We start from the raw sequence: 68,050 nt of genomic DNA on the forward strand, positions 1-68,050 counted from the left end.
TATACGGAAATTCCCGAGTAATCTTGTTACGAATTTAATGATATTAACAGCATGTTTCCATTTTACATGACAACATAATTTTTAAAAAGTAAGTTGTATTTTGTCTCAAATTAATTTCGATTACAATATAATAAAATGGTGGCATGCCACTCAACGTTAGCATGCATGTTCTATCAAATAGCTAGCAAATTCCTTTTTTGATCAACAAACTTTAAAATCAGCACGAGATTTTTTTACAGGGTGTCGGCTCTAGTGTAAGCTTATTCATCCAGTTTTAGTTGAATTTTTAGATGAAAACTTTTACATTAATTAACATAGAAACAGTCCATTCATCAAAGAGAAAGTATTGACCATTTACTTTTAGGAACGTGGGGGGCTGGAATTTTCTTCTGAGCTGAGAAAATTTATTTTGTATTATTTCAAGATAATTTATTGTATTACAAACAACATAATGGACATAATATGGTGTTATGTTGCTATAATTAATTGTATTACAAACAACATAATGGACATAATATGGTGTTATGTTGCTATAATTAATTGTATTACAAACAACATAATGGACATAATATGGTGTTATGTTGCTATAATTCAGAAGAAGGTACTTTTCTAGCTGCTGACCGATGTTTTTTTTTTTTTTTTAAATGTCACACGCTCCTACCCTAGAACATTAAATTGCTGGTCCCTAAAATAATTGCGGCATACTGTGGTATGCATCATGGTATGCATATTTATCAGCGTGATCAGTCTATCTGAGCGACCACTCTATCTGAGTGACCAGTCTATCTGATGCGACTCTGTCTTTAACCCTAAAAAGAATATTTTCTAAATCAAGGAAAAAATTCTTTGACTTTCAACAAGATTCATTTTTCTCTTCCAAAATGTAACCTTTATAAACACTTCGGCATTCACACAAAAATTTTAAAAGATGCAAAAAGTTCTTTTCATAGATTTGATCTGACAACAACTCAGTTTTCCCATTGATAATACACGTCGGTAAAATTCCAAGTCAGCATATTACCTGCTCCGACCCTATTGAGTTACACAACAAATTCAATTTCATAATTTATTCAAATAGTCAAACATTGATTTTTAAATAAATTTACATATACACTTCATGATAACAAAAATAATTGAAATTGTTCATTTTTTTGTAGATTTGCATAGATATCATTTGGAATGTGCACAGATATAATCTCAGAATAAAGTTAAACATTCACTTGAAAGCATGCATATGTATTGCTTTGTAAAGAGAAGAAACCCCACAATGTGATGGATTTCCAATCTCTTAATTACACACACACACACACACACACACACATACATACATACAGACAGACAGACACAATGTGGGAGGTTGTGGGTAAGACCCCCGGCCGAGTCATACCAAAGACTGGTACTAACAGCTGCCTCGCTTGGCTCTCAGCATTAAGAGGTTAGTGTTAGGACTGGTCGGCCTGGTGTCAGGATAATGTGACTGGGTGGGACATCATGCTACATGTTTGCGACATGACGCCCGAGTGCTAGGCCTCACTATAAACTGTCACACTGCAGACATCGTAGCGATATGACTGAAAAATTGTTAAAGCTACCTTCAAAATCCAAATCACACACACATGCAGGAAGACAGACAGGCATAAATGCGGCGCACACGCACGAATACACAAACATATATGCAGGAACGCTCTCGTATGCTCACACTCACACACACACACACACACACACACACACACACACACACACACATACATACATACATACATACATACATACATACATACATACATGCACGCATACAAATGACGTTATAGTTATTAATATGGAATACATAGGAAAAGACATTAAAAACACATTAAAAACACATATGTTAAACTGTATTCATTACTTGAAATATTTCCCAGTGATACGTATTTTAAAGTGGACAGTCTATTCAAAAGGTTGCGAAGACATTCATGCAAAGAAAATAAGGGCTTTTCAGTGAAAATCTAATGTCATTTCTCAATTGTGTGCTGATACTTTCAAGTAAACACGGCCTACTCACCGTTTTAGAGTTTTTAAATTCTTCATCCATCTAAGTTTTTTAAATTTGGAGAAATAAAAAGATATTTCTTGATAATCAAATTGTACCACGATGATACGATTTTTATAAAACAGTATTCTTCCATATTTATTTCATCTTCTTTTGTTTTGTACTGACAGCACGTGCACGTTCTTTTGCGAACTCCCTATACAGCTTTTCGTCCTCTTCTTTTGTAGCCACGGGGAAAATTAATTTGTCCGCTATTGAGTATAAGCCAGAGACGGTCTGGAAGAGAAATTGAACACTAGTTACGGCAGGTGTATCGCGTCCAAAATTAATATCGATTATCGATGTAGTTATATCGATAGTTAATCGATTTGCATTAGTTTATAACAAGTACAAAGCTAGACACCAAGGAAAATGAACGTAAAAATTATGCAGCTGTGTTGCACTACAAAATCATTATAGCTGACACACTATAGTCATGGTGTCATATAATTATAACAATATTTTTATATATTCTTACAGGAATTGCTTATTCATATGCAGCAGTTTTAAAACCTATAAACGACACAGATGGTAATTCACCATTCTTATTCTCCAATGATCGATCAAGCAGACAACTCTCAACGACACGAAATGTTCACTTATATCCTTAAAATGGGCAAACTATTATAATTCATTTTAATAATTGATTTAATATACTTCAGGCAATTTGTCAAATTATGACGTAAGTACCCACACGATGATGACATGGAATATGTGAAAAAAATAATCTACAGCGTGTCAGCACCGGGTCAAACTGAATCAAATATCCATGCATCTACAGCGTGTCAGCACCGGGTCCAACTGAATCAAATATCCATGTTCTGATTGGTCAAACACAGCAATATGTTACTCTTGTCATTTCAATCTGCCGTGGGTGAAATAAAACAAAATTAATTTTCCGAATTCAACATAAATAAATGATTGTTAGCGTGTTAAAGTGTCTTCCTGAAACATCGATTACATGACTTCAGCATCGATAACCGTTTAATACCAATAACACATTAAAAACACATCTGTTTAAAAACACATGTATGCAAGCGATAACTTTCACTTTTTAATTAACAAATATTTAACCATTTAAAAAGATATTGTCTTTAACTTTTGTAGCAAACTAGTTTGTCGATTTTGAAGCTGTCAGGGGGTTTAGGATCAAGTAAGATCTCACGCAAGTAATCTCAAAAAAAACTCAGACATATCGTCCAATTCCTACTCGATTCTGATGATATCCATCATCTGTTTACAAACTAATATACATAAATACACTATAAGCAATTTGCAACCTTATATGAATGTCGGGCAATGAATACCACTTGATATGTCCCATAATCTTATGTAATTATTTACTTCCTTATTTGTAGCACAAATGCACGAGGTCCTAAGTAGTCTCGTATAATAAAAAAATCCTACCTTAATGTATTTTCTGGGTAAAATAAACCAAGAATATGACAGGGTTTAAAATAGACCGTGATATCATTCTCATTTCACACCTCTGCTGTCTCAGGTTCGATTACCGCTTTAAGCACGAACAAGGGTAAATGGACACCTGTTCGAACATTTGGATCATCATTGTCTCTAATTTGGGCTTTAAAGTCAATCTAACCATTGTTATAGATTCAACTGACTTAAATTATTCTATCTCAGTATACGTATAGTATAATTTTACAGGATCTTTTAATGGATGCAAGTACTCGACATCAAGCTTTAGTTCTTTTTACATATGCTTATAGTACAATAGTACATTATCTATCAGTGGATGTACGTACTCGTCGTCATGCTTTAGTTCTATTTCGATATACTTATAGTACAGTGTTACATGATCTGTCAATGGATGTACGTACTCGACGTCGTGCTTTAGTTTTAACTCGATATACTTATAGTACAGTGTTACGTGATCTGTCAATAGATGTAGTACGCTACGTCGCTTTAGTTCTAACTCGATATACTTATAGTACAGTGTCACGTGATCTGTCAATAGATGTAGGTACGATACGTCATGCTTTAGTTTTATTTCGATATACTTACATTTCATCATGAAAAGTAATGTGAAACTCTAAAATATTCAATATATAAAGTGACCCAGACTTCAGATATTGGCAGTGATTAAACAGTAATCATAATAAGTGACAGTCACTAGAGTAACCATAGTAACTGTGTGAAGTTAAAGTCGTTTATCGTCCAGGTAGTCTCCAAAATGGCACATGATCGACGTCTGAGGCCATATGCCGATTTAATTTATGGGGCGAAATAATTCTGAGTAACATTCAAAGTTGGTGATGTTTTCCAGTTCTCCTACCTTCATCTTAAGGGACAGTCTGCAGCCTGCGCTAACATCTCAGTCAGCAGAAATGTTCCACCTACATAACAGCAACGTGTTCCGCTATCAACGTCAGATTAATAAAGTCTGTATTCGAAAACCCATAGTTTTACTTTAACGTTGTCCATGTTATTCAACCAATCAGTAATCGCTATTTTGTAATTATAGGTTACTGCATTTGTAAGAAAAAATATTAACGAGTTTTTCGGATGCACACTGCACGACCTGTGGGAGTGAAGTATCCATATGAGGAAAGAGTTAATATTTTCACATACAATTGCTGTAATCTTTTTATTGTAAAATCATTTTTTTAATTCTTTTTTTAAAAAATGCACTATAAGAAACAAAGTAATTGAATTGATGCTGTATTAATAAATACACAACCGTAGGTTCATCATACAATAACAATATTAATGCGCTCATAGCACAGCCCAGCGAGCTTTCTACTATGTCGCGCGCTCGAAAGTAGTTTCAAAAATAATTGTCGCTTTGGTTTACTTAAAATTCAAATGTAGAGCCATATTGTGAATGAATGCGCATTGCAACAACTTTTCCATTTGGTCTGGAATGGATGGATTTTGTTTTCATGTTGATGGACTGGATTATAGGGTCAGTTCGTGCATTAAGGAGAAGGAATTTCAGCTGGAAATGTACAAGAAATTCCAGCAAAAAGTTCAGTGTGTATCAGGTTTGCAGGATATGCCTTTTAGATATGCAGAACATAAAAATTACATTTTGAGGAAATTCAAGATGTATAAATGTAAGACTATTTATTATCATTCTTATTACCAAATAAAGAGGACATACATTTATGCCCTGTCATTTGCATCTCGCTGTTGGAGAGACCCCAGCTATGAACTGTATCATACAGTTTGTTTTCTATCGCTAGCCTAATATTGTATTAAAATAGTTAAACAGGGAAAATTGCAAAGCAGGTTTTGTGCGACACCCCATACAGCCAGCGGAAATAATACGCTTTCATCGTCTTGGCCTTTTGTCTCAATATGCTTTTCTATGCTGTAATGTATAGACCCTAGAGAGCACTGGTTATAGCGTGAACCATTTTATTAGCGAAAAGGTAAGAATATATCTCCTAAATAACTGTTTCAATGATCAAAACGGTATTTTCAATTACTGCGTTTCTCAAATTATTGTTGATATTGCGAATACCACGTTCATTTGTGTGCTTGTTAGAAAGTTTCGTGTCTGAACTCGTCCACATCGTTAACTTTATAATCTATACTTCAAATGGACGAAACAGCTTGATTAGCTCATTTACAAACAAACCTCATCAAGCAAAACTTAAAGCGTCTACTATACGTAAGCGTATATGGTTTGTTAAAAAAGTAGTTCCTGATAAACTAAACTATTTCAGGTACACGTGTCGTGAACGTGAGTGCAATATCATGGTGTTCAGTATCGTAAAATACTGCACAATTCTGACAATGTAAAGATAACGGAGACAAAAATGAGCATATAATAATCGCTTGTTCATTTCAACAGTCAACGGACTATATTCCTTCTTTTAGGTCCTTCGACTCAGAAGAAGGAAACAAACTGCTTTAAACTCTATTTCTTTTATAACAGAACAACAACAAAAAATCGCATAATCAATATATTATTGACAATTAATTTTGCCAGTGTTTTTCATATACTGCATACAAAGTTTTATCCTAAATGTTAAAACTACGAATAAATTACATCTTTACCTCCTCTTTCTTGAGCTCCTTGATAAGTGGAGGATCAACGATAGAGAATCTTCTCAGTCGTCTCTGCCTCTCGGTCAGGGCGAGATCCCCAGGAAGACTTTTGGTCTCCTCCCTGATTTCTTCATCCGAATCCGTTTCCTGGAATATTGCAACTACTTATACAAAAATGTATAATCGTGTTTCTCAAATTCTATTTGGAAAGTTCTTAAAAGGTATACAGCAGAGCTACAGCATTTACAAGTTGCTCTCGCTTATTCGTATATGTGATGGAGCAACTCCCGTCCCCGTAGAACCCCGACTCCAGTAAATCAAATTGTCAAACCTGTTTCACGTGATTAATAAGAAAAATTCGTCCGCATAAAATGATGAATAACGATTGTTACAAAACTGTTAAATGATGTGGGATGATAAAGCCGACACGAGAGTACGCGCACACCCGAATAGCTATTCCGCAACTAGATCAAATTTCTAAAGATCAAAATAAGTTATCGTCTTTTTCGAAGTGTAGACCTGCGTATTTAATGTTTTAGAATGAACAATCTTCATTTCTAACAGAAGCACCATTCCGCGAACAAACGAGCCATACTTGCAGGTATTCCAGACGTAGCTCAAAGAAGAATCATTTTAGTATACCATTTCGGACCACAACAATCCTTCCACCACTCCTCATCCATCCCTTAACCCCTGTTTAACTCTTATGGCTTATACTGTCATAAATGTAAAACATCCTCACACAGATAATGTCCCTGACACTAAAGTTAACAATACTGTATCGAAATGTGTTCAGTTTCGGCCTCTCCACACGCTCGGCCTTCTCTGTCGCATGCTAGAAAGAACTGAGATATCAACACTGCTCAGTTTGCACTGCCTTCATGCCCCGCCTTTGCACTTCCGGTGTTCGTGATACCGATGTTAAGTATCACCTTCCATCTTGACAATACCGAATCTTTGTACATTTTCCCCGTGATGTATCGCGTCAGTACGAAGTTACTACAGTAAAAGTCATAAATGTCATGCAGAAGTTCGGTACCAACCATTTCCTTAACGAGTGCCATTTTTAGAATTTGATTACACATACATAACAATGGCAATTTTTCACTTTATTTGGATTCTCATTTATCCATATTCCTTAAAAAGGTAAGTATTTACACGACCAGAGAAGTACATAAGGCAAAACCAATGTTAAATTACATAAACATTTTTTGGACGAGGGCATTCTAAAGGTGCGATCCAGTACAAACCCAATTCAATGTCGCGCTATGATGTCACAATGAAAGAAGCGCATGTTGAAAGCAAAATTTTACTACCCTTATTTGTTATGATAGGTCGACGTCATCTGTTCTTGACCCAGCTTAGTACGTGACTATCATTTGGAACTTACAAGTTTTTCTAAAGACATTTAAGGTACAGAATATTCAAGAATGAGGATTGAATAAACTTTGGTAAAAAATAATTAGTGTTAAGATTTCGATAGACATTTAATATTTAATTTAAGTTGTATAAATTTGTAAATAAGACCACAATGATATACAGTATCAGTAATCGCTGCTGTCCATGGCAGTTTCATTACTAGCAACTATGGAAATGACGTCACTGTTGTTTAATTGACATCACTGAATAACTAGATACAAATTTTACTTGTCCCAGCCAGTGATATTTGCTTGCCAGTTTCAGCTGGATAATAATAATAATAATAATAATAATAATAATGAGGACTTTGTATAGCACCTAATCTTTAGAAGCTCTAAGCGCTTTACAACATTAGACAACACCTATAAGATAAAATAATTAAAAAAACATGTAATGACATGATTACAAAAACAAACACCATAAAATTAGAAAACATTAAAAAAAAGATGCTGAGAATATTTAAGGTAGGAAACATTATTAGGTCTTTAATTTTGTTCTTGCAGTCGAAATAAGTGAGTTTTGAGAGCCCTCTTGAATGTGATCATTGTGTCTTTGTGTCTAAGTTCAGTGGGCAATACATTCCACGTTGCTGGACCCTGGTATGCAAAAAACGCTGTCCATATGACTTTGTTTTCATAGTGGTAATAATGAGTATACGACTGTCAGAAGAGAAGAGTAAGTATCTTGCTGGTGTGTACACATGGGTGAGGTCGGATAGGTATGTTGGACTAGAGTCCGACAGTGAAACGTAGCACAGAGAACAAATTTTGTGTTTGTTTCTGGATCGAATGGATAGCTAGTGTAGGGTACAGAGCAGCGGGGAGGTGTGCTCTGATCGTGGTACTCTAAGTATGATCCGAGCTGCTGTGTTTTGAACTTTTTGAAGTTTCTGGAGCAGATATTGAGATGAATCAGACAGAACTGAGTTACAACAGTCCAGTCTTGAAAGTACTAATGAACACACAAGTGTTTTAGTGGCATCAACTAAAAGACATTTGCGTATTTAGCTGATACGTCTCAGCCCAAGATATGCAACCTTGCATATGTTCATGACATGTTGGTGCAATGTGAGAGTACTGTCCAGAGTAACACCTAGGTTTCGTACTGATTGTGTGAATTTAATGTTGGTGTTGCTGATATTTATTATTTGAGGTAAAGGATATGAATGATAAAGTCTTTGTGTTGTGATCAGAATGGCCTCAGTTTTATCAACATCCATCTGCAGCTTGTTACATGTCATCCATGATTTCACATCAGAAATACACCTCTCTACACCTTGGATGGTAGCGTCAACTTCCGTTGGGTGGCTAGATTTGTATATTTGGGTGTCATCAGCATACAATTGGTGAGACACTGGATGATGATCTATGACACTTGGGAGCGACTGGGTGTACATAATGAAGAGAACAGGTCCATTTGCAGATACAATTTGTGTCCTGTTGACCAAGTAGGACTTGAATCACAGTAAGGCTGTATCAGGAATGCCAAATACATGCTGGAAACGGTGAAGTAATATATCATGGTATATTGTGTCAAATGCTGCAGATAAATCAAGGAGGGTGAGGACTGTAATCTTTGCGCTATCCAACGCAGAGAGAATGTCATTAACTACTTTTAGAAGAGTAGTTTCAGTACTGTGGCAAAGGCGATATGCAGATTGTACACTGCTAAAAAGACTGTTTGAATTTAGATGAGATACAAGCTGGGATAGAACAACCTTTTTTAAGATTTTTTATATGAATGGGAGATTATAAACTGGGCGGTAGTTCTTTAAATCGTTATGGTCTAGTGTTGGTTTCTTCAGCAGAGGCTTTACAATGGCAGTTTTGAAAAATGATGGGAATTCCCCTCATGAGAGAGAAGGGTATAAATAACATCAGTTAGTGAAGGCAATACTGGATCTAAGCACTCAAGTAGCAGTGATGTTGGAATTGGATCAAGTTCACATGACTTTGGTGCGATCTTCATCAAGATTGTACGTACGAAATCCAGAGACAGGTTCAAATGCTGCTAATGGTTGCCGCTCAAATTCTGTATCCCAACTGTATGGTGATGACGAGTCAACTGAAATTGTGGTGTCAAGCTTATATCTAATGCTTTTTACTTTGTCACGGAAGAAATCTGCAAACATGTCCGGAAGGTCGACTGGAGAGAAGGTAGATGGAAGTGGTGTTGATTTGTTCCTTGACATTAGCTTGTTAGTAATCTCGAAGAACTCTTTGCAGCTGGAACTTTCCATGATCTTAGTAGTGTAGTGGGCTGATTTCGCTGCATGGACTATATCTGTGACATTCTTCTTAGCGGCTTCATAGATTTGCTTATGAATAGTGAGTCGGATGGAAAGCCAGAGCCTCTCAGCTTTACGGCGGTCTCTTTTAGCAGTGCGAAGCTGGTCCCTCACACTGCTATACCATGGAGAACACTTTTGAATTGATACTCTGCACTTGGTAGCTGGGGCATGTTTGTCAAGCAATGAACGCAGGCAGTTATCGAGTTGTTCTGCGGTAGGAGGTAAGCAAGTTGTTAGGTTAGCTTGGATGTCGTGCATTAGTTTGGTTCTATTTATCGTACGGAGGTTTCTCTTAGTAGCAGATAAGGGTGGAGGGTTAGGGACTGATATGTCAAGATGGCATATAATGCAGAGGTGATCTGATGCAAGGTCATGGGATGCCAGGAAGAACCGTAGAATGTTATCATCAGGTCTATGAAGAATCCAATCTAAAATGTGACCATGTTTATGAGTGGGTTGGTTAACTGACTGTTTGAAGTTGAAAACATTAATGGAATCTATGAGTTTTGATATATTTGAGTTTCCGGGACAGTCAAAGTGAAAGTTGAAATCTCCAAGAATAATCAGGTTGCCACCTATCGAATTTCCATACTCCAGGAGATTCGGAAACTGCTCCAAAAAGAGAGAGTCAGCCAGCTTGTTTTTTCTACTAGGAGGAGGGCGGTATAGGCAGAAAAAATGGACTGACCTTTGCTCCAGTGTGAGTGTGGTTTGGACTAGTTCAAACGATGTGTGGTAGAAATTTAATGTTGGGGTGTGGTTAAGACTTTTTATCATGGAGTTCTGTGTGATGACAGCAATTCCACCTCCGCGATAATTACCGGGGAACGACTTGATGGAGTAACCAGTGGGTGTTAGATCCGCACACTTAGGCTCATCGCCTGATATTTTTATCCATGTTTCTGTCAGGAAAAATACGTCGATATTCTGGTCGTTGATAAAATTAACTATTTATGTGCGCTTTTCCGGTGGTCCTACTGACTGGGCATTGAATAATGTAATGCGCAGAGGTATTTCTTGGATAGTTGACACAAAGGTTGACGAATTAATAGGGATTTGAATTAGGTTATCTAAATTAACGGTTGAATTTTTTTTAAATTGATGAGCCGAAATAAGGGAGATAACTGGAATTCTTCTTCCTGTTCTACGCCGGCCAGCTTTGAAACAACATTTCTTTTTTCGCTTCTGTTTACATTTAGGCAATGATAAATGTAGTCCCAGTTCGTTTAGTCTAGAGCACAATGTAGTGTGGAGAGCCAAGGAGTGATCATTTAAAGCAATTAATGAGGGTCCATCGTAGCATAAACGGGTTGACTGGCGAGTATCTCGTGATGGCGGTTTGTTCACAAATAGTGGAGCAAGACAGCTGAGGAAAAGTCTAATTGTTCTCATTTCCAAAACAAGGAGATGAAGAAACACATACGAATTTAACAGCCAATACATAATGAACACAATAACGAAGATGAAAACAGGCAACAAGCACAAATATCATGAAAACGGCACTAAAAAAACGGAACAGCTACTTCAAGCCGGTTAAGCCATAGCAGCCATCTTGTTTCATCAAGCTAATTGCCCGCTATATTTTATATAAAGGATCTCATATGGGTAATGATTTAATATTGAACTTAAGAAACGAGTTGAATAATATCCAACTTTTTGCGAGCCTTGAATTATTAGAAAATGCTTCTTTATCGTCTCTTTTTTCAAAGCAGAAACAGGAAATATTTCCACAACTATCTCTGCAAGCAAAATAACAAATACATGAGCAAAATTTTATTACGTAATTAAAACAATTGAACATTTTACTAAAATAATAATAATAATAATAATAATAATAATAATAATAATACCTCACGGCACTGGATAATTTTAAGCAAGTGAGAACATGTCATCTCATAATGAAACACGCCAAAAATGAAACTAAAATCCCAAAGTATATGATTTCATGGTTAAGAATAGTGTTATCAAACGACCCTATGCTAATAATGGTAAGAACAACCAAACGAGAAAAGCTAAAACCCGGTTTAGCTACCACATGTACAAAACGGCCAATTGCTCATAACAGCTACCAATTGTTGTTCGCCTCAAATTTTTCGAAATAATTTGCCAGCGTGTAGCGACCAACAGGAAACCAATATACTATGTTATTTATAGCAGAGTTGTAAATGTGTGCTTCTCAAGTTTGTTGATAAAACTGAAATATCACTTTCAGTTTATGTGTATATCTTTTTTCTTCATAATGTCTTGCAATATATTTGTATGAAACTTACCTGTGTATATAAAGACCATTTTAATAGGTATTGCTGCTACTCGTTCAGTAGTTTCTACTTTACCTTGTAATCGTTCCTTTCCGAAAGCAATAGCATCAGTAGCAATAGTACTTTGCTTCAGCATAGACCTTCAGCACGCTTTGTGATTACAAACAATGTAATAAATATATCATACACCTTTGATGTCTATGTTCACACTGTCCATTTGCAGATTGTCTTTTCAGTCAGTGTAGGCCTAAATTCTAAAATGGTAAACATCAAACGCGTCCTCTGATCAAAGGGGCATATTGTCAGGATATTTATAATACTAGATTTCCTGAGTCCAAATAATAGACTATCACACACAATGTTTGCAAGTTCTTTGCCAAACACCATACTTTCAGACTGAATCTCGTATTTTATCGAACTTGAGCATTGACTCGAGACTCATAAGTACAAATATGTTTCAGAACTCACCATAAGGTTTAAATCTACCCATTTTGATGTATGTTTTACATGGGGCATATCTTTGATGAAATCTCTATCTGATTGCGAAACCTTCTCTGTGCATAGATATAAGAACTATTCGGATTGTTCGTTTAATTTTTCTTCTTTCCAGCCATTTTTACAACGCACATGTCGTTCTTGTTATTCGGTCAATGTAATACGATGTGGTCAGTAGAAGTTATGATAATGACACTGTCACATTTTGCTGTAATACGCTTTAAGTGAGCATAGAAAATTCCTAAATTCCTACTTTCTAGTCTTTGAAAGATTACATCCGTTACTAATTAACTTATTTACCATGCATCACATCCTAGATGTAATATGTGCTTTACATACATACATACATACATACATGCGTACATACATACATACATACATACATACATACATACATACACACACACATACATACATACATACATACATGCGTACATGCGTACATACATACGTACATACATACATACATACATGCGTACATACATACATACACACATACATACATGCCTAAACATACATACATACATACATACATACATAAACATACATACTTACACACATATACATACATACATACATGGCAAAACATACATACATACATACATACATACATACATACATACATACATACATACATACATACATACATACATTTAAAAAGGACTTGTTTTTCGGTGTTTTGGCAAGTAAAGTTTGTTACCTTCATTGTGTATTGGAAAATGCCGTCTCATGATGTTTTGACCTAATGGTATAAATATTTTCAGTATGTAATTGTAACCTTGTGTAATTATTTTTAGCACTTTTTATATCGTCAACAATAAACGTATTATGAAATTACTTTGTATAGCGTAGCCAGGACATATCGTCAGCAATAGACGTATGATGAAATTACTTTGTATAGAGTAGCCGGGACATATCGTCAACAATAGACGTATGATGAAATTACTTTGTATAGAGTAGCCAGGACATATCGTCAACAATAGACGTATGATGAAATTACTTTGTATATAGTCAGGACATATCGTCAACAATAAATGTATGATGAAATTACTTTGTATGGAGTAGCCAGGACATATCCTCAACAATAGACGTATGATGAAATTACTTTGCATAGCGTAGCCAGAGCATATCGCCAACAATAGACGTATGATGTAATTACTTTGTATAGAGTAGCCAGGACATATCGTCAGCAATAGACGTATGATGAAATTATTTTGCATAGAGTAGCCAGGACATATCGTTAACAACAGACGTATTATGAAATTACTATGTATGGAGTAGCCAGGACATATCGTCAGCAATAAACGTATGATGAAATTACTTTGCATAGAGTAGCCAGAACATCGTCAGTTTATTCAATAATTCCAATGTTTTCCCCTGTACTTGCTACCAATAGCCATCAATCCACCATCTGCACTCTCTTTGTCAACAAACGTAAATGTAATGATGATATACTTGCAATGTTATTAGCAGTGGCGTCACGGGGTTGCGGGGGGTGCGGACCGCACTGGGTGACACCATCAGAGGGGGTTACACCAAAATAACTGTCTATAAAAATGTTGAGTTTTTGTGCAGGAAAGAGGTCCATGTGGGTGACAGAGTGAGTTACCGCACTGGGTGACACCAACCCTAGTGACGCCACTGCTTATTATATCATGTCTGGTATTATTTTTTGTAACTACAAGCTAAATGAGTACACTAAAAGCTTGAAACGCAGATATGACTATATGTATTATACTTTTTTTAAATGCTTGAAAGGGCAAAACTTGAACCTGTCAACTGATGAAATTCTGCTGTAACATAATTTATGCTTAGATAGGGATAAAAGCGCTAGTGCTGTAGAATATCAGACTTAAAACATGTACAGTGGATCATTCCTGCTGTGCACGTTTACATCAAATTTTCGCTTAAATGCCCATATTTGATAGCGAAAGTACAGCATTCCGAAAGATTGATGTTACATGTTTGAGTATAAAAGCACGTTGGCTACGTGGTTAGCATGCTGAACTCACGGCCGAAAGGGTGCTGGTTCGAATTCTACCATCAGACCAGCTACTGTGTGTGCCCTTGGACATTTTACTAAAATGACCTCTGAGCTAAATAACCTACTTGTGGTGCTGTTCCGTTAAACACCAAACCAAACAAAAGACAAAAAAAGCGCGTGATATACGACAATTCATCCACAAAACACTCACCACATTTGCGACATGTATGCAAACAAAAACGTGTTGACCGATCGAGACATATATTAATTAACACGATAATCTATGGATGTGCTGCGTTCTTTTGCCTTCCGTAACCACCGGGTATTAGGAAAAATGTCATCACTCAAAATTCCTTTTTTAGTCAAGCACAGATGTCTGAACAAGAGTGTTTGCAGTGGCGTCACTGGGTGGGTGCGGACCGCACCGGGTGACTCCATCAGAGGGGGTGACACAAAAAATGACTGTCCATAAAAATAAAACAAAATTGTGCAGGAAGGAGGTCCATGGGGGTGACACCATGAGTTACAGCACATGACTGTCTATAAAATGTTTGAATTTTTGTGCAGGAAGGAGGTTTATGGGGTAACACCATGAGTTACCGCACTGGGTGTCACCAACTCTAGTGACGCCACTGAGTGTTTGTATTATATCACCTTAGTAAATACAGAAGCTTAGAATAGTTTATGATAATATACAATCATTAATAAGTTTGTGTCGCGTAAAACTCAAATCCAGTCTTAACTTCCGGCCGAGTTTCTAAGCATAGTAAAATCGTGGAGGGAAATAATTCTTAAAATATTAGTCATAATGTTCTCTTAATGTATAGTATTATTTTGGGTAAATTACTAAACTGCGCTACCGGTAAGTATTGAAATAAACTACAGTAGTAGCATTAGCAATACGAATAGCAGTAGTAGAAATTAAATGGTATTATTATCAATATCAGTATTCGTTTGATACCTCCGACTTCTTCGCAGTTGAAATCCGAGGCATCGCGGACTGTACCCGTTTCGAGCGGAATGATTTCTGTGAAGCACCTTCGTGATGTGGCGGTGGAATCTGACTCATAAGGAAGCATGCAATATAAAGACATGCAAATATACTGGAGACCACATGCAGTGCTAACACATAGTTCTATGGCTGTAATATTTTACGACAAGAAAACATAATGAACAGGTAATAACATAGAATAGCTACATAAGTAAAATATGCTGAGTGACGCCAACAAAAAAAAAAAAAGAAACGCCTAAGTAAAGTGCTCATGGAAAAAATTAACTAATGACCGGTCATAAATCTTTCGACAATCGCTTTTTCATATTTAGATGACGTATTAAAAATAAAGGAGTGCAAATATTATTTTGCAATTAGCAACGATTTTGGTAATAACTATGTTAATAATAAAAAGGGCAATAATTCAAAGCAGGCCACTTGGATGGAAAAATAAACAAAATACGGTATTTTTGATGCCATTCAGCATAGTTTGTAAAAAAAAAAAATACCACACATACAGCTAAAGAGTAATATTCAATGCATGTTACAAATAGTCTTAAATTAATAACATTAATTAAAACAATTAATTAAATAAAATTAAATAAATAAATGAAATAAATTAAATAATTAAATAAATGGAATATTTGTCGAATTCGTCGAATTAAATAAGCCTAAACGATCATTCCAATTGTTTAAAATTATTTTAGCCACGTAAGTTAAGCTTGAAATTGCATTTAAAAACGTACAAAAAATATAACTTTCAAAAACAGAAACTTTTTATGAATAGGTTGATAGGAATCGTTGATTTCGAAAGATGTTCCATAAGAGCTGTTTTGGAATGTTTGGTCTCATAATTTTTCATATTCAACGCAAAAGATATAATAAGTGATGTTCATTTAAATTTAAGGTTGGCGTGTGAAATATTTAAATAAGTTAATAAATATTACACCGTATAATTCTTTTTACATCCCTTCCCATATAAACATATGAGTGAAACCTACAACGTTAAGAAAAAACGAAATAAACCGAGCTGACAAAGTTGATGAATTTTGCAACTCCGATAGTCGTATTTTATCTTTCAAATAAATATGGAGTATCCGGAAAGAAAGAGAGTTGTATCCCTTATTGTGAAGAAAATCGCATACAACATATATGAAACGGGAACTTAACCATGACACGTTACGTAACAGCTTATTGGCCGTACTATAGTGAATGAAGTTCAAACAAGCAATATCCAAAATTTTATATATATATATATATATATATATATATATATCAGCTTGGGGAAATATCTGGCGAAATCCGAATGGTTGACAATGTATAAAGCTACATGCATGATAAAAAATATCGATATCTGACTGAGATTCGATAGGAATGTTTTTTAAATATAGGTAGGTAACTACATGAATATTCCGCCAATTAGACGTTGATAACAGAATTTGAGATTAATGTGCCCACAGGCTGAAGAACCTTGTGCACACTAAACCCGTAAACCAACAATGACAATATTTCAACCAGACATGACTCTGTTGTCTGCAATTTATCGGACACAACGTTTCCGATGTATAAATAATTACAAGTAAAAAGTTCATAATAATTGTTATGTACGTGTTGGTTTCAAGACTTTAATGAGAATACAGTTTTTTGTACCAGATGTTAGAGGGTACAAAAATGAACTCTATTTTATTATGGATACGTGGTACATGAAAAATTAGAGTCCACAAAAAATTACATACAATACAGTAACTCACATAACTCATCAAGAAAACGTCGAAACCCTTAGGTTTGGAGACAAAACACATAGGCTTGAAAACAAAACAAAGCAAAACATGAGAATGCAAAAGGTTTCAAGCAAAGAATAGGAAAATAAATGTCTAGGAATGCTTGTTGTTACATGTAAAGCATTACATAAAAAGGCTAGAAATAGAAAATCTTGATAGAAGAAAGGACAGAAAAGTTTACATGTCATCTTTAATTTTATTTCTGGTAGCATCAGTCGTATTAGTTTTTCAGAAAATCAAAATACTGAGACAATGCAATTGCATTAAACCACCTGAAAATTGTTTGTGGTAGTTAACATTTCTAACAAAGGGAGCGGGACCTTTGTAAAGAACAACGTAGTGTGATAAGGCTTACGTACATGCAACATTTCAGGTGTCTTAGACGACGTCACACTCTGTTGATCACCGGGAGACGCTGACCGGTGGGTTGGGGAAAAGGAGCGTTGTCTTGATGACTGAGGTCGTCTACTGATAGATGACGAAGGTCGTGACCCCTGCGAGGAGCCTTGCCTTGATGACAGGGGTCTTCTGCTAGTAGATGACGAAGGTCGTGACCCCGACTCAATCTGAATCTGAGTCAAAACATCTTCCTAGAAGGAAAAGGTCGTGACTTTAATGCACTATACATAAACTATGATTAATCAGTCGTTCATTGAAACTGACATTACTCATAGAACTAGTTAACTAGCAGAGAAGTTAACGCTATTACTTCAGTCAGGTATTTTAAACCAATTAGCAATATATCATACATTTCTTCGTCTTTGTCAGAATTATTTACGTATCCCGTGGAAGACAAAAAGGAAACAACATTTCTGTTTTATATCATTTCTCAAGTTATCGAATCAGTGATGAACTATGTTTATGTGTGAATAGGGTTTAACGGTACATCAACACAACCGTGGTTATATTATACCCAGTAAATTTAGATATCTCATATTATCAGAAGTGAGGCTATGAACGCAGTGGCTTACATGCAAATTCCGTAACCAGCTAATGCACTTGGATTTTATCATTATTATTATTATTATTATTATTATTAAGTAGCATTCAGTCGCGTTTTTCTTCGTATTGACTAAAAGTTAATTCCTTGTCGGCGTTTCCTCTCAAATTATTGATGTAAGCTGATATATTACATGTTGTCCAAATTTAGAACAGCTGTACGACTGTTATGTACCTTTCTGGTGATGTCAACGCTTGAAAAGTGTGGTACTCAAACCCTTTTTGTACCCGGATATGAGGTACGTAGAAAATGAATTGGATTGTAGCACAACAGCACTGGAACTGAACTGGATCCCGCGTTTATTGCAGCTGATTGCATTCATAAGTAAAGTTCTTGTTACTCTTTTGTGAAATCAAAATTATACATGGTAAACGTACATAGACATGTAAAAGCTAATATTTCATATTAATAATGAGAATTAGACTATCATGGCATTAAATAGATTCGGGTCTGACAGCAGTAGATGGTGTAGTTGTATAAATATAAGCATGCGAAAGAATAACGAACGCAACACTGTGATTAGACCATGTTTGAATTGTTCTGTATACGCGTCATACCAAGTGAAATTTAAGTTTAATTTTACATGAAGATCTGTTTGTTTGTTTGTTTGTTTGCTTGCTTGTTTTCTTAATTACACCTTTCTGCTATACCTCTCAATACATTCTTGTATTAATACTTTTCAAAGCGGCAGCCAGTGTGGTTAGTACGTATGAATTATAACCCAGAGGAAACACTTGGACCCAACAGATCACGGACTCAAGAGATACACCTAAAAGAATGTTACTAATGTCAATTCAATTGCTTGAGTAATGACAACACTCTTGTTTATCTTTATCGAAAATGACCAGAATATGAATGCATTCTTCTTGGTGGTCATCTTCGTTCTCGTCCTCGTAATTATACCATCTCTTTCTAGCCACGTATAAAAGGAGATACAAGAAAAATCTAGAACCGCGTTTACTAAAATCTGCATTATCGTAAAAACGTTTTGATGTCAGTAATTTAAGACGATTTGTGCCGAATAGAGCATGCTCCAATGCATAAACATTATCGCATTGCACACTTTTCCTTTATACGTTGAAAGCAAACATTTAAAAAAAGAACAACATTTTAACAACCTCCTCCTCCTCTTCCTCGTAGTCGACTTCGGAGAAACCTGAGGTTTTGGTTGTGTTCCAGTCTTCAGAGTGGATCGACAGATCTTTGGCGGCATCGTCATCTTCATTTGGGTGGAATATCTTAAATTGAGTGTATAAACACAGGTAAGGCAGGTTAAAAATAAACTTAGCGTCATTGTTTGTGTGTGTGTGTGTGTATATATATATATATATATATATATATATATATATATATATATATATATATATATATATTTGTTGTTGTTGGATTTAACGACATTTTTCAGCATACGATGGACTATACATGGCGTCCATTATTAATGGTGGAGGAAGAACCCGGGAAATCCCTGGAAAGAACCACCGACCCACGAAAAGCTATCGGCAAGCTTTCCACATACCCACATTGGCTGAATCCGAGACTCGAACAGGCGCAGACAGAGGTGAGATGGCAGTGATCCGTAATGGAGAGCGCTATATATATATATATATATATATATATATATATATATATATATATATATATATATATATATATATATATATACAATAATGGAAGATTATACAGGAAAGCTATCAAATATTGTAATAAGGAAAGCTCATAGGATATCAAATTGAAAGAATTAATTCAATCAGTTCATAATGGTAAATGAGGTATGGGGTATCCTGTGTAGGTAGTAGTCGATATTTACTGCTAGGAAGAGGGAAGGCACTGTAGATTGTGGTAAAGCATGAACGATTTTGCTACAAAAATCGCAGGCCTATGCTTTATTCAAATCAAAGCTGGAAGAAAACCGAACGTCTCGTGATACGCATTTTGTAATGGCACTAGGGGATAGGTCGAATACCTGCAGTATGATTTAAAAATTCTCAAATCTCCCATCCCAGGTTAGTTGTAACTGCTACCTAATTCTTTGAAATGCATAGTAATATGTTGTTGTGTGAAATTATATTGAATCTGTATGGTTTATCCATCATAAACAAAACAAACTCATGCTTGCCTAAGCTATCTTTCCAGACTTTTCTCATCATGTATCTGTTTTGATACCTTTTTCTTAGATTTTTTCCGTTTCTTCTTCCCTTTTCTCTTCTGTTTATCTTTAAAGAAGACAGATTGGTTTTCAGACTTATCCTCAATGACCCCAGCTAGAACCAGTTTGCGCAGGCGCTCTCTTTCAGCTTCCTCTCTGGCCTGTTCTTTCCTGTCCAGTGCTGTCTGCAAATGAATTCCAGTATCAGACAGTCTAATATCCTTTTAAGTTTTCACCTTGACTTTACGGCAGGTTGAAAATATATTTTAAAAAAGCAAACAAAATAAAATAACCCATCCAAACCTTCCCACGTAGCGTTGCTATTTACTACCGTAAGAAATGACAAGTAACAACTATCATACATGAATGTATTTATACATACATACAGGGGCGGATTAAGGCTCACTGGTGCCCTAAACTCTGACAAATCTTGGTGCCCCCCCCCCCTTTCCACGTACACCTGGGAAGATAACCCTAGGGTGCACCATGATCAAGAAACAGAACATTATGATCAATTTGCACTAGTTTTATCAATTTTTTTTACAAATCTTCATTCGTTTTTTTTCTTTTCACCCTTTTCTCAACTTTGTGGTGCCCCCTTTGGCCCTGGTGCCTTAAGCACGTGCTTAATCTGCTTAATGGTTAATACGCCCCTGCATACATACATACATACATACATACATACATACACGCATGCACACACGCACACACACTCACACATACATACTTTGTATGCATACATACATACATAGGATTGATGGTTTAACGAGAAGACATTAGAAAGACCTACATTTAGGACCCAGAAACTGAGAAATATTGTGGAAAAAATAATAGAAGAGTTTAGACCGAGAGAGCGCAAACATATATAAATTATTTTAAAAAATTACCACCTGTAAAGACGGCTGAGGGAAGGCAGAAATTTCTTCTATTTGTCAACGGCAAGAGTTATTCCAACCTTACATCGATTTTCCTTTGTGCCATAAATAAATCCAGAGGTTTGTAAAATGTTTACATACTTAATCCAGTGGTAAATATTATATTTTAATTCAGTAACTCATTATTTATGGACCAAGAACAGATTGATCATTTAAAGTCTCTAAGCATCCTGCACAATCAACGATCTCTTAGACTATATCTGGAAAGATATTCATGTTACCGTTATATTTTCTGAAATGCAAAGTGCGACAGCTAAGATAATTGAATTCTTATCTAACCCTCTGTGAACAAAATGTGATACGTGTCTACCCTTTTATGTTTCCATTGTTAATACCACCGTGTACAACAATGCTTGAAGTTATAAAATAAGTTCTCCTTTGCCAGGTATTCTTAATGAATGTAGTATGAAATAAGGAACCAAGAGAAACTAGGGGAAAAATAGTGTTTCATGTTTTGAAATCTCCATCAGACAAAATCTCTGACACGAAAACAAATATTGACTTTCATTTCATAACTGGAAAAATATAAACAATAATAAAACTAAACACGTCTGACTGGCTAATGAATCTTCGAAAGTACTTTCTGTAGCATTCAATTCGTTTTTGAGGCCATCCTTTCAGCATATTATGCTAGTCTTACCATTGCTACTGACTATATTACTATATTATTTGCTCTCTCTCTCTCTCTCTCTCTCTCTCTCTCTCGTTTATGTAATAGGCTGTACAGACTGCTTTTGGGCACTTTGTTGAAATGTTTCTTCGCAAAACCATCCTGACATTCTTTCTTGTAAACTTCCGCCACGTTGATTTGCTACTATATTATAATCTCTAGTTGATAAGTAAACAACGAAAATGAACAATCAGACACGATTTAACTATTTATCAGCAGTTCTACTGTATTGGATAATAAACAATATAACTCTGTATCCTCTGGTCCACGCAAGTGACGCAACAATTGCTTTAAGAAACACTATACCTAAAATGTATTGGGACATAATGATTGGCTCTTGATGTTTGCAATTTGAAATCAGTAAACCATTTTACCAATTAATGCGCAAGAGTTGTTTCCATTCGCCAGTCGCACGTGGACAAAAGTAGTAAATTAAAACTTTGACGAAAACAATCTCGATCTCTAATTTTAAGAAATCAAGTTTGGCTTCACATTAATAACAGTGTGCGTGTATTCAGCAAGCAGACCAACACGTTGTCGAATCTGCAATGTCAGATTTAGACGAATCACTAAATTTAAATTAGTAAGTGGTCAATCGCGAACGAAAACAAAAACTATTGGCGAAATGCTGCCAAAAAGTATGCAATTAGCAACATATCTGTTGGAGTTGGAAGAATATTGAACTAAGGTTACATGTCATCACAGTTTATAAACCTGTTGCTTATTTATTCAGTCTGAAAGATACAGAGGAAACTAAATATGACATTTAAACCAAAGAAGCACAACAGTGTAAAATGAGCAGCAAGAAGATATATCTTCAAATTTGTCTAAAGGTATTAATGTTACAGAGCATCGGACCTAGAAAGTGTCAGAGGGGCAGACAAACAATGAATTAGAAGTCTAATAAAATATTTGATTGCATGAGATTCTTACTTACACTGTAAAATGAAACGATCGGACACATTTATATTCTCACCTCGTACTCGTGCCGTAGCTTGGTGGACAGCTTCTCAAAATAGCGGCGGTCATTCAGACGGATTACATCAGACCCCATCAGACCCTGAAGCCTCTGCCGGACTCTGACCGTCGACAAGGAACTGATAATAATAATAATAATAATAATAATAAACAATATGTTGTAGTAGTATTTAAAGTGCTGATAGAACTTGATCATAATGAAAAGTTAAATGGAACTCTCTTTGCTTAAATAAATAAATTCATAACAAATATATAGTATCCATAAAACTTATGACCGTTCAGTTGGCCTAAGTAGTTAAAGCGTCCGCCGCGAATGCGGGAGGTCGCGGATTTGAACCCCGGCAGAGTCATATCAAAGACTTCTATAAATGATACTAATATCTGCCTTGCTTGGCATCCATCATTAAGAGGTTAGTGTTAGGACTGGACTGGTCAGCTTGGTGTCAGGATAATGTGACTGGGTGAGACATGATGCAAAATGTCTCCGACATGATGCCAGTGCATACATCGTAATGATATGACTGGAAAAGTTTTAAAGCTATGTTAAAAATCCAATTCACATACATATAATACTTGCGCAAATTTCTATACACGATGGCACGGCAAGACAAGGCGAGTATTGTCTTACAAAAATAAGAATATATCAGTATTCACGGGCACAGTAATATTAGTGGCATACGATCTTACAAAGATATATATTTACTGTTAAGCCCTATTGTCATACCATCTGGAATCTTCTTATTGTACATGCGGACGGCAAATCACCAAAGCATGATTAATGATCACGCAGAGGATGTGTACAAAGGGTACAATTACCGGAGCAGTTGCTGTGCACAGAGCGCATTGCAGCCAACACAAAATATCAGTATACAAGTAAAGCATATATAAATAGCTTTACAGTATTAATACTTGAGCCCACGAGACCTAGATGTAGCGCTGGATAACATATAGAAAGGTCTGCGGTTCGGTTTTGCCAGGTGAATGGAGCAAAGACGGGTAAATTTGATATTAAAAGATCGGTGAGGCAAGGCTGCCCACTATCTATGATATTATATGTAATAGCGATTGAAATACTAAGCATGAGCATTAAACTAAATAAAGATATTGAACGTATTAAAATACCGAATATAAAAGAAGAAGTGAAAATGTTACAACACGCCGACGATTGTACAAACTTTATAAAGGATCATAACTCCTTTAAACACCTGATCCAAGAATTTGACAGATTTAGCAAAGCATCATGATCACAGATTAATCACGACAAAACGGAAATACTCAAAATAGGAAACTGGAGAGGTAACCACCCAGGTTTACTCCCACATTTAATCAAGAAAAGGGTCAAAGTTTTGGGAGTCAATTTTGGAGAAAATGAAGAGAAGGAAAACTGCAGACAAATAAGAGAAGCAATCGAACAGAATGTGAAAATCTGGGCACTAACGCCACTAAGCCTAATGGAGAGAGTACAAGTAGCGAAAACATACATGTACGCCCATATTAATTATATCTTAAAATCTATAGATATTAGTAATAAAGCATTAAGCACAATAGATAATAATATAATAGACTACATTTGGGATTTTAAACTTCATTATATTAATAAAGAAACACTATATAAAGCTAAAGAAAGGGGAGGGGTAGGACTCCCCCAGCCCTGTACTACTTAAAACCGGCAATATTTTAAATAGATTTAAGAGTCTAAGAGTAGAACCAAAGAGTCCATGGGAAGGTATTTACATATACCGTTATGGATTGTCCATAAGAAATAGGGACGATATTTACAAAAATAATAAGTTAATAAAACAATTAGAAATTCCAAGAAAATTCAAAAACATTAAAGATTTACTAATAAAATATAGAGATAAAAAAAGAACTATGGAATAAAGAAGAAACTTTAACATATAACTGGATAAGGGGGGACGTAACAAAAAATATTAAAAGCACAGCAGAAAAAAGAAAATTTATACGTTAACTGGGAAAGAGCATGGGGGTACTGGATGAAACTAGGCTCCCTTAAAATTCAAAGCCTCTGCTTTAAATACATGCACAATGCATGGTTGACAGGAGAGGCTGCAGTGAGACGGCGCATGGTCAGAGTACCGCCAAAATGTCCACTATGTAAAAGAGGCCCGTTTTCTAAATTCCATGTGATAATACAATGTGAAAAAAAAAAAAATAGGGACAAGGTAATAGCTGAAATAAACAAAACAGATAAATATAAACAACAAAGCATTTTATATTTTGATGGGAATTTTACTAAAAATACGCTATATAAAATTACTGACTATATCGTTACAACAATGATGGCCTGTGACCAAATAATAGTCATAGGAAAATAAACTAGAGTGAGAGGCAATGTAATGATAACTACCAATGGTAGTTACCCCAATGGGACATTACTCCTGCCTACTCTTGATAAATAATAGTAGAACGTATACCTCTCCATTTCTACTTAAGCAAATGTATATTGAATACTAATACCTTTCTTTTATCTTTGAGAATTATAGGACAGAGACCTACACTCACATGGAGCTAGGACGGAAGGAACAGACATGCGACATGGAAAAGTAGACATACAACACAATAGAAACCAATCTATACTAACACCTATACTGTCACTCAACTGTATAGGAAATAAAATTTTTGGCAACCCTTTTCGGAAACATAATAAATAAATAAAGGTAGCCAAGTTCTAGAGAGTGAAGTAAAAAAAATAAAGTAAATATGGAGCTCTCTCGAACACAGCTGACCTCAGGAGAATATAGATTTGCGAAGAACGACACACACATAGCACACACTAAAACAATAGTTGTTTTTTTTCCCCTCAAAATATTATTACACCGTTACTTCGCCCAAAATTCAAAATTCTTATTCAAAAAACTTGGAAATATAAATATATACAAAATCTAGAAGATCCATGTTATAAGGATCGCAGGACAACTGGGGAAGAATTCGATATAGACGGCTGTCCCAACACGAACACAACTATAGCACGAACAAACATATAGCACATTCACACATAGCAAACACGGGACGTAGGCGACCTTTAGCCAAGGTAACAAAGATACTAGGAGAAGGACTCCGAGTCAGGTGATCGAAACCGACTCGGAAGAACAATCCTATAGAATACACTAGGAAATAAATACCCCGTCAAAAATTCATTTAAAATTTTTGATCGAAATTCTGTTTAAATTAAAAAACAAAGCAACATATCTGGGGGACTCAGTGAAACATAAAAACACTTTTATTCTTTGGCTGGGGGGGGGGGGCATCTGTCTGGTGCCAAAAAAAAAAGAAAAGGTTTTACCAGAGGTAAAAATGTTTCCATATATATGGGAACTACCTCGTTGTTTATCGAGGATTATACATAATACAAAGCAGATCAATATTAAAATGAGCCCCGCGATGATCAAAATAAATATGATCTGAACGACAAAGAAACTGGTTAAGGTGGAGCTCTACAGTTTCGTATTTTGCATAGGTTAGAATTTTAAAGAAAAAGAATTTCCCCGGCTTTCCTCACTGGTTATACTGGCTGTTTAAAATAGACCTTGTATATCTTAGGTATAATTAAAAGAACCTTTAATTCCCTTTATTTTGGTGTATGATTGATGGGTGTACTATGGGTTATAGAGTATACAGCCTGGCCTTACTTCAAATGTGCACCATTCAAAAAAGTGCTAGCTCTACTTGGTCATTTTCACTTCCTGAACTTAAGAGGTAAATTGTATAAAAAAGAGCCGATAACTTTTTTTACATTTTATATATTTGGTAATTCATTCATTGCACTTTCAGAAGCTGGTATTGTCTAGTCTGGCAAAATTCATTTTTCCTATTTTAATAGCTGCTATGTATAGTGTACTTTAGACTAATTCAGACTGATTTTTTAACACAAGGGAGCAGTCATTTTAGTATGCAGTGTGCTTAAATCATGTAAAATTTCCAAAAGTACAATATCCAAAGAAATATAATCCACATTACATTAATGTAGCATATAGGTATGCCAACATTGTGCATGTTTTAAATGCGAACTACTTCACCTTACATACGTCACTCTCTCAAAAGTACATATAACTGGTGAGCGCCCCCTAAGATGCACTTAACAAAGATAAAGCATTAATTCCAAGTTCCTCATAGAATGCATGAAGTGCGCTATTAGGTCAGACAGACTCCATATATGAGGTGGCATTTATTATGACGAACATGTACAATACCCGCTTGGCACACATGAAGAAAAAGAAATTAATACAATTTAGCTCTTGGAAGAAGCTCTTTTTGTTGTTAGAAAGACTGAATAGAGGAGCTAATCTTGAGGGAGACCGGCCCACAAAACCTTCGTGACACAAAAGCAACAAAAACAGAATAAGGTCCTAACAGAATTAAAACCTCACGGAGAACAAAACCAGATCAAGATTCGTAGTTTAATATTCGTTGGAAAAGTCCTCATTAGAGTTGATTATTAGTAGACATTATCAGTGCCGGATTTAGGCATAAGCTGAACAAGTTACAGCTTAGGGCCTCTCTTTATTTTAAACCAAATAGGCCCTCTACAGCTTCCCGTAGCTTAAGGCCTCGCTATGTCTAAATCAGGCACGGGGGATTATATGTAATTCAAACCAATGACAGAACCTAAAGACAATAACGCGGACGTATTGCTGAAAATTATAACAAAACTACAAAGGTAAATATAAAAGGCGCATATACATGAAATTGTTTTATATATCTCGAAATATTTCCGGTTAAAGTAAAAAAAATAAAAAAGGAAATTTTTAGGAATTAATGTTTGCAATAAAATACCTACTTATTAAACAGACCCAATTAGTCATTTTGTTTTAAAAACGTGAAATAGCAATTTAAATGCAATATTCAATAGCGTCCACCTACCTAGCGAGGAAAACGCATATAAGTTTCAAGAAAGACATGTAGACTTACCCTACTTGTTATTGTTTATTTCAACCGAAAATAATTTATCCTAATGTTAACTGACCGTCAACAGATCAATTGCAAATGGAAATCTATATTTTTACGTGCTAGGTTAAATGATTTCTTTTAAAGTGCATCCAAATGTGTGCCTATCTCTTTTTGTTGATTGGAACAATTAGATGACACACACGTGAAGATGCTGACCCCGTTATTACAATCACAGATCGTTGTAAATTATTACGTTATGACACTAATGGCGTCACACACAATCGGCGTGCCGGAATGAAACGAAAAGTCCCGAATCAGACGTTGATCAAGTATTTATTGCTTTATCGCAAAACATGCTTTATCGGTTCTATCGTCCCATTAATCACATTATACCATGGAAAATAAAATATTACAACCCAAAAAATCTCATACAAGTTGTATATACACTCAACTTCACCTTTATTGAAATAAATATTTAGATTATGTATTTACTTGTACGAAAGCCAGTAAGACAAAATAATATTTAACCATATTCGAAACTTTATATATATATATATATATATATATATATATATATATATATATATATATATATATATATATATATATATATATATATATATATATAATTATGTATTTACTTGTACGAAAGCCAGTAAGACAAAATAATATTTAACCATATTCGAAACTTTCGTTATATATATATATATATATATATATATATATATATATATATATATATATATATATATATATATGTGTGTGTGTGTGTGTGTGTGTGTGAGAGAGAGAGAGAGAGAGAGAGAGAGAGCACCAAATATCAAGTGAGCTTTTTGCATTGTAGTTAACAATTTAGATATTACACATCAGAAGGATGATTTGTGAATCTAAAAGGGTATCACCAGCCATGTATGTTATTTGTTGTAATTTTAAAAATATTATCGTACCAGTGACACAAATATGTGAAGAAGACAAGTACGTTTCTTCGGCACAAAAACACTATGGTGTTGAAACATCATGGACAATCAAAACACCCAAACCCTTTCAGTAATGGTTCTGTTCTTATGTTAAATTAGTTCACGAGAGATATCAGCCAATATAAAAACGAAATAGAGAACCATTGTAATTCAAAAATACCTGTGACATTCGTAAAAACAACAAAACTAAAGAAGCACTTCTAGATCAGGATCTCTGACCAGATAACACTAGTTATCCAACAGATAGCGAATTAAATTTTACTTTCAAACACCAGCATACCCATCTTTATTCATGCATAAATGTCGTGTCCTTAGTTCAGTCAAACATTGGTTAAAACAGATGATCCACATCACATGGTAAAACATCATGATGAAAAACACATATTTAAATTACCAATGTTTTCACAGTTAATTGAACTGAGGAGACGAAAGAGTATTTAGAATGAAAGTCACGACTGTAGACAGATCAAGATTATTGGAGATTTTAATAAACAGCTGGCCGAAACTCTAAATGAATAAAATAAACATAAACTCTGAAACAGTTTACACATATGAAATCAACATATCTTAGGAAATACATTTACCAATATATATACAAAATTAGTTTTTTAATGTTTAATAAAACAGCTATACCGCCCAAAGAAACATTTTATCACAGTTTGCAAATACCAACATGCGAAAGCATGAACCTGGTGTCATGGAACATAAACCTTCAAACGCATTGAGTTCTTCAGGAATACTACGGAAAGAAGTTCGTTATGTGGCAGTCTGTTTACATATCTAAAACTAACCGTGTGAAAAATCACAAAAAAGACCTGGCTCGTTTGTACTGTAGTCCAGGATTTGTGCATGATGCAAGTTTACAGATATCATGTGTGGAACTTGAGCGTTCAACAGGCTATGTCACATTACTGATGTAAAATTGTGGAAGTCGTAGAGGCTACAGCATCTGAACACATAGATCCGCCATCGAAAAACCATGATTTCTAAAACTTCTAAAACGACAAAAAGATGTTTATATAAAAATGATACTTTTTCGCAAACTTGTCGCTAACACCAATCACAAATTCAATTAAATATACTCCATTTTATCTCTTCGTTAAATGCATGGTAGAAATCATTCAGCTTTTGGCTATTGTATTTTTTGTTTTTAAATTTTACTTAGTCATTAGAGGTGTCAGTGATTATGATATACCTGAATGAGTAGATGATCATATATACAATAATATTACCCAGGTTGTTAAGTACCAAGTCACGCAATCTTTCAGTCCAGTAGTCAATCGTCTAGACCTAAATTACATTGGATGATTTTGTTGTTTGTTTTGGGTTTTGTGTAAAAAAAATTGTTTCGTTTTCTAGAAAAAAGTGAAAAATTTGGTTGATTACTGTACATTCGTGGCCGTTGGCTGTTGCTCTTGTAAGTAAGCCCTCCTGCCGTGTGTTGTGTTTAAAACGGTACATAAGTTTCGCTATTTTTTAGGAATACTAATTATATTCAGGACTTTAACATACTATGGGATACTACGGCTGGTTTTATTTTGTAGCGTGGGTAAATACCTCCTTCTTTGTGTTTCCTTCAAGTTATTAAAGCAATGGTCTTTTCTAGATGGTATGCATGTGAATGACGCTGAAAAGGTCATCACCTCAGCTGAGATTCCGCTTCAAACGATCAGATTATTTTTAATATTGAGTGAGCATAGAAGGAGTGGCTGTACGGTTCTAATCAAACGTATATGTGATTTTGTTACTTTTTATCTTGTTCCAAATCACATAGAACCGTTCCAGTATTTACATTTTATTAGGCAGATTTTTCTTCTTGGAATCAACTTGATATATTTACTGTCATCGCTTTACACCATGGTCGCTTTATCGCATTTTTCTTTACACTATTGTGTTGTTTCTGGTTGATGTTAATGATCAACACAGATTCACATATTGTGGGTGGTTTAAATCCTTCATATTACATACATTGTTCTGCCAAAGCTTAAAGTTGATGTGCTCTCAAACATGTATGCACTATATATATATATATATATATATATATATATATATATATATATATATATATATATATATATATATATATGTAACCGGTACTCGTAAAGCATACCCTATATTTCTTATCTCTTCAAATGTTCAGTTTGTACGCAACTAGATTGTATAGAATTAATTACTTGCCATATTTGAAATATTTCTTCCTCAAAGTTAGTAAGGTACCCTTTTGCAAATATTGTTTTGTACTTTAAAACTGTAACTTATAAATCAGTTGTAGATTTATGTGTTATAAATGGATTTGTTGTCATGGATTTTACAAATGGATTTGTTGCCATGGATTTTACAAATGGATTTGTTATCATGGATTTTACAAATGGATTTATTGTTATGTACAGAACGGTTTGATCATTTTCTCTCCTATTTGCTTCAACCGGTGTCATGTCTATTGATCAATGACGACTGGTATTATACAATTCAATTAAATGTTTTAAAACGTCAAACCATTATCTTGTTTCGTTTTCTACAATACTCTCACAGTCTGCTCTTGAGTTTCTGTTAAACCTCTCTAGTGCATACGCTTTTATATCAGTAAGCGTGAAAGTAGTATATACTTTTCATTTTCCATCAACTCTTTAACTTTCCAGTTTTAAAGTGTTTTCCCTCCTCATACACTAACTTTACAAATTATCTCTCTTAAAATAGTTCTCTATATGCTTTTGCATGGCATCCTACTTTTAAGTTTTCACTTTTTTACCTAAGCGTATGTGAAATAAGTGACAAAATGTACTTTCATCCCTTGCTATTCATTGTCATACCCTTGCGTATCAACGATGTCTGTTTTGGAGTGGTTATCCAGATAACAAACTACAGACCTCTCTGTAGCGAAATGTTTTCCTCGCTTTATTGTGTAACGTGTAAGAATAATGTTCAGAAAGCATTCTATCATTTAGACTATTTTACTTTCTTTTGTATAGCTGAATTTGTTCTAACGATTGTTTAATATTTCTGAAAGCAGCTTGACTTGCAGGAACGCATCAAACATATCGTGAGTAATGTCCTTTCCTTGTCATTTTAAAAGGAAAATCATCCAGATAATACTTTATGAAATTGTCTTTAATGTTATCAAGTCAACATAAAGACCAGTTAAAACAGAGGTTTCTATTTTCAATATATCCACAACGAATTAACTCTTTCAAACGTATTACTTATTTAAGATTGATGGCAAATTATGCCATTCCAATGAATACCTCATCTATATAGTTTTCGTGTGCTGTTTTAAACGAAGCCATGTTTTCAATAATTTATTTTTACTTTGTTGGATTGTCATCCATAGTTTTATAAAATTTACAAGGGTTTCCAATAGTATTATGAATTTAGCTTTATATAAATCTGAATATTTGCCCATGTCAAATACATAATTTATTCCGTCTTCGTACTGTTAAGATTTAATCATATAGATATGCTGGCTAATTCTGTTTATCTCGATGTAAATATCATTAACAAAGGATACACTAATCTGTTTCTTTTCAGAAACATTGCAATATACCTTCTTTTAATTTTGAAGCAAATTAAATCAAAAGTTGAATTCTCTTGGTGTTATCCCTCAACACAACTGACCTTTTCCACACTTTCTCCCGTCCTAACTTTGTCCACACTTTATCCCGTCCTAACTTTGTCCACACTTTATCCCGTCCTAACTCTGTCCACACTTTTATCTCGTCCAAACTTGCCCCAAAAACCCAACAAAAAAAACATTAATTATTTGTTGATGCTAAAATTTAAATTTTGATCTCACCTCTCTGACAAACAATTGAATTCACTACGATGTAATTTTATACCATTAATTTTAATGTAGTCAAGAAATAAAAATAGTTATTTTATGTTTGGCTAATTATCTGGCTGGCTGATCTAGCAATTTTGTTTTAATTCTGTGAAATACTCAAGTATGAATGGTCCAACGGACAGAACTTAATCTGAGTTGGTTGCACTTTTTAAGTGTATCTAACAATTTCAATAATAGTAGGCAACACTGATTTAAATATTTGTATGCACTGCTTGAATAAATGTTTTATGGTCTGGAAATCATGTACCGTGCTGTATTTATTAAAACTTTCATTTGTGATAAGAATTCAGGTAATTCCTTTTGGTTCATTTTTTTCTTTCATTTTAGAGCTGATTTAAAAGTGGCTAATGTAAAACTAGATAGTTGATTACAGCAACCATTGAGTGTTCTCACCGATACAAAGCCCATGCACCTCCATTAACGGAACCCCCCGATCGGGACGTTATGTAAAACTCCATTTAAACAATCATCACAGTGACACTGTCTGGATCCTAGCTGTCAAAAATCAATATCTATCGCCTACCATCAAGAATTTATCAGCCAGTTTTACTCCTGCTGAAAAAAAATATTAAACACCCTGGCTAAGTGGTGGCGATGAGTGCACGATGTGAACTTCTGCATTTTCTTTTCATAAATCAATCACTATTGAAAAGCACAAAGTGATTCAAGTCTCGACTATACAAAGCGTCAGCCAGTCAAACCGGGTCCCATTTTTTTCTTCTTAAAGTAGATCTTGATTTAACCTATTACATCATTGTCTCTGGTTTACGAGCAAAGGTAGCACATTTAATCTCTCTCTCTCTCTCTCTCTCTCTCTCTCTCTCTTTTCTTAGGCGCACATTTGTTATTTACCTTGATATCATTAATCTCAATCGCAATTTGACCCGAATCTAACTTCGGCCAAGATTACTAGTGGATAAAGCAATCAGATTCTATATCCGACCGGATATTACGATAGCGAAACAAAATGTGCGTATCCTCCCACATTTTGTTTCTTTATCGCAATATCCGGTTAGATATAAAATTTGATTGCTTTATAGCGGAAATGGAATCATAATCTCGGGTCAATCCTATCATTCCAAGTACGAATGTTATCACTGAATGCATCTAGCCAGTCAGCACTAGTTTTGTGTTCAGAGAACGTGGGTTTTAATCCAAACAGCAATTATTGACAAGGTATTTGACCTAATTGAAATCATGAACAAACAGATAGACCCCTTACCAGTGGTATCGGCATGGTTGTGTTGTTTTGGTTTTACTAACTATATCAGGACAAGTTACTTAGATTAACTATATCGCTGCTTGCCGATGAGTTTTAATCAGGTATGCAATGCACCAATAATCCAGCAAAATAGGACAGCTTTTGAAAGAGCAATCGTCTTGAAAGAATGAGTTCATCATTATTACCATTCTTTGTGTGATTTGGACTTTTTAACGTAGCTTTAACAATGTTTCAGTCATATAGCTACGATGTCTGCAGTGTGGCAGTTTATAGTGATGTCTAGCACTGGGGCATCATGCTGCAGACATGTAGCAAGATGTCCCACCCAGTCACATTATTCTGACACCAGGCCGACCAGTCCTAACACTAACCTCTTTTTGCTGAGCGCCAAGTGAGGCAGCTCTTAGTACCATTTTTGTAAGTCTCTGGTACCGTTCTTTGCTTTTAAAAGCAAACCAGAACAAAACATAACAAAACAAAACAAAATATGAATTTAAGCTTTATAAGGTCCAAGGATATGACAGTCTCATCGCATTTATAAAATACACAGATTAAACATGCAATCGTTAATGGATTTTCAGTTTCATTTCATCGATCAAAATAAGCAGCCTTCAATGGGTTTTCAGTTTAATTTCACCGATCAAAATAAGTAACCGTTTCATTCGGTTTCATTTCATCGAATAAAATAAGCAACCGTTAATGGTTTTTCACTTTAATTCCATCGATCAACTAAAATATTAAACGTCTGCTTTAAGACAAATGCGTATAAGATAAAGCTAATTGATATCTCCAGTTTTCTTCTCCCATCCTCTCAACCCACATACCTGCCCTGCCACAATGAAAGCCAGGCCCGCCTAACCACCCAAACACTCGACGATGAAGGTGATATAACGCAGTCAAAGGTTGCAAAGGCTAATTGGCAACTTTTCTCCGACAAGTCTTAAGAACATGATAAAACTCTCTCTCTCTCTCTCTCTCTCTCTCTCTCAAATTTTGACATGTACAGTAACTAAAGTTTGTAAATATTACATGTGCTACTAATGCAAAAAGATTAGTGTTATGTGCATTATAAAATAGACGTACATGTTTGTAATTCAATTACTTTCTTCTTTTACAAACTATAAGTAAATTAAAGTATTTCTGTGCAATAACTATAAGTAAATAAAAAGTGTTGTTATGCAATACATGTATTACGATTTACTTTCATATGAGCATAAAAAGCATTAAGTGTTAGAAAAGTGAAGATTTGTGTCTATTTTCTAGATTATCTCGTCTTCAGCAAAGAGGAATGGTGTGTTTTACCAAATTACGATGCTACCTCAAACAAGAATGCTGTGTTTCCTGTCACTGTTTCATTACTGTACCTGGCTTTTTTTTTAATACAAAACTAACTAGATCATCTAATTAACAAACACGGAGAGGACAAGATTATATATATATATATATATATATATATATATATATATATATATATATATATATATATATATATAACGGGAAGGGCTATCCCTGGATTCTACAGGAGAATGCTTGATAATACTAGGCAGAATTAATATTTAATATCAGTATTACTATCATACAGGCATTTGTATCAGTGTTTTTTTTTGTATTATATATATATATATATATATATATATATATATATATATATATATATATATATATATATATATATATAAAAGTATATATGATGTTATTGATAAAATCTAGCATATGAAACCAATTCTTGCAATTTAAAAACAATGACTAATTTAGAAGTGTTTTGTAATGCTGGCTTACCTGTCATAACTAAAGTTGTTAGGATCCAAAGTATACTCCACAACATTCAATGTCTCATAATGTCTTTTACTTTTCTCCATGTCGAAATTCTTCAGAATTTCTTGAATTAATTTCCTATTTCTACTCTGAAGACCAGAGTCTTGTCTTGTAAGGTATAATTGTTCGCTCCCTCTATCGCAATCCGAAGTTAAGTTACCATTGGAAACGAAAAGGCTCGCATCGAACTGGCTCTCCAGCTCTCTTATTATTTCCTTTTGTTGTTTTACAGACATTTTTTGAATATTTTATGAGCCAAACTGCAAGGATAGCGTTCTGCACGAACGCTTTGCACAAAATTTTGAATGGAAAATCAATATAAATAATTTAGGAAGTGCGTTAGCTTTGTTTATTCATCCGTAAGGTTTTAACGTTGGACAGAATGCTTAATGTAATTACAATCCTGCCTCGGGAATTTAAATCAGTGCTTAATGTCATGAAACTAACGTAAAAGAATGCCAACAACTTCAACCGCATGCGTCTTCTGTCGTCTAGTTCCGGTTTTGTCTGTTATCGATATAGGCGTTCTGACGTCTTCCGTCATCTAGTTCCGGTTTTGTCTTCTATTGATACAGGCGTTCGCAAGTCTGTATATTTTATGGACGATCTTATCTCCAGCAAATCCAGTTATTTCCTTAAAAGAAAATTATCTACATTGTTCATTGCACAAAATAAATTGCAGTATGGATTCCTGTAATAGAGCTGCGTTACCGTTTATTTCTTTTCGTTCAAGGAACCATTTTCTTATCTGTGTAGCTGAAGAAAACTTAAATTCGAGGGCGACAAAGGGCGTTTTATAATCCACTTGCCAATTTTCAAGATACGTGGAGCAAAACCAAAAAATGAACCAAAGTATCGGATCCGAAAACTAACTGAAAATATAATGACTTTAAATTAGTTTATAAATGTATATCCCGATAATAAAAAAAATGTGAGCCTTTCTGCTGTTGATGAATGTTCTTACTTGTTGTCGGGCCTTAACTGAACATTTTCTTGAGCAAATGTAGAAAATTCAGATATGGGGAAATGCTCCAAAAGATTTGGATTGCCTGGTACACACATCGCTGATAGATATAAACAGTAAACATGGAATTGGCAATATGAAAGTTGATGGCTCAATCAAGATAATGTGCAATGAATGGAAAATTTAATGACAATCTTAAAGCAAACAACAATTTTCGCAGACCTTTTGAAAAAGGGTAAAATTCTGACGAAAACATAGTATACTCGAAGCCAATACACCTTAGCTGAAATTTCTTACTTGGGGTTGACCGAAAATGTATAAAGGGTCATCACTGACAATGGGATAGATCACGGTATCATTCAGCAATTTCTTCAGAGCAAGATCCCACTGTTAGATTCTTTACTATTTGAACACTCAGAGACTATTGCTACAGTGTGTATCCAGCATTAGTGTTAAACGTTACAACCCACAAACAGGTTACATGTATCCCATAGAACTTAAAGCTTAAGTAATAAAATAGATTATCTATCCCAGCAATAGAGAACGTCAGCACATATCGAAATATTATCGAACACATCGAAACATTATCAAGAATTCTGTAGGCAGACTATGTGGCTATTATTTTACAAGCGAAAACAACAAGCAGAAAAAACTCCACCAAAACAGAGGATTTGAATAATTAAAAAATGTAAATCTTAAACCGTAAATGACATGGGTTGTTCTTTGTTACAAGCAATGAAATATATCTTTTTTTAAAAATGCTAATTTAATGCAATATGTCTTATTTCACTGAAATGTTATGTTCTTCTGTTCTGAAATAATTAGGCTTGGGGAAGAAAAAAAAACATCCTCACATTAGTGAGTTTTCTGAATCAGTAAATCAAAGTGACGTCAGAAAAACTGAAGGCGTTCGTAACTGTTTTCAGTGATAAAGATCATCCTTAATCGAACCTCGTCCTCGAAGTGTATGATTATGATGTCACGTGAACATAAAGAATAAATCCATATAAAGCATATCACACATATCCTATGACAAATCTCTATCCAATCAAATTATAAAGAATATCACACATATCCCTAGATTAAACCCTATCCAATCAAATTATAAAGAACATCACACATATCCATAGACAAGCCCTATCCAATCAAATTATAAAGAACATCACACATATCCCTAAATAAAACTATACCCAATCAAATTATAAAAATATCCCTAGACAAAGTCTTATCCAATCAAAATTTAAAGCATATCACACATGTCCGTAGAAAAACCCTATCCAATCAAATTATAAGGAATATCACGCATATCCCTAGACAAAAACATATCCAATCAAATTATAAAAAATATCACACATAACCCTAGACAAAACCCTATCCAATCAAATTATAAAACATATCACACATATCCCTAGACAAGCCCTATCCAATCAAATTATAAAGAATATCACACATATCCCTAGATTAAACCCTATCCAATCAAAATATAAAGCATATCACACATATCCCTAGACAAAACCCTATCCAATCAAAATATAAAGCATATCACACATATCCCATGACAAACCCCATCCAATCAAATTATAATCATAAGACATAATAACACAAAGAAGTATGTCATATCATCCCGTAGACTGTATGTCATTCCATGAGAACGTATAACCAAGGAGCTCACATTTTTTTATCCACTTGATGTCATCCTGTTCAATAAGAGAATCCTTTAACTGGATAGAAAGCACGTATACAACGATAAACGTGTACGTCTCTGTTCAACTAGATAACTACCACAGACTGCAAGAGGCAATAGAATTCCTTAAACGGGCTGTAAATCTCACACAGATGAACCTCCCTTATTGAAGAAATGACACTTTCAGGAATTATTACATTGTTTGTAATTAGTGCAGAGTAGTCCTGTTACAAAGTTTTGAGAATGATACTGACGAAACAAAAATCACACAACACCGTTGCACGCTTTATCTCTTTTCACTAAGACATGCATTGCATTATAGAAACAGCTATTTGTTTTGAATCCAGTAGCAATACCGTATATTTAAAAAAAAGCGTGATTTAGGCTTGCCTGTTGATCAAGTGCCCAATCAAGGTAATAGCTGTTAAAATGTCACAACAAACGAGAAGCAGCCGACATTTTGAATTAGGTTGTATCTAAAACTCTAAAATTGTTGCATCTCAGTCGGGAAAAAAATGAGGAATTTACAGCTGATCCATTATTCCGTAATTCTAGATCTTTAACATAAGTATCAGATTAGTAAGACTGTAGAAAAGAAAGAAAAAAAATATCTATAAGAAAAACACGCTCGATAACCGCCTACTGCACTCGTGGCCATTCTAGTTACACTTCACAATATTGCACGCTGTACGTAGATCATTTAACAGTGTATAAAATGCGTTTCCGTTTAGTGTGCAAGCACGGCATTTGGCGGAACTAATGAAAGAAGAAGAAAATCGGACTTAAACGAGATCAAATCAAATTCTCAACTGAGATAAGCACCGGAAATTGAATAGCGAATAACCTGATACTTCAACTTCCATGAAGACAAGTACATAATGCAAATTAGAGTCATTTCACAGTTATTAACTCAATACGTGAATTGGAATAATGGATTCAGGTTGTTTAATTAAATCCATTATTGTTTAACCTGTTGGGGATACTAATATAGATATGGATCAGTCAATAATCATGACAACCTATATAACTGATATCGGAAAACGTGTGTGCCCTGAAATGTATGATGAAGACGCGTGACACGTGACTATTCCCAAAAGAAAGCGAGATGTAAATAGTCTGGAATTCAAAAGAGTTCACAACAATAATTTGTAATTTAGATGTCTCTTGTTTACATGGGTTAAACGGCTGGAGTAAGCCTCTGATGATGAAAACGTCACCTAGTCAGTTAAAGCAGAATGTGTCCACGTCAAAGTGGAGGAAACGCGCTGGAGCACTTTCGTATAACCAGATACGCTAGGCAACACCTAAACAGTTATAAAACGTACGTATCCATAATTCGACAGCAAATATAATTAAGGTTTGAAAAGAGAGAACAACAGTCAGATTAACAAAGTGTTTAGAAAGAAAATTAAATCGAGAACTAAGACAATGTCTCTATGAAACAGGCACTTGTGGGTTAATCCTAACAGTCCGATGGTCCATGCAATATGCAGGTCTGGCTGCGTTCATATATTTCAAAAATAATTTGAAACAACTGCCTAACAAGAATGAGTGAGGACTCATCTAATGCGCTTTCCCACCCCCACCAACAAAGAAAAGTTTAACTAGCACCGAGTTCGTGAGGCGCCAGCGACGATTCGGGAAAGACCTACAATGTGTATGATGACTAACGGGTTGATGATCAAAATGAGTCATTTTTAGCGCTAGCTTCCCAAATTTCTAGTATGAAAAACAATCCACAGCGGCTCGGCCACGACTTTTTTACCAACCACAGATATATATATATATATATATATATATATATATATATATATATATATATATATATATATATATATATATATATATATATATATATATATATCGGGATACACGGGCAGTTGTTCTGCACCTTTATATCACGGCTGTTCGAGTACTCAGATGGATAACTGAGCGATACCCTCAACAGAATGATTTTCAATCATCGGGTCGCCCACAAGCAGAAGAAAGACAAATTAGAGTATCACCTTAAGTAGCTTCAAATAGACGTCTAAGTCCACAGGTTTAAAAAAAAAAAGCAATAACATTGAAAATTAGGTCCCGTCTTGTCGTCCAGGATGTCACATGAATCATCTCGTGAAACTCCTTCTTTCTTGTCTTATCCACACAGCTGAATTAATCGAAAGTGACTACACCTAGGTGTGCAGAGTGAAAGAGATATGCCCACAGGTATCATACCCTGTCTCAAATTATATGGTTGCTTCTTAAGGACACGTAAGATTTATTGTCTCTTATCTACACATTTAACAAGATTGTGCCATTGATGGCTATAAGTAATACACAAATATTATGCTAGATATGTGTACATCGATTCTTGTAATGTATTGGTAAGATGTATCAGCGAATTGAAAGGAAATCAAGAAGAACTCGGTATAACCTTTTTATTATTAATACATTTTTCCCCCCTTAAATTGCATATTTCGACGATAACAATAGTATCCTTTATAGCAATTTCTCATCCTGTTGTATAGCAATTTTCTCATCCTGTTGTATAGCAATTATCTCATCCTCTTGTATAGCAATTATCTCATCCTCTTGTATAGCTTATTTCATTTTCCTGTACAACAATTTTCCCATCCTCTTGTAAAGCAATTATCTCATCCTCTTGTATAGCAATTATCTCATCCTCTTGCAAAGCTTATTTCATTTTCCTGTATAACAATTTTCCCATCATCTTGTAAAGCAATTATCTCATCCTCTTGTATAGCAGTTATCTCATCCTCTTGTATAGCTTATTTCGTTTTCCTGTATAACAAATTTCCCATCGTCTTGTAAAGCAATCATCTCATGCTCTTGTAAAGCAATTATCTCATGCTCTTCTAAAGCAATTATCTCATGCTCTTCTAAAGCAATTATTTCATCCTCTTGTATAGTATCATCTTCTATTCTTCTGTTGTAATTTTTTGCATCCTCTTGATGATTGCGAAAGTCTTGTATCGAAATACAGTTGAATTTCAATATGAAAAAGATAGAGAGAGAGAGAGAGAGAGAGAGAGAGCAAGAGAGAGAGAGAGTGGGGTGTGTGTCTGTGAAACCCACGGATTCTGATGACAATCAGACTATTCCATGCAGTATGGAGTTTGAAGCAAGTGCAGTAAAAGACTAAGTTGATACTTAGATGCCATTAAATAATTTGATAACTGAAAATCATCAAGTAAACAGCAGCACCATGCACACGCTTTTCACAAAACTGACTCCTCCCCCACCCCACCCTTACACACACACACACACACACACACACACACACACACACACACACATATATATATATATATATATATATATATATATATATATATATATATATATATATATATATATATATATATATATATATATATATATATATATATATATATATAAATTTATATATGTAAGGGTCGGGGGAGGAGGAGTCAGTTTTATATATATATATATATATATATATATATATATATATATATATATATATATATATATATATATATATATATATATATATATATACCACAATCTAAGCAATCAGAGGATACATTCCAATTCAAAAACCCTTGGGCATCAACTCCTCAACCCCTCAAATATACCCCAAAGTTTGAAGTCTCTAGCCCAAATTATGTGAGAAGAGTTGAATGACATTACTGACACACAACGAACATAGAATGTACGGTTTAACAGGTGTACATGATGACATAATCTTTCTTTGAAACACTTGTAAATAATTAAAAGTTCTCCTTCTGATCAGAGCAATGTGCATTTTTTAAATCAACAGCAACAATTTTTTTAAGAAAAGAAAAAATGCACAGTAAAATTGATCATTATATTTCCTAACCAGAATGCAATGCGAAGTGAATGTAGATACTATGTTGATTTGACCTATAACTCTCTTTTGAACCTTTATGAGTTCAATAAATATAAAAATTGTAAAGGTCTCCGGTAACAAGAGGTAATTGTGTCATAAACACGCCTTTAATGTAAACACCTATAAATAGTTATATATTGATTTGGCATTGGCATATTTACAAAGTCTGATTATCAAATGGGACTTTTAACGCTTAATGTAATTCTAAACAAACAGCTTTAACTTATTCGGGTGAGACCTGATATTTATCTTCCAAGGGAACAGTCCCTTTAACATGGGCAGACACAGACATACAGACAGAAAGCTTAATGTTGTATTTAGGCAAACATTACTTATAGGTTACTGCATTTGTATGGGAAAATAGGAACACGACCTGTGTGAATGAAGTATCCATCCTACAAAACGAGTTCATATTTTCCCATACAAATGCAGTAAACTTTATATTATATACTCATTTTCTTTTTCTACCTAAGGCTTAATTATATTTTAAAAAATACACTACAAGAAACAAAGTAATTGAATTTATTCTGTCTTCCATAATAAATGCACAAACGCAGATTCATCAATAAACAACAACAATATTAATACGCACATAACTCCGCCCATGGAAATTTGAACTTAGTCGCGCGCTCGACATCACTTTCAACCAGAATTGTAGCTTTTGGTCTACTTACAATAAAAAATTAGAGGCATATTGTGAATGATTTAGCATTTCAACATATTTTCCATTTGGTCCGGAATGAATGGATTTTGTTGTTTGTTTGTTTGCTGTTGTTTTTTCTTCTTCTCGATTCTATTCAATTCCGCTGGACTTATTAGCTATGTCAGTTCCACACAAAATATATCTGTCTGCGACTTGAGCGGAGAGGGACGTGTCTTGACTTAGTTTCCTGTGTGTTTCTGTTCTGTCATTGAATGCTTGGAATCTTAATGTGGGAATATATTAACTCTTTCAATTCTAATTATCAAAAAAAAAATCGCATTGGAATATCACCTTCATTTCATTTTGAATGCAGTAAGGAGAATGTTATTGCACTTCGAACATAGTCGAAATTACTGTACAATTTCGAAATGTGTAATCAAACTTTAGAACCCATGCCATGTCTCGTGTGATTCAATATGAAAAAATGTAAGTATATGTTTGGCCATTCTTATTACCAGCTAAAGTAGGCATGTTCATGCCTGGTCACTTGCATGCTCTCCCAGCTCTTTTATGACCTGTATGGCGTTTATCACTATCCTAAATCCGAAACATTGTATCAAAAACTTAACGCGAAAATTTGCAAAGCAGCTGTTGCGTTTCGATCCATTCAGCCTTCGGAAAAAGAATTCTTTGTAATCTTGGCTTATTGGCTCTGAGCCCCTTACATTTTCTACCAAAACCTTCAGCTGCATTTTCCCACGAATTTAGTACTTTCACTTATAAAATAACACATATCTAATAGATATGGATAGCCCTTACGCTCAGTATGCTTTTCTGTGCTATTTCATATAGATATGGGATAGCCCTTACGCTCGGTATGCTTTTCTATGCTATTTCATATAGATATGGGATAGCCCTTACGCTCAGTATGCTTTTCTATGCTATTTCATATAGCCCAGACAGTCCACACATTCCATTCACAAAAAGTTACCAACATTTCTCCTAAATAATTTTTTAAAACATCAGAATCATATTTTCAATACTGCGTCTCTCACGTTTGTTGTGGACATTCCGAATATCACATTCATTCATTCAATTACCTGCTTGAAAGTTTCATTTGTGGCTCAGTAAACTCATCCACGTTTTTCACTTTATCGTCTCTACTTTCAAATAGACGAAACAGCTATTTTAGTTCATTCACAAGCAAATCTAATAAACTGAAACCTAAAGTTTATGACATGAGTGTACACTGTTTATTTGCAGTTCCTAATACACTATATTACTATAGGCACACGTGTCGTGAACGTGCGCACAATATCAAGGTGTTCAGTGTCGTGGAATACTGCACAGATCTGACAATTTAAAGTTAACGGAGAACAAAAAGGAGTATATAATAAAGTAAGTAAAGTATAATTGATTATTTGAGCAGTATGTTATATTTGTTGCAAGAATCACTTCATCTTCGTGTGTGTGTGTGTGTGTGTGTGTTAAAAGGTTTTCCCCAGATATAATATGGGCAAGGTAATTATCCTCCAAAAATGGCACTAGACATACAGGGTACGGCTCCAGACTATCTGGCGCCCTAGGCAAGGTTAGATTCTGCCCCCCCCCCCTCCCCTTCCCGGAAAATACTGATTTCTAAATTTATAAACAATTCCGGTCAGCCTGGTGTTTCGGTCAGACTGAATCTACCCTATTATTTGTCCCTGTATGAAATAAACGAGGATAAACAATGACCCTCAATAAAACTGAAATTTACTTGTTTATTTTTCAAAACTGTTGTTGATTTGGATAAATGCGCCCCCTGAAATCAGCGCCCTAGGCGGCTGCCTAGTTTGCCTATATGGTAGCGCCGGCCCTGTAAACAGACCTCACACGGTCAAGAGGGTATACCATTTTATCGTGAATTTCAGGGGCTGATCAAGAAGTATATTTAAGAGGAAGGCTCTGTATGTTTAGCGCGTACGGTCCATAATTTTAACCATCTAACCGTAAAGAACACTTGCTATAGGCAACGTTCTATTTGCTTCCATTTCTGCAAGTGGTGAGCTGTTTCCGCCTACCCATCCGCCTCTGAATTGTTGTTGTTATTATTATTATTATTATTATTATTATTATTATTAACGTTGTTCTTGTTGTTGTCGTTGTTGTTGATGATGATGATCATGGTCATAAAAAAGAAAGTTTCTAAATAATCAGTTGATTAAAAAATTCGACAAGTCCAATGTTTTATATGAAATTCATCGATTGCACACAAAAAAATCACGTTTACGTTCACGAGAAATGAATGGGGCATTTAGCAACTGAATAAAGGATAAATTGTTTCGAAAAGCACCTGGCATAGTGTAATAAAATGGCCTAACACGGGATAAAATACGGCAAAGAAAAGCCTGCCGTGGCGCCATTCTAAAATGGCTTGGCCAGAGAAGTAGAAGTGAACGTTACTCAAATAAGACGGAGATGTACCGCTCACTGCACACTCCTGTGCACTTTTGTCATGCATAATTGTAGTGTACCTGCTTATTTGTTACAACCTTTTCTTAAAAGATCATATTTTTTTATTGTGTGTTGCACTACCCAAGACATATCTCAACACCAAGTAAGACATAATTATCATCAATTTCGACCACACATCGTTTGAACTAGTCCAAGCCACACTCACACTGGAGCAAAGTTCAGTCCATTTTTTCTGCCTATACCGCCCTCCTCTGAGTAGAAAAAACAAGCTGACTGGCTCTCTCTTTTTGGACTATGGAAATTCGATTGGTGGCAACCTGATTATTCTTGGAGATTTCAACTTTCACTTTGACTGTCCCGGAAACCCAAATACATCAAAACTCATAGATTCCATTAATGTTTTCAACCTCAAACAGTCAGTTAACCAACCCACTCATAAACATGGTCACATTGTAGACTGAATTCTTTATAGACCTGATGATAACATTCTACGGTCCTCCCTGGTATCCCATGACCTTGCATCAGATCATCTCTGCATTATATGCCATCTTAAGGTATCAGTCCCTAACCCTCCACCTTTATCTGCTACTAAGGGGAACCTCTGTATGATAAATAGAACCAAACTAATGCACGACATCCAAGCCAACCTAACAACTTGCTTACCTCCTATCGCAGAAAAACTCGATAACTGCCTGCGTTCATTGCTTGACAAACATGCCCCAGCTACCAAGTGCAGAGTATCAATTCAAAAGTGTTTTCCATGGTATAGCAGTGTTAGGGACCAGCTTCGCACTGCTAAAAGAGACTGCCGTAAAGCTGAGAGGCTTTGGCTTTCCACCAGACTCACCATTCATAAGCAAATCTATGAAGCCGCTAAGAAGAATGTCACAAATATAGTCCATGCAGCGAAATCAGCCCACTACACTACTAAGATCATGGAAAGTTCTAGCTGCAAAGTGCTCTTCGAGATTACTAACAAGCTAATGTCAAGGAACAAATCTACACCACTTCCAACTACCTTCCCTCCAGTCGACCTTCCTTACATGTTTGCAAATTTCTTCCGTGACAAAGTACAAACCATTAGAGATAAGCTTGAGACCACAATTTCAATTGACTCGTCGTCACCATACAGTTGGGATACAGAATTTGAGCGGCAACCATTAGCAGCATTTGAACCTGTCTCTATGGATTTCGTACGTACAATACTGAAGAAGAGTACACCAATGTTATGTGAACTTGATCCAATTTCAACAGCACTGCTGCTTGAGTGCTTAGATCCAGTATTGCCTTCACTAACTGATGTTATTAATACCTCTCTCTCATCAGGGGAATTCCCATCATTTTTCAAAACTGCAATTGTAAAGCCTGTGCTGAAAAAACCAACATTAGACCATAACGATGTAAAGAACTACCGCCCAGTTTATAACCTCCCATTCACATAAAAAATTCTTAGAAAAGGTTGTTCTATCCCAGCTTGTATCTCATCTAAATTCAAACAGTCCTTTTAGCAGCGTACAATCTGCATATCGCCCTTACCACAGTACTGAAACAACTCTTCTAAAAGTAGTTAATGACATTCTCTCTGCGTTGGATAGCGGAAAGATTACAGTACTCAACCTCCTTGATTTGTCTGCAGCATTTGACACAATAGACCATGATATATTGCTTCACCGTCCCCAGCATGTATTTGGCATTCATGATACAGCCTTACTGTGGTTAACGTCCTACTTGGTCAACAGGACACAAATTACATATGCAAATGGAATATATTCCAGCCCGGTTGATATTTGTTGTGGTATTCCACAGGGGTCTGTTGTTGGATCTGTTCTCTTGATTCTGTACACTCATTTGCTCTCAACTGTCATAGATCATCATCCAGTGTCTCACCAATTGTACGCTGATGACACCCAAATATACAAATCTAGCCACCCAACTGAAGTTGATGCTACCATCCAAGGGGTAGAGAGGTGAATTTCTGATGTGAAATCATGGATGACATGTAACAAGCTGCAGATGAATGATGATAAAACTGAGGCCATTCTGATCGCAACACAAAGACTTTCTCATTCACATCCTTTACCTCAAACAATAAATATCAGCAACACCAACATTAAATTCACACAATCAGTACGAAACCTAGGTGTTACTCTGGACAGTAATCTCACATTGCACCAACATGTCATGAACATATGCAAGGCTGCATATCTTGAGCTGAGACGCATCAGCCCAATTCGCAAATATCTTTCAGTTGGTTCCACTAAAACACTTGTGTGTTCATTAGTACTTTCAAGACTGGACTATTGTAACTCAATTCTGTCTGGTTCATCTCAATATATACTCCAGAAACTTCAAAAAGTTCAAAACACAGCTGCTCGAATCATACTTAGAGTACCACGATCAGAGCACACCTCCCCGCTGCTCTGTACCCTACAGTGGCTATCCATTCGATCCAGAATCAAACACAAAATGTGTTCTCTGTGCTACATTTCACTGTCGGACTCGAGTCCAACATACCAATCCGACCTCACCCATGTGTACACATCAGGAAGATACTTACGCTCCTCTTCTGACAATCGTATACTCATTATTCCCAATATGAAACCAAAGTCATATGGACAGCGTTCTTTAGCATACCAGGGCTATGCAACGTGGAATGAATTGCCCACTGAACTTAGACACAAAAACACAGTGATCACATTCAAGGGTGCTCTCAAAACTCACTTATTTCGACTGCAAGAACAAACTTAAAGACCTAATAATGTTTCCTACTTTAAATATTCTCAGCATGTTTTTTAATGTATTCTAATTTCATGTGTTTGTTTTTGTAATCATATCATTATATGTTTTTTTTTATCTTATAGGTGTTGTCTAATGTTGTAATGCGCTTAGAGCTTCTAAAGATTAGGCGCTATACAAAGTCCTCATTATTATTATGATTATTATTATTATTATTATTATTATTATTATTATTATTATTATTATAACATCCGTGAGAAAATGAACTAAACACAAGTAGACCATATGTTGAAACTGCAAGCAAGAGTGAGGTAAAACGTGTGACCTTGACCCCAATTTCCAAATGTGGAGCGAGTATATATCGTTTGTCTTACCTTCTTTGCGATTCAACCACTGTATGAACAAAATCCATCAAGGCGTTTAGGACACATCATCAAATGAAACGTCTTAACCAAAAACCATAATGCATATGTTCTATATGACTCTGACCCAAAGATCAAAGGGGCGAGATTGCGCGTCGCAGAATGGTCCTGGAGTTATAATGATTTACTCCAAATATGAACAAAACCCATTCAGTTGTTCGGATAATATAAACAACTAAACAAACAAACAAAACTCTTTAATTAAAGCCTCAGCGCAAATTTCATAGGATTGTGCCATGACCCTAAGGGCAAGTGGGCATGTCTCAGCTTCGTTATGACTCGTCCCAAGTATGAACAAATCCATCCAGGAGTTTGGGAAATGTAAGCCAATGATAATACTTCAACCAAACCTAAATGTTAAGTTTATACCACTGTGACAGTGTCTCCAGATCGCTTGGGTAAACAAGTGTGTCGCCGAATGGAGCGTTTTTGCTTTATAATGATAAATGCCAAGAAATTAAGGAAATGTTGGCAAATAATATAAAAAAATATGCAAAACCTTAACTAAAATTGTATGTGACCCAGGCCATTGTGCATATATAGAATGATTTGTCTTAGAATCCTAATTATGTATACTAAGTATAATGAAAATATATACAGAGGTTCAGGAAATGTACGCAAATTTTAAAAAAAAATAAAAATAAAAAATAAACAGATGACAACGCTGATGTCTCCCCCGGAAAAGTGGCTGAGTGTTTCCCTTCCCACCAACATATGCTCGAGACTAAAAGAGTGAAATACTGAAAGGCAAATATAACATTACAGTGACCTACTTTAGCTGATATGTGTGTTACTCACTCAGAAGGATCTACGACGTTGCATTGCTCTGGGACTAACACTGTGAGAGAAACTGACCTAAAAATACTAAACTGAAAGCACCCTCTCATTATAAAAGTCTCTTAATATAACGATATATTGCATGAGTGATTTTTTATATAATTATAAACATAATAAAAGTCGTTTGAGACCATGATTAGTTTGGCTTGTTGTGCTTACAGTTACTTTGCCCGATCATGAATCAGATTACAAATGACAGATCCTATCACAGCTTTACATCATACATGTAACAAACATCAGGTAGGATAAAAAGGTAAATAAATGAGAAAACAAAAAACAATGTTTTATAGGAAATTAAACTTTCAACCACCGCTGTGTAATTCAACGTATAAAATTTGAAAACTCGACATATTAGATGGAACGCTGAACACAAACAAATTGATTCAACAAAAGAAATAGAAATTCTCGAATTACAACATCGAAATTTCAACCACCGCTCCGTATTTAAGAAGTTAAAATCTAAAAGCTCGACATACGAAATGAAGTTTTCAACTATGGCTGTGTACTTTATCAGATACAATTTGAAATCTCAACATATGAAATGGAACTTTCAATGCAACAGTTTTATTCAAGATGTGAAATATATATTCTTGAATTATGTGTAGATCAACTTGTAAAATTTCAAATTCAACATAGAAAATAGAAATTTCAACCACCGCTATGTAATTCAACGGATAAAGTTGCAAAAACTCGAAATACGAAATGGAACATTCAATATAAACACTCGACATATCACATTGAAATTATATACAACGTTCTCATTTTACCAACTTTTGCCTCATATGGACAATATAATTGTAAGCTGGAGTCTGAAAATGAGTTTACACTATCAGATAAACAGAAATTACCTTTCAAAAGTAACAACATTTATGATTGGTAATGTACACTATCAGATAAACAGTAATTACATTTCAAAAGTAACGACATTTATGATTGGTAGCTTACACTATCAGATAAACAGAAATTACCTTTCAAAATTGATGACATTTAATATTGGTAGTTTACACTTATCAGATAATCAGAAATTACTTTTCAAAAGTAACGACATTTATGATTGGTAGTTTATACTATCAGATAATCATAAATTGCCATTCAAACGTAACGATATGCATGATTGGTAGCTTACGCTACCAGACAATCAGAAATTACCTTTCCAAAGTAACGCCATTTATAACTGGTAGTTTATGCAATCAGACAATCAGAAATTACCTTTCCAAAGTAACGCCATTTATAACTGGTAGTTTATGGTATCAGACAATCAGAAATTACCTTTCCAAAGTAACGCCATTTATAACTGGTAGTTTATGGTGTCAGACAATTAGAAATTACCTTTCCAACGTAGCGACATTTATGATTAGTTGAAACAAAATCTCCAGCTCAGACTCAAACTCAAAAGCTGTATGATTTCCAGGCTAGTTCAATCACTTTATATGGCATTATTAATAAAAATTTAAATGGTATAATTTCTTAAACTTGAAATGGCATAATTTCTTAAACTTGAAATGGCATCATTTCTAAAACTTTATATGACATAATTTCTAACTCTTTAAATAGCATCATTTCTAAAACTTTAAATGGCAACATTTATTAAATTTTAAATGGCATCATTTCTAAAATATTAAATGGCTTGTTATCTTAAACTTTAAACGGCATAATTTCTAAATCTTTAAATAGCATCATTTCTAAAACTTTAAATGGCATCATTTATTAAATTTTAAATGGCATCATTTCTAAAATAATAAATGGCTTGTTATCTTAAACTTTAAACGGCATAATTTCTAAATCTTTAAATAGCATCATTTCTAAAACTTTAAATGGCATCATTTATTAAATTTTAAAGGGTATTATTTCTAAAATATTAAATGGCATCATTTTTAAAACTTTAAATGGCACAATTTCTTAAACTTTAAATACCATCATTTCTAAATTTTTAAATGGCAACATTTCTAAAATATTAAATGGCATGTTTTCTTAAACTTTAAATGGCACCATTTCTTAAACTTTAAATGGTATAATTTCTAAAATATTAAATGGCATCAGTTTTAAAACTTTAAATGGCACAATTTCTTAAACTTAAATAGCATCATTTCTAAAATATTAAAGGCAACATTTCTTAAACTTTAAATGGCATCATTTATAAAATATTAAATGGCATGTTTTCTTAAGCTTTAAATGGCATCATTTCTTATACTTTAAATGGCATCATTTCTAAATTATTAAATGGCTTGTTTTCTAAAACTTTAAATTGCATCATTACTAAAACTTTAAATGGCATTTCTAAAATATTAAATCGCATGTTTTCTTAAACTTTAAATGGCATCATTTCTAAAACTTTAAATACTGTTAAATGGCATCATTCATCAAATTTTAAATGACATCATTCCTATAAACTTAAACTGCATAAATTTCTAAAACTTTAAATGGCATCATTTCTATCATTTTAAATATCATTTCTATAACTTTAAATGGTATCATTTCTATCATTTTAAATATCTTCATTTCTAAAACTTAAATGGCATTGCTATCTGTCTTAATATCATTAAGTACACAAAACAAACACATATCAGAAAATTTTAAGCTAAATCTATTTTGGGGTACACTTAGTAGAAAACAGTAGTTGCATTAAACTTAGGCATTAACCTGGAAAATAGGTTTCGTCTCCTCTATCGCTCTGACCCCCCCCCCCCCGTTGCGTGATCACTAACCCCCAACACTGCAGTCGGATGATATTACGAAGTAGATCAGGTGTGTTTTTATACTTCCTATTATCATATACATTCAACATTATTTGAATGTCTAATTAAATAAATACTATTGACTAAGACATTAAATACTTGATCCATTGTGTGCTAGTCCTTCACAGCCGGATCGATAACGACAATCTGGCGCTCATAATACAACAGCTGTAAATACTGGATATGAGAAATAGCCGCGTACAACGAAATTACTGACATTAAGGTGCACACAGAGGGGAGGGGAGGCGAGCGGACCGACATTGGATTGACAGACGGAAAAATAATCATGGACTAATATGGACGGGAAATAGACCGAAAGATCTCAATACGCCATATATTAAACATCTGCTATCCAGTTTCTGTGTTCAATTATCGGCATTTGGATAGAAATGCTACTTTCCGCATTTGTTAAAGGGCTGAACAAGTCTCAGTGGGTAGGTATAGGGTTTGGTGGTGGAAACCAAGCATTATAGCTAAAATGTGTAAGCTCATCTTTATATTTCTTACCCTTCCCCGTCATCTTTGTATTTCGCCCTGAAACGCTTAGGGGGTTTCAAACGGTCGATAGCCTCAGTCTCTTTAATCTGCTGCAAAATTACCCGGATTGGAATTCTTTTTGAAGTCATATGACGGTGGAATTGGCCCCTTTCCGGTGGCTCCCTCCCTAGGGACTCGGCGAATCCCATAGTTCTTAATAAAGGATCACCGTACAACAGTATTATCGTGCATAACTGGTGTTCTCCATTTGTAATGAGCACACTATAATAATTTAAACCAAGTTTTGCAATTCGTTTCTTCACTAATGTATTTAGAATTCCTCCCAAGAAAATCAATGTTTTTAATTAATCCAAATAGAACGATTCGCACTGCTAGTTCACCTTGAAAAATTCATTTCAATAGTCAATGTATGATTGGTACACACCCGTGCCACCTTTAACAGTCGTCCCAATGAATTCTACCGTACCCAAAAATCTAGTCGAAATGTTTATGAATAAAAGAGTAGTCTTAACGTGCAGGATCAATATGTCCAAATTCAAGGTAGGACCAGTTATGGCGTTATTATACCAGTGTAACATGACAGCGTGTACAGAAGCATGATATTTAATTATTTCTTCCTTGAATATATCTATTCAAGCACGGCAAGATACATGTAATATTGAGTTACCCGAAGAATAGCTCGACTCATGCGCGATGCACTCAAAGGGTGGGTTTACCTTTTAACAAATTCACAAATTAGAATCCAAAGAAAATTTTACTGGCATTTTAATATGTTTGTGTTGAATTTATATTAAACACATACCTGTATTAAAAGACAAACATCAAACAAAAATATTCATATAAGTGGGTCAACATGTTTACCCATCATTGCCCTAGTGCTGAACTGAGAACATGCTGAACATACGCGTATAGGCAAACATGTTACAGAGTTACAATAGCTGCTTCCCGTTAAGGTCACTAGCAGACGATATTCTGCCCATTTTACCTGGACGATGGGCAACCTCGCAGTTGCTCCTATATGTGACCACCAAATGTTACCATTTCTAACAAGACACACTGAAGCAAAGTCAACTTATAAATCACAACTATAGATACTAACACAAAGCCTAATTTGTGTTCTGTTTATTTATGTAATTTTCGTAAAAGAATTTTGAAATTCAATTTATTTCAACTTCCAAACACCACATAAAACTGCCAGTTGACCACAAATATGGCGGCTGATGACGTCATTTGGGAACTATCTTGAGCAGGAATCGTACGCGTGCCGCGAGTAACAGTACCTATCGACTAACTCTTGTGCAAGAGCGCCTAACTACGAGCAATCACTCCCCCTCCCAAAGGATACAAAATGTCCACTCGAAGTGCACGTGTACTAGGCAAACGAAATTTATCACACACACATATATACGTGTGTGTGTGTGTGTGTGTGTGTGTGTGTGTGTGTGTGTGTGTGTGTGCAGGTTGCCAAGGGTATCGATTACTTTCTGAATTTATTAAAATGCGAACATTCACATAGGTGAAAAAAATCGTCGTCTATACCGATTAAACAGTCGTAAAATGAATGAAACTCTTCGACTTGGCAGATGATATATTCAATCAGATAGTGAAACCCCTCTCCTATGCAGATGGCACAATCATACGGGTGTTGAAACTTGTCATCTATGCATGTGATACATTGATAGAGCTAATGAAACTTATCGCCTATTCAAATTTTACAGCCACACGGGTAATGCTACTCGTCGCCAATGCAAATGATACAGTCATACAGGTAATGAATCCCGTCGCCTATGCAGATGATAAATTCATACATGTGATGAAACGTGTCGCCAATGCAAATGATACATTCATACGTGTCTGCAGATGATACGGTTATCGTTGCCTATAATGCTCATGGATGAATTGCCAATTGGAACTAGCAGCATTTTCCGTCTTTACTGTCAAGACTCGAAGGAAACATTGGACACATTTAGCAGCCATTGAGAACTATATTTGGAACTTTTGTTCATATGACACAATAAGGCAGCGGAAGGAAAAAAGTTAAAATCAAAACATTGTCTGCCTTTTCTGTCGAAACAAATTGCAGTAAACATAGGGGGATTGCTATTTGTATTTACGTCTCTGTTTATTACTTTGTTAGATATTGCTGATTATTTGTTTGATTCTGGGATTCGGTGTTGGGAAGATATTTCTCAAATCGAGTAATTAGTCAAACTCTAAGACCAGATATCATAACATACAGTATTCACTAGACTCTATGGCATCATTGATTAATTTGGTAAAATGGACCATCGGGACCCTCCCTAACTTCTCACCATAAGGAATTCTCTGGATATTTGAATGTATAAGTATTTAGTAATTTGTGATAGGAATAATTATTCCTGTTCATGTTTGAGTCGGGCTTCGCGATTCGTGGCGTAAAGTATACAGTTTCGATCTGGAAATGTTTATTGATGAGTCATGAAATGTGAAGCAAGAAAAGTCATGCAAAAGTGGCATTAGAAGTGCGTGACGTGTGGTCATTATGTGATTAGAGAAATATTATTGTAGTATGTGCGCCTTTAACAACAATTACTGTTGTCATGAGGTAAACAATGGACAACGAGCTAGAATCATGCAAGTTTTTCTTCGCTCACGAGTGAGCCCCCTTACGTGTTACAAAATATGGTACACTCTGCCGAGGGCAAATCACCAATCACAAGGAAAATATATGTATTCCTACAACCATTCCGAGTTTATTTCTATGCGGTTCTCTGGTCCAACATACAGCTACTGTAGATAATCTTGTGTCAGTTGCAAATGTACTTTTATGTGTATTTGTATGTGGTATAAATAAAACTTGTGAAGTTTTCTGATTAAATGAAAAATATATACGTCTTGTGGTATTTCAAAGATAGGGCGTACATATTATATATCCCATACGTCGCTGCTACTGCCGCTGATGATGACGACGACGATGATGGTGACGACGATGATGATGCCAATAATGCAAAAGAGTCTTCGCAAACAGTTGATACTATGAGCATAGCAGTAACTACTCTATGTACATTTTCCTCTTGATCATGTGTATATCGGGGGGGAGGATTCAAAGTTTTCCCATGCCGATGGAAATATTGTTTTTAATTAATGCGATTATAGCCCGTGAGTTTGCAGTTTACACTATTGAACTTCAATTTTTTTTATGCATAAAAGGAAATATTTTATTACCCATTTATAATACATGATATAATCACGCCTTTATAGGTAGTCACACAGTATACAGTGTATATGATTAATACGCTATATGCCGATGTACAATACACCTGGTGTTAGGTTGCCTTCTGAAAACTCTAGGTCGGATGAAATGTATGATAATACAGTTTAATGAAAAGGAGGTGTCAGGCCTTATATTAGTACCAAAGTTTTAACCCTTTCAAATATTTATTTTAAGGGTTGTTGATGGTCTAGTACATCCAACACAAGTGACAAGTGATTGCTGTTACTTCTCTCTCTCTCTCTCTCTCTCTCTCTCTCTCTCTCTATATATATATATATATATATATATATATATATATATATATATATATATATATATATATATAATATATATATAAAATCCACAACCAGTTACATTTTGTCAATCGGATCAAAGAAATTTAAACTTACCAATCTTATACTTCATGAAGAATTAAATATTTTCAGCAATATCCTTACGAAGTAAACTTACATGTAGCTTTTCAACATTGGTATTTCAGACTAATTATCATTGTAATTGGTGTTGTTGTTGTTGTTATTGATGATGATGATACTGTTGTTTTTTTCTGCTGATGGTATATGAAGGTAATCAGTATTTTAGATTATCATCGGTGGTAGTGGTGGTGATGGTACGGCTGGCGTAGTTTTGGGAGTGTTGGCAGCGGTGGAAGGAGAGGAAATTAATAGAGGAGACAGAGCTGAAACATATCGCAAGCTTCGTTTAAATTTAAGGTTCCTGTCAATAGAAGTCTATAGTTTGAACCCTTGCAGCATATTCTTAAAGCAAAACCAAAATTACTCGTAACAAATATTCGTGTGCATAATGGTGAATAATTGTTACGGGACAAAGAAACATAATATACTTATAGGTAAAACAAAATCCTACCTCTGGTTGTACGTGAAAACTATCGGTGTTGTCCGCCGCATTTTGGATGATGAACTCCATAAATACCGGTACGGTTCAAACAGAAGTAAACTTAACAGTCATCAACACAAGTTATCCATCGGCAACCACATAATTTGTGATGCGTAATGGAAAAAGTTAGTCCTCACAAAGTCTCTTTGTGCTTGGAGGTGCAACCATTACGTGGACAAAGCCGTGTATTGAATGATTGGTGAATTAATGACTTTCACCAGCAGATTAATGTTTCCTTTTTAAGAATGTATCACCAGAACAACAATAAAAACCGCCGTGAAAACGACGTGAATGCTATCGAAGACGGTTTTTCTTTCACTTACGATTCGCACATCGCCTAGCAAATATTGAATGCTAAGAAAATAAACTTTATAGATGTTGTACCTACCGTCACTTGTCAATTGATATACTCTTGAGTCGTTCTATAGTACACATACATATTCAATTAGATTTCGTTTTTCTTTTTAGTTTTATAACGTGGGAGTACGGAATCTTTCACCACTTATTTGATTTAATATGAGCTGACACTAACATACGGCGAGATTTAAAACTCCTGTTTTAGCTCATTAAATATCGACTCGCAGCTATTATTTTGTTAATGCTCAGTTCATTGTAGAGCGGTAGCTCGGTGGTTAGCGTGTCGGTCTAACGACCGAAAGGGTGAGGAATCAAATCCTACAATTGGATCTGCCCGCTTGGGCAACCGTGGCGTGTCCTTCAACCAGGCCGTTTACTCAGGTTGCATCTTGCGTGCTGTGAGTCGCAGCGAACACAGCAGAAGCAACACTTAACGACAAAGAGAGCTAGCGATGGGCCTTATCCCCACCCCTGCAAGAGACGCCTAGAGAAGTCTGGGACTTAAATTGGCTACAGGATGGAGCTTACGTGCACAAGCGAAAAGGACGACACTATTGCTCATACGAGAGAAAGGAAACAACATATAGAGAAGATGATAGACAAAATAGACATAGGCGACACGAATATGGCAATGATAGATATCGTAAAAGGTGTCAACAGCAACCTTACAGGTCCTATCCACATAGGACAACTCGGTTAAGACGGGATCTCCCAGAAGAGTTGAGCCCTCACATCCTAAACCGCCGGCTAAATCAGCAGCACAAAGGCAACGAGAATGGATAATTGAGGTTAGAGAAAGTAGTCCACCTACACCACCTCCCCCGACCTCCACCATCAGTACCTCAAGTTGCCATTAAAGAGAAACCGGCCCAAAGCGCAACACCAGCCCCCCCCCCCTCCAGCTACCAGAGAAAACAGTCGAGCAAGAAGCAGAGACTGAATCTGACATGGATGAAGATTCCTTGACTAAAGAACAGACAAATGAACAGGAACTCATCAGTACTTTAGAAAACCTTGCTGTTGAAATGGGGCTCAATTCACTTTTCCAACATAAAGATGAAGCCATTAAGCATCTGGTTGACCATAAACTGTCTTTGACGCGAGAAATCATGATCCGCACCCCACCCCCACTGCAACCTAGCAAAGCGGCCTTAATGAAAGCCCGTAGAGCTATCCGAACTGGAGGAGTACTATGCACCAACTGTCCAGTCATGGTTGCTCGCATGATTGCCCATCAACTCATATTCCATCATGACCTTCCAGACTCATTGTCTTGGTTCCTGGCTATCGACGAAAGCTTCATGAATAGCAGTGTAGCAGACATGGTCGACCCAGGAGCTGAGAGAATCCATGTTAGGGAAAGAGTGCAATTGTCCGCTTCACCTAATGGAACGGATTATGGTGGAATATATGCACTCTTCAGTGCTACAAAGGGTGGAGACCAATTTGCAGTGAGGTTTTCTATTTGGTTTGAAAACCATTTTCGATAAAATCTCTATCTTTTATCATGATTTACCCAGTTCGATCTGTTTCACTACCGCTATCAAAATTGTATTCTCATATTTCTCATATGCGTGATACAAATTATTCAAAAGTTATTTTGACTTTACCGATTGGTAATTAATTAGTATATCGAATGTACACTCTGTACACTAAATTTCAACTTAGAATGAATCATTATAAAAAATGTTGACTTTGTGGATTTGAATAATTGCACAGGTGGCTTACACATTATTTGTAAAAGTTTTTACTGTCCATTAGAATAACTGAACTAGATTTGAAATAAGTACGGGCTGTCGTTTCTGGGAGTACACGACATCCATGGCCGGCTTGCCGAGTTCCTTGCCTGTGTTCCCCCTCTCGGACATCGTACATTGACAGAGATGTTGAACCATTTCCACCCATCAAAACACCAGGTGTCTAATGTGACGTCATCGCTGCCAACCAATCGTAGCGGACGTTACAACTGCTTGGGTTGAAAACTGGTGCGTTCAACCGCAGCAGAAAACCAACTGTTCTTTTATCATGAGTGCGTGTTGGGTTCATTCCCACTCATGACGGCCATACATTCAGGTCGTTAGGGACTAATTAGTCCCACGACCTGAAGGCCAAATTAATAAGTGTTCTTTGAACACATACATGTCTGGGGGATGAGGCAGTAATTCCTTCCCCCAGGATCAATTAATAAGCTAGCTTTGATAGCACAAATCGTCCACATTAATTTAATACAGTCAGTCAGTCAGTCAGTTGCGTGCTGTGCCGTAAAATACCAATTAACCAACAACAAAAAAAGACAAGTTAAAGTTCATTTGGACCTATAAGAAACAGACATAGGACTGTGTTGAAGTTTATTTGGACTTTTAAAAATAAGACAGGGATGTTGTTGTAGCTTGTTTGGATCTTTACGAAAAAGACAAAGGAATGTGTTGCAGTTTATTTTGACCGATAAGGAAAAGACAAGGCTGTGCTGTAGTTTTTTGTTGAGACTTTAAGCAAATTTGTTGAAGAAATGAGAGATTAAGCATGAATTTTTATATTTGCGTTAAAAATTTGTATAATAGCCTTTTGTAACAGCTTACAAAATCTGAATGAAGTTATACGAGTAAAATGTATTGGAATTGATTTATTACATTTGTATACTCTGAATACATTGAAAACTGCATTGCTACTAAGTTTCATTCAATATTTATATGTAGGTCATTTGTATTTTTTATGCATTAAATTGAAACTCAAATTGAACTTGTCAATAACAAAAAGATATACTTTCTACGACATCATCTTCATCACTGACTATCGTAATATATATATATATATATATATATATATATATATATATATATATATATATATATATATATATATATATATATATATATATATATATATGGCTTAGTCTGCGTCAAAAACATTATGTATACCATGTTCTTTATTATAATTTTAGTCACAGATTATATCTTGTTGACAAACTTAGTATCTTTTAGAATGGAAAGTTCAATTTAAGTCATAGTATGTTCAGAAAATGCCAACTGTGACATAGGTCAGTTATGGGGCTATATAATCTTGTTTACTTGATAAATTACTCATTCTTTCTGTAAGATCTTGGTGCCGAATTATTTATATTGTCGTGTTCAGTTTAATTAATTAATTAATTAATTAATTAATTAATTAATTAATTAATTAATTTATTTATTTATTTATTTATTCAAATTAGTATTATTCACTGGATTATACAATGTGCTCTTAAATAATCTTTTTACAGAATACTAACTTGGAACTAATTAATTTAGACAAGGAAATCTTGCACACCATCACGCTTCAGGGCACTGGTGTTTTAATACATTCAAGACTACAGACACATTAACGCTTTCAGCGCGGCATCTCAATTCAAACACGATTTGAACTTAAATAGAACTGTATTCATTAGGACTGATAGAAAAACCGTTTGGACTATTTTGGATTTAATTTGCAGTACTGTGGGTTCAATTTTAGTTTTTTATTATAGGGAAATAAATTATATGCATTTCAGTTATAATCCTTATGACTGACCTTGAAGTTATGAATGTTCTTTCGGTTAAAGAACGTTATTGAATATATCAAGTAACTTGAGTTGATCAAAGGGAGGGTTCGTTACAAGACCAGTTAGGTATTCGATAAATGCGTCTTCTACGATGAAAATGTGCAGTTACTGGAAATTAAAACTTGACTGAAATTTTTATATTGGAGAAACTTACATGAGACGTGTCGTTATCTAAGAAAATCGCTATTATTATTCATTAACTATCCCCCATAAGGGATCTGAGTGGATCAATTTCTTTCAGCTGCATCCAGTCAGATAGCAGAGTAGTAGATACCATTTTAGCTAGATTTGTATCAGTCAATGGCCGATAAAAAAATAAGTTGATTCACAGCCCTCTATAAGCAAAGGTTTTGTTTGGTACTGACACTGGAAACTATTTGATCTTAATTTAAAATATGTAAGCACAAAGAGGTTTGTAGGGCTAATTCAACTACACTTTGCCTTTGATCTTTGCTCAGCGCGCACAGTGGCAACTTTTTCAACGCACACGCAGGGAACTTTGCTCAACGTATACACTGGGAATTTTGCTCAACGCGCGCACTGAAAACTTAACTCAGCTCATACACTTGGAACCTCATCTGCATATCAGGAGGAAATCATTGATATTTGATATCTCATCTGCATATCAGAAAGAAATCACTGATATTTGATATCTCATCTGCATATCAGAAAGAAATCAGTAATATCTGGTATCTCATCTGCATATCAGAAAAGAAATCAGTAATATATGGTAGCTCATCTGCATATCAGTATAAACTGAGTGATATCTGGTATCTCTTGAGATTTTGATTATTGTCCCTAATCAGTGATTCTGTCTTATGTTCCTGTTAAATTGTACGTTAAAATTACCGTGTTGACCCCAAAAGAGATTTTGATATTTGACGCATCATTGACAGAACCAGCTGCTCATCGTGATGATGAAGGTGATACTAATAAATTGTCGACTCGAATTAGAAAGAAAGGAATTTGTTGCTAATGCAAGAAAGAAAGACCAAGATTGTCTGTATGTCTTTGCGAAATTAAATTGGTTCCCAATTCATCGTATTGATATATAGTCAGTAATGTGTTAAAAAGCCGTTAAGAACAAATCAACCAACCATTACGATATTTAACATACTTTGTGTGAAGGTCAAAGCCCAGGATTTAAGACCGTGACCCTAAACTGACATATCGCCAAGATCCACCAATGCCCCACCATCCATCATACAGTATTGTACGTTTTGCATACGTTGTAAAACTTACGATACAGACATCTTGCCTCGTGTGCTCAAATTACTACTCATTGGGATAATTTTTTGTATCGTTGACCAAACATCATCCATGTCTGTGTTTCGAAACAATAACTAATCACACCCGGAGTGATAACCTTTTGTTTTCTAAGGCATCTTGATTCACCTGTTTTGAGACACCTTTATTGTTATAGTATGTGAGAATTTAAATGTAATCATCCATCCAATTCGTATGAAATTTTCATCGTAAAACGTAAAATTCATTGTAATAACATTTTAGTAATAAACATTTCAGAACCAGAACTAAAATTATATGCCAGTTTCCTTACTAAGAGAGCCTACCGCCGCTTATAGGATATGTCAAATAAGTTTATGATGAAAAGAATCAAACGAAACGCATTTAATACATTAGTGGATTTTGGTAATTACGATGTCTTCGAAAGTTGATAAATCTTGAAAATGACACTGTTATGAACAACTTTTTGTTCGCTTTGCTTTTTTACATAAAATTGGACTTAAGTTTAAATCTATCAGCATTGTATATTTGTTTTGTTCGGTTGCTTTTCTTTCTTCTTTTTTTTTTGGGGGGGGGTGTTTGTTTGTTTGGGGCGGGGTTGGTTGGAGGTGTTTGTTTCTTTTCTTTTGTTCTGGGTTGATTGTTTTCTTATGTACAAGAATAGAGATGTTCTAGAAGTGATCAACAATAATATGCAGAAGTGTTTTTCCCCTATGTTACCAGTCGGACTGACGTGATGAGTGTTGTCGATCTCCAATAAGCATGGCGTCTGTTCCTTAGCACGTGTCCTTTCGAGTCGTCTTGGATTTTAGGCTATTTTGTGTAATCGCATATTCCATTCCTCGGCCATTCAGCTCATTCAAGCATGGGTAACAGCAATATCTGAGTCTTTGGCATTTCGAGTTCTTTTAATTGCACATCTCTGTATGTGGCTATTCGGGTCATTTTGAACTTAGAGCAATCTACTATTAATGGCACATCTCAATAGTATCCTTTGTGAGTCATTTTAGAATTCGAGTTACTACGTGTAATTGCATATCTCAACCTTTGTCACTTTCAATACCTTTCGAATCCGCTTAGATGTCGAGCAAACTGTGTACAGTGGCAGTTATCAACCATAAGCTATTCAAAACCTCTTAAACTTCCAGTAAATCGTGTGTAATGGAAAATTTCAACACAGGCGTCGGAGCCACAAGGATCAGGATTGATGGACTTTCCAGTCATTTTAGAAAAGTGCATCCGACTTCGAAGAAGCTTCCTTAAATACAAACTCCTTCTGACTCCTATGTCTCGGTAAAATCTAATTTGCATTACACGAAGCCCACGATATGGTGATTGCTTTTTTAATATACGATATATATACATATATACCGCAATCAATATTCATAACTACTGGCACAAAACTATAAACTGCTGAAAACAAACAAGGACCCATGCACCCACAAACCTTAAAAAAGACCCCACACGCATTCCTAGCTGGTACATTCTTCTGAGTACTAGATCTTCAAAAATGTGAGCCAGAACTCTCAAGTATCTAACTCTTGGAACACATAAATCCTATAAAAACTTCACTATCTACCATAAATGGGGTTAATGAAATGCTATAACGGTTATACTGAAAGTGAGAAAATAAAAAGAAATGAAATTATTTACGCAAGAGAAATGATGCAGCTAATTTACATTGTAATAAACTCGACAGTTTATTTTTTAGAGGTGGCATAAATTTTCGATGAGTCCAAAGAAACAATATCGGTGTCAAGAAACAACATCTGCTTCTTTACAAGCATGGATAGGATAAAATTGTAGTTGGAGTTATTTGTGATACAAACCATTATTAAAAATAATGCAAATATTGAGTGCCCATTTCAAACATACATATCGAATGCAATGTTCAGGAAAGATGGTGATTTATAAATGGCATTCAATAATTACAAAAATTTTGATACATGAAATTAACCCAAAGAGAAAAGCAATACAAATGTGCAGTACAGGGGAATGCTACCTATTCTAATCTGCAATCGGCTAAAGTTAAGGCAAATTCGAATGTCTCGAATGTCTCATGAGCTTTACTAGGTTAAAAAAAACGGTTCATAAAAAAATAAACCGCAGACATAATTTGTTAAAAGCAAAATGAGATTAGAGACAGCACAAATGGCTACATTTAAGAAGGAGCTGTTTCTGAATCAACAATTGGAATGGCTAACTTTGTCATCGATCTAAATTCATTTATTCGTACTGAATGGCTATTGAAAAAAGAAGTACCATTTGTATGTGTTCTGATGGCTTATTGATCACACCAAAATACAAATTGCGTAAATTACTCTCTGGATATCTTTCTACCATTTTATATTATTAACAATGAACATTATTTAACGAAACGTAAACTGTCATGGCAAAAGTTAAGTCACACTTGAGAACAATATAAACAGACACAAAAACCTATGCTAAGCTGTAAGAATAGTCAACAAAGCAATCTGCATATGTGTTGTACAAGCAAGCGAGAGAATAAAAATAATTCCCCTTCAGATGTGTCTCTGTTGCTGACATGGATGACAATGGCAAGCAGACATTGTTGATATTCGCATATATAACATACAATGATAAATACATCTTCGCGTTGATAGGTGTCTTTTCAAAAAGTTGAAAAAATGGAGAAAATGAAAATTTTACCGACATATTCAGACATAAAAGCCTGCTAAGAGACAGTTTTATCAATTAAAATAGTTTTACAATAAAAGAACGAAGAATGTATTGGGCAAAGAAATTGTTAACAAAGCTAATTCAGGCATATAAAAATACTCATCGCGAGCGAAGAAATAAATCAAACGTGTGGATGAATCAATTGAGTAATTTGACAATTGACTCATATCGAACCCCTGACATCATTATTGGTGAACAGTCACTATTTCGAAATTCCGAACAATAGTTTCAAAAGGCTACCGTCTGTCGAGGTGATAGACTGTGAAGTGGCAAATTTTATGTCGATCTAACAAGAATACATTAGTTGAAACTAGACAACCATTAATTAGATTTATGGAGACAAGCGCGTATCATATCGTCATACTACCTTGTACGGTAATGTCCTTTAGAGGGAGAATATTGTTCCTAATTAAGCATTTGTTTATACAGCAGCCAGGCGGACTATTAGTGACACGGAAAACTTCATTTTCATGGTAAAGCTGTCACAATTGAGAAATCACAGAAACTCTGTTACTCAAACTACCAGGTCAAGCTGACTCTGACTTTGGTGCCTCTGGAAAAAGGCGGCAGAGATATTTGATTCTGATTGGTTACGTTAAATAAGGGGCGTGTTTCCCACACAAAATTTTCTAGGTTTTTAAAATCGCCACATCGGAAATTCTGATCAGTCTAAGTTTTTCTACGTGAGAAACCAAAGTAGGACTCCTTGGGATTTGCAAGAAATTCCTCGTAAAAGGAACTGTTGTCCAAAGGGGACTATTGTCGAAAGGAACCGACGAAATAATTTGCCGATTAGAGGGAGGAACGTTGAAAGCAAAGGTAGTGTGACAATTCCATGTAATTTGTTGATGCCATATATAATGCTTTTCTGAAGTTATTTACTTGTATTTACATGAATCTTTTTTCTACATTCGTGTAATAATTTGCTTTATGAAGTATAACTTTGTTGAGTTTATGCATAGGAAGTCGTACATTAATCTTCTTTAGATAAGTTTGACGAATTGTTTGAATTTGGCGTCTTGTTTACATAAGAATTATGTTCTAAGAATTTAATACATTACATTAGTTAATATGATTACGAGAATCCGTGTGAATTCGCCGAATTTAGAAGATTTCACGTATGATTAAGAATAAGTGTGTATTGACTGAAATGATTTAGTAATTGATTGATGTGATGTATCCTATTTATTCGCTGTGTAAATTGAGGCTGGCTCAGAACCCCAGGCCTCGCGTATGTGTTAATGTGTAAGGTCAAGGCGTAACGAATTAGCCATTCGACTAACTAGGGTCATTATAGGACATGTGGAGTCGATTGATAGCCTTAGCATCTCGTTCAGCACTGATAGTGAAATCTGATAACGAGGGAGAATAATGAAGAATTAACTGTTTCATACATAACGGGAAATTTAGGTTTTCTCTATTTATATTTATTTAAAAGGGGAAAAATAGCTCCTGAGACCTATTATCCCGAGACGCAATATGCTGGGACGTATGATGTGATGTTATTCTGAGAAGTATACTGAGAAGTATAGAGAGAAGTGCAGTGGGACGTACAATCCTGTGACGCAATCCTGCGATGTATTAATTTCTGAACGTATTCTGAGAGTATCCTGAGACGGATGGTGGAAAGTATCATCCTGAGATCCAAGGGTCCGAACAGCTACAGTGGAAACAGAACAGGCTGGGGACGAGCAGGTTATGAAATCGTACAAGACGTTGACTTCGATTGTTCACTCGATCCTATGATGAACTAAATATATCAGTAAACAGATCGGCTATTTTATTTAAATCTATCTGCGTTTTCTTTGTATTTCGGTGAAAGTTTAAATTTCTAAAAGCAGAGAATATTCCTGATGTAATGAATTTTCACAGTGTTTTTATTTAATTGATTAAATTGTTTGTTTACATGTACGGGGGCTCGTGTTGGTTTGTTCTATATACCTGCTCAGATCTCTATCTATTTCACCTATAAGTTTCACCACTTTTATTTATATTTACTCGAACCGGGCAATAACATCGAGGGCGGTCAACCCCTAGATAACGAAAAGCAAATTTGGCGGCACAATTCTCCCCCATTACATAGACCAAATCAAGCAAGTAATACCAAGTGATGCGGTTGTTCACAACCTGGAAGATGTGACTCGTGAAGATTATGGGGACAAGTCTGACGACCAAAAATTATCAATATACGACAGATAGGTTGACACACTCAGAGTTGATAAGATTTTCAATGCCAGGAGGATGAAAGGAGAAAAAATACGTACTAATCAAGTGGAATGGATATGATAAATTTTTTAACAGTTTGGAAAAAAATATTTCATTAACAAAGATGGTAGAAATACAAAATATGGACAGTAATACCAAAACAACAAGTAAAGATTCAGGTTTTGACAGACAGCAAATTTCAGAATGTGACAGATCTAGCAAAGACAGTGTATTAGAAAAATTAAGAAGTCAAAACCTACACGTCATGTGACTGTTTTGGATCACGAGACTAAATGGAAAAGGAAACTCCACCCAAAACATCGCAGTTAGTAAAATTGCACGTATGAAAATGTGATAGTGCTACTACAATTATGCGATGTCCAGTAAGCTTATTTAAAATCATCAAAGAGAAAATTAAAACAGAATGTAAGGTTGATTCAAACTACATTTTATTAAATAAGTATGGAAAAATACAGCTTTAAAAACCGAACTCTGCTCTACTGGATTATGAACGAAATTAAAGACAATTAAAAGCTGAATGATTTCAGACTCGCAATAAACGACATAATTTCGGTTGATGATGATAGTTTTTAATTATTACTACTGAACCCTTTTCAGGCACGATATCTACGAAGTTATCTGTTCGGTAACACATTCTTTTGTGATCTAATACCTTTTCCGGTGAATGGAACAAGGTCTAGCATTTCTACATTCAATGTATGCATGATGTATGCTTACTCGTGATATCACAATTTTGGAAAAATCTGTATTGCCAACGTAACAGTATTATCCATTCAATTAAAAATAATCAACAAGTCAAAAGGCTAATCTTTTTCGTTTTATGTCACTCTCATTTATATGTGTCATTGTTTCAAACTACGTTGTACACATTAACATATATATTATATCCAAGTTCAATACTTGGTATATTATTAATTTGCACAGGAAATTTATTAAACCAGTGAATATCTAACATAGTCGTATTTTGATAGCCTATGGGGATTTTCTGAGAGTATTTAGCTTTCGGCGTTGTTGAAGAAACATATATTTTCCACAAAACAAGTACAGGAACTTCCTTTTCTCAGTTGATAACAGATTCCGTACAGTATCTAACATTCAATCCTGTTAAGCATACAATTTGTTCTTTTCTCTTATTTCCTGGCTAAATTTGGTATAT

The 68,050-nt window shown here is 35.1% G+C and overlaps 1 protein-coding gene across 9 annotated transcripts; it reads right to left on the reverse strand.

The window, feature by feature from the left end:
- Window positions 1-1,052: 1,052 nt before the first annotated feature.
- Window positions 1,053-57,196, reverse strand: LOC149779870 (uncharacterized). 9 transcript variants are annotated; one of them, XM_089936546.1, is made up of 9 exons: window positions 56,760-57,121; window positions 35,754-36,423; window positions 23,028-23,148; window positions 20,464-20,631; window positions 19,419-19,538; window positions 17,660-17,890; window positions 15,490-15,588; window positions 6,092-6,229; window positions 1,053-2,305 (listed from the first exon to the last, which is right to left on the reverse strand). In XM_089936546.1, exons 2-9 carry the CDS (start codon window positions 36,023-36,025, stop codon window positions 2,168-2,170), a joined length of 1,287 nt encoding a protein of 428 aa, XP_089792672.1. In that variant the 5' UTR covers window positions 36,026-36,423; window positions 56,760-57,121; the 3' UTR covers window positions 1,053-2,167. The 9 variants fall into 9 exon arrangements, with proteins under 9 accessions (XP_089792672.1, XP_089792673.1, XP_089792674.1 ...); XM_089936547.1 differs by lacking the exon at window positions 56,760-57,121 and adding an exon at window positions 52,652-52,789; XM_089936548.1 differs by lacking the exon at window positions 56,760-57,121 and adding an exon at window positions 40,444-40,590.
- Window positions 57,197-68,050: the final 10,854 nt, after the last annotated feature.

This window comes from Sinohyriopsis cumingii, chromosome 16 (genome assembly GCF_028554795.1).
Source record: "Sinohyriopsis cumingii isolate HCF-2022 chromosome 16, ASM2855479v2, whole genome shotgun sequence".
In the NCBI taxonomy this organism is placed as follows: Eukaryota; Metazoa; Mollusca; class Bivalvia; order Unionida; family Unionidae; genus Sinohyriopsis; species Sinohyriopsis cumingii.

What these genes read in the sequence shown, in the direction of transcription:
- LOC149779870 (XM_089936546.1), bottom strand. Translation starts at nt 36,025, where the DNA reads ATGTCTGTAAAACAACAAAAGGAAATAATAAGAGAGCTGGAGAGCCAG. An exon ending in GGAAAAAATCTAAGAAAAAG is followed by an intron (nt 19,539 to 20,463) that starts GTATCAAAACAG and finishes ACTCAATTTAAG; the next exon opens with ATATTCCACCCAAATGAAGA. An exon ending in CAACTGCGAAGAAGTCGGAG is followed by an intron (nt 6,230 to 15,489) that starts GTATCAAACGAA and finishes GCAATATTCCAG; the next exon opens with GAAACGGATTCGGATGAAGA.